General features: G+C 37.0%; 1 protein-coding gene and 1 long non-coding RNA gene across 2 annotated transcripts; one reads left to right on the top strand and one right to left on the bottom strand.

Annotated features, from left to right (window-relative positions):
- Positions 1-15,033: 15,033 nt before the first annotated feature.
- WDR36 (WD repeat domain 36) lies at positions 15,034-56,003 on the bottom strand (the record flags this gene model as incomplete). The annotated part of the gene is made up of 23 exons (XM_046667808.1): positions 15,034-17,869; positions 19,024-19,211; positions 20,861-20,942; positions 21,124-21,243; positions 23,646-23,791; positions 24,188-24,285; positions 25,722-25,829; positions 31,881-31,960; positions 33,682-33,790; positions 34,053-34,218; positions 34,712-34,826; positions 39,311-39,456; positions 40,560-40,646; positions 41,863-41,928; positions 42,420-42,540; positions 42,874-43,049; positions 43,320-43,452; positions 45,110-45,164; positions 46,686-46,818; positions 48,970-49,087; positions 50,532-50,632; positions 52,721-52,748; positions 55,638-56,003. Coding segments are annotated over 23 exons (2,892 nt in total), but the record flags the coding sequence as incomplete, so codon positions are not given.
- A 75-nt stretch (positions 56,004-56,078) lies between these two features.
- LOC124241585 (uncharacterized) lies at positions 56,079-60,038 on the top strand. The gene is made up of 3 exons (XR_006889257.1): positions 56,079-56,168; positions 56,301-56,387; positions 57,816-60,038. It is a non-coding gene; the product is annotated as an uncharacterized LOC124241585 (long non-coding RNA).
- Positions 60,039-72,089: the final 12,051 nt, after the last annotated feature.

Here is a 72,089-nt window from a genome sequence, read left to right on the forward strand (position 1 = left end):
GCTGTTACGGACATTGCCAACAGCCTTGCCAGCACTTTCCGTAAGTCAAGAACCTGTTGCCTTCTGGAAAGCTGAGATTGTAGCTAAACAAAAATCAGTTTCTGGCTGGCTGCAATTTTTCTCCTCTGGAGGTAGTGAGGTTCTCCAGAAGAATAGGTTGAGTCAGGACATCAGTTTCCAAATAATTCTGTACTTCATAGTGTGCTGGGCTCTGAAGGGGATCAAAGCCAGTAATTAATGAGACCTGCCCTCTCTTAGCCAGGTTGTTTTTCTGATGTGCTTCCCAAACGAACAGGTCTGGAGGGCAATTGGGTGTGAACTTTTTGTAGCTATTCCCATCAAGGAACCGAATCAGCAAAGGGGTTCTCCAGTTGATGAAAAAAATAATAGGTCATTTTTTTATCTGCGCAAGTACAGATCTTTCCCCAAAGTGAAGACGACGAGATTGCCAGTACTAATTAATCCCAGCTAAGGCATCCCAGAATTTATAGGATGTACAAAAATACTCTTGTTCAATATTAATGACACTGCGCCAGTTTCCTTAAGTGGATAGGCTTTGGTGACAGAAAGATTGTCTACTAACTAGAGAGTGATCTTGGCCAAACTTCTTCAAATGACTTCACTGCTCAGAGGTAATGGGAAGAGTAAATAAGATGATTTATTTGGAGTGATCAAGTGAGGTCAATAAACGTACATCTTGAGATGAGATTCTTTCTCAACTCTTCTCTCAGAAATTTGCATGCCCAACACATATGCGGAAGGATGACCTTGATTTCCTTTTGAGGAAAACACCTCCTCAGAAACATAACTGAGTCTTCAGTAAGCTATTCCACCATTCTATCAAGCTACTTGCTTCTGTGGTATCATAATTACTATAGAAAATACCAAAATCTTTGTAAGCATTAGGGGAGAATATGAAAGCCAATCATTTGGATGATTCTTAATTACCTCTTAGTCCCCCTCCCCAAAGTGACCTGGTAGACTGGTGGAATAACTTACTGAAGACTCAATTATGATGCTAGTTGAGAGATAACCCCCTGGAAGAATGGATATTATCGTACGGAAGGCAGAATATGTTTTGATTCAACAACCAATATATGGTACTGTTTCTCCCATAATCAGAATGCCTGAATCCGAGAATTAAGTGGTGGAAGTGGGAATGACTATCTACGACATTTAATTACCCTCTCTCAGAGTTCTTGCTTCCCTTCCCCTCAACTTCAAGTTCTTCTGGTTTGGAAGTCTTTGTTCCTAAGGGAGGAATGCCTCCACCAGGGAGAAAAAATAAAAGTTCCATTGAATTGGAAGTTGAGTCGCTACTTACCTTTTTAGGCTCTTTGTGCCACTGAATAAACAACCAAAAGGAGAGAAAGAAGATGCTGTATTGTTTGGGTGATTTCTCTTGATTACCACGGGGAAACTGTGTTACTGTTCTTTCCCTGGGGGGTAGGGAAGACTGGGATTCTCTCCAGTGTCCCATCAGGTTCCACTGTTAAGAGGTTGCTGAAAGGAGACTGCAAGGCTGGAGCAGGGAGAAGAGACATTCTCTTTCTTGTTTGCTTCCTATTCCAGTTAGCAGCCCCCTGGCAACACTTCTTTGATCCAGAAGAAGCAATTTATTCTAGAAGCAATGGCTGATTCCAGTTTGCCGTTTTCCCATACCAGAACCTCATAACCTCATAATCTCACAGAAATCCCTCAGAGGCACCAGCACCAGTTGGCCAATGCCACCTCCTTAGAGATCTGGTCCTACCTCCATGTGACACCTCCTCCAAGTTCCTGAGGCACAAGTACCAGCCAGGCAGCACTACTGTCCTCAGAGTTCTGAATTCCATACCTATGGGGCACCAGTAGCATTTGGACAGGATGCTTGCCTCAGAGATCTACTAACCTCTGCTCTTCAAGGCCCTTTCTCCAAGTTTCTAAAATTTAATAATTCCAACCTTTCCTCCTTGTTTCTCTGATCCTACGAGTGGGCAGTTTCTGAATGGATTCTGACTGAATAGCCTGTTAGTGGTCGTTCCTTACATTTATACATAGCTAAGGAAGCATCTAATAATTAACAGAATTTTCCAAAGTATGTTTCCATCAGAAGCTTTCAGGTATTAAGCATCTACCTTGCATCAGGCCCTCATGTTATATGCTTCTCTGACTTTTTATATTTAATCCTCATTTGGGGGAAGAAAATTGAGCCAAAATAACTAAAAAATATGTGTTAATGTGTTTAAATCAGATAGTATTTTTAGAAATAAGTAGACAATGTGAGGATAAAGTCTCGTACAAAATAAGTAAACAATAAAAAGAAAGGTCAAGGACTGAAAAAATACAGACAGATCAACTGGTGTTGACAACAACTTATGTCTACAAGACATAATGGAAGGAAAATCTCTAGTTCTTTGCACGTGACAAAAGTGTAATGTGGTTGACCTATGATGGGAAGAAAATCAAAAATGATTAAGCATATCTCCAAGGGAAGACAGTGCAGGTGTCAATAAAGACAAAGATACTGGACCATTGTTTATAGTATAGTGACATGGTATATCAAGAAGTGGATGTACAGGGCTAACTGGGACCTCTGGAGGTATTGACTACCTCAAGGGAAGCACTAGGTAGAAACCTGGTTGAAATCAGAAGAAGGAGCAAAGAAAGAGGAGTCTATAATTGTGAGAAAATTGGAAACCCAGTCTTGCATCTTTGGGATCTCTTAGTGCATTGCAGACCTGATGTTCCCCTCCCTGGGAAGAGGCAGAGGCTCACTCAGGGGTGTCAGTGTGACTTGGCCTGGGACTGATAACGTGTAGTATCCTATTTCTTAGATTGTTCTCCAATCCCGGTGGTTTAGGCCTCTCACAGGTAAGGACAGAATAGGGAATCAACTCTCATAACAACCCTATGGGGCAGGATTATTTTCATCCCTTCTTTACAGATGAGGACATTGAGACTCAGAGAAGCTAAGTCTTCCAGCTGGCAAGTGGCAGAGCTGCACTTAGAAACCAGGTGTTTCTGACTCCAAAGTCCTCTAATGTCATACTTTGTGCCCAATTGTAAATTCAAAGTGGAAATAGTTGAGGTTACTGAAGGGTGGCAGAATACACCATCCTTTTGGCAGAAGGATTATTTTGAGCTAAAGGCACTTGGAAAACAGCAGGTACAGGAAGGGTGCTGTGACCTCATCTTTTATTCCTGAAAACAAGAGATAAAACTTCCATGTGGAAGATGTCCTCCCTGTACCAGGAGGAAAGAAACATTATTATCACCAGAGACTGGGAATCAAAGTGGAGAGACTTCTGTACAAACAGACCTTGTTAAAATAATTCTTAGCTCCCTTTAGCTCCCCATATACTTAGTTACTTTTCCACAATTGCCTCTCTTTGTTCAACTTAGTATAAAAGCATTTAAATTTTCCCACTTCTTTAGGTCTTCATTTCCTTATGAGGGTTCTGACATCACATACAATTTATATTGAATAAATCTGTGTGCTTTTCTCCTGTTAATCGGTTTTATGTCAATTTAATTCTCAGGTCCAGCCACAGACCCTAAGAGGGAAGAGGCAAAGTTTCACCTTCCCTAAGCTACAATATAAACCCCTTATTAATACATCTCTCTCTCTCTCTCTCTTTTTTAACTATAATTGAGGACCTCTAACTGTAAGCTTCTTTGGGAGAAAAGATCTTGATGATATTTTCTCCATAAAAGTTTTTTACCTCAACATCTCTACTCTATACTTCTCATGTTCAGTACCTACTTAGAAGCAGGGAATGTAAAGACTTTAAATGTTCTTAATAGGTAGGAAATACCTCAATTTATCTTTCACAGTTCAGTACTATTCGACAAACTGTAACTGAACACCTACTCTGTGCCAGAAACTGTGCTCCTGCCTTCTAAGAACTTATGGGCCACTGGGTAAGACAGAGGCATAAAAAGACAATTTCATCCCAACATGTTTTGGTAAAGAATATAAAATTACTCTTAGAATTATGCATAGGATGCTGTGACGACACAAGGTAGGAACACCTAACTCAATCTAGGATGAGAGTAGTGTTCAAGAAAGGCTTCCCAAGAAAGAAGAAATAAGTCTTGATGATAAGTAGTTTTTAGCCTGGTGCAGAAGGGAAAGTACAATCCATGGAATGGGAACATCCATTTGGATACCTCAAAGGCACTTCAAATCCAACTACCCTCCACTTACACTCAACTACCTCCATGCATGTGCTCACGCACAACACACACATACACACACACATGCACACAATCTTGCAGAATTTCTTATTAGGGTGAATGACACAACCATCCAGCCAGAGCTGCAATTAGAAACCCAGGAGTTGACTTTAACAACTTTCTCACAACCATTACCAAATCAGCTCTTCCCACAGCCTAAAGATCTCCTTGGCTGTGTCCCACACATTGCCGTATGCCATATTTTTATCATTCCTTCATCAAAATATTTGCTGTTTTTCTATATTGTGGCTGCTGTTCAACTAATCCAATGAATTCTTAACTTCAGATATTTTATTTTACAGTTCTATAGCATATAATTTTGGTCATTTTCTGGAATTTCAATTTTTCTGTTAACATTCTCCATCTTTTCACCCAGTTTGTTCATATTTTCTTCAACATCTTAATTGTTTCACTTTATCTTTGGCTCCAAATGTCTTTGGGGAAAGCTCTATCCTGTGTGTATTACAGACTCCTTCCTCGGGCAGGACATGAGTCCCCAGAGGTCCTGCTCTGATTTACTGCAGCCTCTAGATTCCTGGGCCACCTGACACTCAGCACAGGGCTCCTAAGGGAGAATCGGTGGGCCAGGAGAAGGCACTTAGCCTTGACACTCCTCCAGGTTCCAGTGTGTCTTGCCAGCCCCTACACAGACATCAAAAGCTCCACTGATTTCTCTTTACCTCTTTAGTCTTTCAGCCTAAGGCAGGCCCAATCTTCCACCTGTGAGTGCCTGACTCTTCCTTCTCTGGGGAGGGAAGTGGCCACTGATCTTCTCTCATCTAGAAGAGAATTCTCTCTTTGTAGAATAGAGTTCCTTTAGATTTCTTTCCACCCACAATATTTTATTGGCCTAAAAAAAAATATGATATTATATTCTATCTTTATTTTTCAGTTGTTACAACTAAAACTGCAGGGTGCTCTTGTTATTACAGGAGCATTGGTCTGTTGCAAACATCTATAGTCTAACTCCTAAATACCTCTTGAAAGCATCCAGTTTTCTCCACTTCTATTCACACACCTGATCAAAGCCACCATCCTCTCACCTAATGTCCTCAGCAGTCATCCTGTTTCCCCTCTCATTCCACGGCTCTCTAATCTGTTCTCCACTCTACAGCCATTGAACTCTTCACAATGCACGTCAGAAGATAACGCTTCCTTGTTGAACACCCTTCAATGGTTTCTTCCTACTCTTAAGATAAAAATCAAAATCCTTAACATGTGCGGCCAGCCCCATGGCTGAGTGGCTCTGCTTCAGTGGCCCAGGGTTCGCCAGTTAGGATCCTGGGCATGGCCCTGCACTCTGCCGATCAAGCCATGCTATGGCACCATCCCACATAGAAGAACTAGAATGACTTGCAACTAGGATACACAAATATGTACTGGGGCTTTGGGGAGAAAAAAAGAGGAAGATTGGCAACAGATGTTAGCTCAGAGCCAATCTTCTTAAAAATAAAATCCTCGACATGTGGTTTTTGGGTGATGATGATGTGTCAGTGCAGGTGTATCAATTGTAATGAATGTACCACTCCGGTGGGAGATGTTATAATGGGGAAGCTACACATGTGTGGGGGCAGTGGGTATACAAGAAATCTCCATACCTCTTCTCAATTTTGCTGTAAACCAAAAACTGCTCTAAAAAACAAAGTCTATTAAATATATACTTAAATACATATATTTAAAAGACAATATATATACATATCTGAAGACTTTGTATATATGTGTATGTCTATACAGTTAGTCCTCTGTTTCTGTGGGTTCTACATCCACAGATTCAACCAACCGTTGAAGGTCTACAATTGTCTACTGAACACACACAGACTTTTTTTTCTTGTAATTATTTCCTAAGCAATACAGTATAACAACTATTTACATTGTGTTATGTATAAGTAATCTGGAGATGATTTAAAGTACATAGGAGAATGTGCATAAGTTATATGTAAATACTACACCATTTCACATAAGAGACTTGAGCATCTGTGGATTTTGGTATCCATGGTGGGGCTCTGGAACCAACGCCCCATGGATACCAAGGGAGGACTATATATATAGGCATACCTCATTTCATTCTGCTTCACTTTATGGTGCTTCACAGATACTGCATTTTTTTACAAATTGAAGGTTTGTGGCAACTCTGCGTTGAGCAAGTCTATTAGCATCATTTTCCAACAGCATTTGCTCACTTCATCTCCCTGTGTCACATTTTGGCAATTCTCACAATATTTCAAACATTTTCATTATTATTATATTTGTTATGATGATCTACAATCAGTGATCTTTGACGTTACTATTGTAATTGTTTTGGGGTTCCACGAATTGCACCCATATAAGATAGCAAAATTAATCAATAAATGTTGTGTGCGTTCTGAATGCTCCCTCTACCAGCCGTTCTCCTGTCTCTCTCCCTATTCTTGGGCCTCCCTGTTCCCTGAGACTCAACAATACTGAAATTAGGCCAATCAATAACCCTCCAATGGCCTCTAAGTGTTCAAGTAAAAGGAAGATTCACATATCTCTCATTTTAAATCAAAAGCTAGAAATGATTAAGCTTAGTGAGAAAGGCATGTTGAAAGCCAAGACAGCCCGAAAGCTAAGCCTCTTGCACCAGTTAGCCAAGTTGTGAATGCAAAAGAAAAGTACTCGAAAGAAATTAAAAGTGCTACTCCAGTGAATACAGAAATGATAAGAGAGCAAAACGGCCTTATTGCTGATACGGAGAAAGTTTTAGCGGTCTGGATAGAAGATTAAACCAGCCACAACATTCCCTTAAGCCAAAGCATAGTCCAGAGAAAGGCCCTAACTAACTCTCTTCAATTCTGTGAAGGCTGAGAGAGGTGAGGAAACTGCAGAAGAAAAGTTTAAAGCTAGCAGAGGTTGGTTCATGAGGTTTAAGGAAAGAAGCCATCTCCATAACATAAAAGTGCAGAGTGAAGCAGCAAGTTCTGATGTAGACGCTGTGGCAAGTTATCCAGAGATCTAGCTAAGATAATTAATGAAGGGGCTACACTAAACAGATTTCCAATACAGATGAAACAGCCTTCTATTGGAAGAAGATGCCATCTAGGACTTTCATAGCTAGAGAGGAGAAGTCAATGCCTGGCTTCAAAGCTTCAAAAGACAGGCAGAGTTTCTTGTTAGATGCTAATGCACTTGGTGACTTTAAGTTGAAGCCAATGCTCATTTACCATTCCAAAAATCCTAGGCCTTTAAGAATTATGCTAAATACACTCTGCCTGTGTTCTATAAATGGAACAACAAAGCCTAGATGACAGCATATCTTTTCACAACATGGTTTACTGAGTATTCTAAGCCCACTGTTGAGACCTACTGCTTAGAAAAAAAAGATTCCTCTGAAAATATGTGTGCCCACTAACAATGCATCTGGTCACCCAAGAGCTCTGATGGAGATGTACAATGAGATTAATGTTGTTTTCTTGCCTGCTAACACAACATCCATTCTGCAGCCCATGGATCAAGGGGTAATTTGGACTTTCAAGTCTTATTATTTAAGAAATACATTTCCTAAGGCTATAGCTGCCATAGACAGTGATTCCTCTGATGGATCTGGGGAAAGCAAATTGAAAGCCTTCTGGAAAGGATTCAACATTTTAGATGCTATTAAGGACATTCATGATTCATGGGAAGAAGCCAACATACCAACATTAACAGGAGCCTGGAAGAAGCTGATTCCAACTCTCATGGAAGACTTTCAGGGGTTCAAGACTTCAGTGGAGGAAGTAACTGCAGATGTGGTGGAAACAGCAAGAGAACTAGAATCAGAAGTGGAGCCTGAAGGTGTGACTGAATTGCTGCAATCTCACGATAAAATTTTAACAGATGAGGAGTTGCTCCTTACGAATGAGCAAAGAAAGTGGTTTCTTGAGATTAAATCCACCTCACCTGGTGGAGATTAAATCACCTGGTGAAGATGCTGTGAAGATTGTTGAAATGACAACAAAGGATTTAGAATATTACATAAACTTAGTTGATAGAGCAGCAGCAGGGTTTGAGAGAAGTGATTCCAATTTTGAAAGAAGTTCTATTGTGGGTAAAATGCTATCACACAGCATCACGTACTACAGAGAGGAAGAGTCAATCGACGTGGTAAACTTCACTGTTGCCTTAGTTTAAGAAATTGTCACAGACACCCCAACCTTCAGCAATCACCCTGATCAGTCAGCAGCCATCAACATCGAGGCAAGACCCTCCACCAGCAAAAAGATTATGACTCACTGAAAGCTCAGATGATGGCTAGCATTTTTTAGCAATAAAGTATTTTTTAATTAAGGCACGTACATTGTTCTTTTTAGACATAATGCTATTGCATACTCAATAGACTACAGTATAATGTAAAAATAATTTTTTAATGTATTGGGAAACCAAAAAATTTGTGTGACTCACTTTATTGCGATATTCACTTTACTGCAGTGGTCTGGAACCAAACTTGCAATATCTCGAAGGTATGCCAGTATGGGAGAGGGGTGGATGTTGGATGGCCAAGGGGAGGACTATGGGGATATCTGTCCTACTTTTTTGACCCCACATAACTTGTGAACACTCTTTCAATGTTTGGAGAATTTCCTACTTAAAGTCTCTGCATCCCCAACATAGAACCCAGAACCTCACTCTCTAGACCTCCCTTGTAGCTTGGGTACAGGTGTGAGCCTTAGACTGTTCCAACTGGATGCATCCACATGACAATGTAAAGCATAAGTCATTGTTGTGGAGAAGGAGGTGCTGTATGGAATCTATTCCAGCGAGGGAGGTGGCCAAGACCTCCAGCCTTCAGAATCACCAGGGACACTAGCACCAGGGCAAGGATCAGCCATGCAAGTGCCTTGGGAGGATCTATACATGGTTTTCAGCCACAGGCCACAAAAGACTTGAAAAGATCCTTAAGGTTCTTTAATAAATTATTTTTTGCTGAAGATAACTGAAACTGATTCTAAACATCCAGAGTGATATATTTCATTATATTAACAATTTAAACATTCTTGATTTATCCCTTCATTGTCTTAGTCCAAAGTTTGTCATCTAGTCCTAACTGAACTCAGTAGACCACTGGTCCCAACTAAATCTGAGATTGAATGGGATCTCAAAACCTAAGAGCCACCCTGGTCCCACTGGCCCTCTCAGAGGATCTGAGAGTAGTATTGACTCATATTCCATATCTTGGCACATCAGGATTTAAGGTATTTTCAGAGATGAGCACTGGGATTGCATAGTATATGCTACCACATCTTGGTGAAGCTACACATTTCTTTAATCAATCAATTAGGGCAGTAAGTCTCAGGACTCCTTCATTCTTAAAAATTATTAAGGACCCCACCAAGCTTTGATTATATAGATTCTATCTATTGATATTTCCTATATTTGAAATACTGAGATCAAAAAGAGTAGAATAACTTCCTAGTCTTATTACGAAAATACTTTTTCATAAGATTTTGCTGAGCATCTGAAAGGATTTCAGGGACTTCCAGGGAACACAGGATCACTCTATGAAAAACAGGCAATTAGGTATTTATTGAATACCTGCTGTGTGCACAACATTGCAACGGACTCTACAGCAAATTAGGAAGTTCAGCTGAGGGCAACAGCGTAAGCAGAGGCAGAGGCATGGGAATGAGCTGCCATGGTGGCAGATGAGGAGGAAACCAACCAGGCTGAGTGCTTTGAAGACGGGGAAAACAGTGAGAGACACTTTTCCATATGATCTAAATTTACCCCAAACGCTCATGGGCAAGGTTATCTGTTCAGAGGTTTTGCTCCATAAGAACTATTTAAAAAAAAAAAAAAAAAAAAAGGGCCTTTTGTTTCATAAAAGAAGAATTTTTTAAAGAGTAGTTTTTTTAAAAGATAAAATTGGTTTCAAGTGATACAATGTGTGGTTTATTTGTTGAGAGATTGTCATTTTCCAGCAGGAAGGGGAATGGTAATTTCTTTGGGCTCTGTTAAAGGGTGAAGAGAGAAGCTAATGTGAGAATATGTCTCTGCCATTTAGTTCATTTGGAGTCAAGTGGACTACTTCTGTTTATTGTTGAAGGAGAGTGAAACTCTCCGCCCAACGTTCCTCATGCTTTCTGGGAAACTTCAATCAGGTACCATACCACTTAGGTGAGGACGTCTTCCACCAAGACCTGCCCTTCCTACTACTTTCTGGAGAAGCTCAGGCTCATCCAAGCACCAGGTGACTCATGGCCACTTCCATGTGTCTTCTACGTCCCAGCTCATGTCAGCCAAGTGCAGAGAGAAGACAGACCTTGAGATCATCCACTCCTCTCAAAGAGCCAATGGCAGGGACTCACATCCAAGCAAGTATCATCAGGTCACATGGGGCCTGGGGATTTCTGGGAAGGTCCAGTAATTCAGGAAGCAAACACAGTTGTAGCTTCCAGGGGTCACCTTTCAGAAGGAAGTAAAATCCTGGCCAGATACATAGGATCTGTGTACATAATAGGATGTACGCACGATGGATGTATGTATGGTGAGATATATACAAATAAATTTTATTTGAAAAACTAAATGAAAAGAGTAAAAAATAAAGTAAAATAGAGTAAAAAAACACAATTAAATATACAGAGTACTGAACTGCATAAATAGCTATACCCAGAATCAACAGCTGTTAACATTTTATCCTATTTTGTCTAACTTTAAATAAAAATACATTAGATAATGCAGACAAGTTGAAGTTTTCTTCGTACCCAGTTCAAGGACCACTGGTCTCCACATATCCCCAGAAGTGACAACTAGCATGCTTTTAGCCACCCCTGACTTTCCATTACCTTTTTCATTTCCTGTTTATCTCTGAATTTTGTCTTTCTTTGCTGGCGCCTCCCTGCCCCACTCACCTTTCTTCCAAGATCCATGGCAGTTGTCCTCTTCTCCATGCAGCCTTTCCTAGCTCCACAGAAGCAGATGCTGTGCTGTCTCTCCTCCTGCATGGCTCATCTCCAGGAGTTGGAGGTCAGGCACCTTGTCTCACTTGCGCTGCTATCTGCAACATCTTGTGGAACCCTACACAGGATTACTGAATGAACCACTGAGGAAAGGGAAGGGACAAGGATGGGTTGAAAGAAGCTCACGGTCCCCCATGCATCTATTTCCTCACGTGTATCAGTCTGCTTGTGCAGTGCCCTTCACCTCACCTCCTTGTCATCACAACAGACATGCACAACTCATCCTGTTCCCTGCTTCCACCTTCCAGTAGGATCAGACCGTATCCAATGTGCCAAGAGCTAACACTGGCACTCAGCTCCCTGGGGAGTGGACCTCAGATCTAACACGGCAAGGCCAATTCCTCACCTCCACTTCCCCAGATCTGACCATCTAGTATCAATCCATTTCTTCCAGAGAATGGAGAGGTGGAAATTTCCAAGAAAGACTAGGGTTTTTTTCTCCTGAATTATTTTTATCTCTTCGTATGCATTGCTTTTCTAAATTGTAATCAAATCCTTTGTTAAAACAAGAAGGGCAGTGAAACAGCAAGCAGATGTTTGGTCATATTTTACTCTCCTCCATGCAGGTATACATGTACATTTAGAAGTTACTTGAGACCTTCCGTCTGCACACACACATGCATGCACATGCGTGCATGCTGCGCCCTTTGAAATGAAGAAACTCCTAGCAATCACTCTTTTTCAAAGTGTGAAGGTTTAGAAACAACTTTTGTTTCATCTTTGCTCTAAAAGATAGCAAAGGCAAAAGGCCAAGCAAAAGAATATAAAAGAATGATGAGCTAAAAATTAAGCTCCCCCAAGACCAAAATCCTTGTATCTTTTGTTTCCTTAAGTATTTCAAGAGCATAAAACAGCACCTGAGACAGAGTAGGTCTAAGTAAGTATTTGATGTCAGAATGAATAAGTCAATGATTGAATGAAGAGTCCATCACTGTGCCGGCTAAGGAAGCTGCCACCTTTTGGTATATTATACTTCTTAGAGACTCAGTCTACACAGTGAGGTGAGTTCAGGCTGGGCAACCCCCTCGATTGCCACTCCTTCTCCCATTGGGCTTGCATAATATTTACTCTAGAGAGCAGGGTGTGGCCAGGAGCAAGGAAACAAAGGCCAGAGCTATGGGACAGAAGCCAGACTTGGAAAGTTCAGATGGGGAAAGAGAACCAAAATAAATGAGTTATAAAGACTATAATTTAGTCAGAAATAGTGGAAAAAATTAAAATGGGGGCCCAGCCTGGTGGCTCAGCGGCTAAGTTCACACGTTCTGCTTCTCGGCTGGCCGGGGTTCGCTGGTTCGGATCCTGGGTATGGACATGGCACCGCTTGGCAAAAGCCATGCTGTGGTAGGCGTCCCACGTATAAAGTAGAGGAAGATGGGCATGGATGTTAGCTCAGGGCCAGTCTTCCTCAGCAAAAAGAGGAGGATTGGCAGTAGTTAGCTCAGGGCTAATCTTCCTCAAAAAACGTTAAAAAAATTAAAATGGTAGCCAAAAACGCTGATGTGAAATATCCATTCCTGGCCATAAGAGCAAATAAATGATACTGCTAAAAATTATTTGTCTAAGATTTATGCCATTCTTATTTTTTTTTACAGTGAACATTACATCATTGTTATATACATGCCTGTGGTGTAAATCACTTTTTAAAAATTGCAGATGAAAATTAAGAATTGAATATCTTATGTACCTCTTTAGAGACATTTAGAATTTAGCTGGAATTGGAAATTAGTCTAATTGGAATTGGAAATTTAGCATACAGTAGAGACAGCGAAAAAAAATCCCTACAGAATTCTTTGTACAACGGATTAAATTTCATCGTAAGGCCTCATACCTCTGGATTTTGCAGGGGGCTGGGCAAGGGGTGGAGGCAACGACAAAATTACTAAATTAAAATTACCTATCTCTTTCACATTAGTTTAGGCTTTTTTGAATAACGTTCAGTGAAATTTTATGATCAAATTTTCTACTATGGCTGTTTCTTTCCTGTCAGTGGTTTAATCCACTCCCTTCTCCTTTCCAAGATGGTGTATGGGTAAAGTGAAAGCCTTCTGTGTTGCCAGATCCTCCCCTCCACTCACCACCACCAACCTGCCTAGCCTGCACTGGAAGTCTCAGGCAGCCTTCCAACTGGGCCCTGGGCTAGGATGGTGCCACCACACTCTGGTATGCGGTAAGGGCTCACTCTGCCACAGTGGCTCTGTAGCTAGACCACTGGCACTATACTCTGGGCTCTCTCCCTAGGTCCCCTCAGGAAGCAGATGGAAACTTCCAGAGGTCTCCAAATACCACCCACAGTCATGGAAAACTGGGTTGTGAGCTGTCACAGGCTTCTCCCTCTGCCTAAATATGTCACCATACAATCACACCTTGACTACAGTTCAGTTTGAGGCTCAATGAGATTCTATTTCAGGATTTGTTAAAAGATAATCATTATCTAATTAGTGTAAGGGGAAAACGTAAATTCAGAGCTGCTGGCAGCTGTACTGCCTCAGGTTCTGACCACTTATACGCTGGAAATAGAAGATTCTGGCACATAGTAGGTACCCAATAAATATCTGATGAGTCAAGGAATGAAGACAGATCTTGACTGAAACGTTGGCCAATAACGAGGGGAGCAAAAAGGGGAGATGGAAACTAATTCCCAAGGAACCCGTGGATTTAGCAGTAGGTAAAGCCAATTTTTATCCCCGGACTTTGCAGACACTCATGTATTTGAGATGGGCTTCTGTCGCTTGCAAGCAAGTGATTAATAAAATGGTATAACCCTAATATAACTTACACTAATAAATTTGAAAAATCCAGATTAAAGTCATGATTTGTAAGGAAAATACTGGCTTGAGACAGAAAGTCCAATTAGTGCAGTAACCATAGAAAAAATTAAATAGGCAAAAATCACCATATAATAAAGACTTTATGCAGGACTTTTTCCCCCTTTGATTAGGCAAGTTTAAAAAAAATATCAAGGATAGACAATTCCATGAAACAGGCAAATGCACTAGTTTCATCTTAAACAGTTCATCCCAGGAATGAAAACTTGATTCAATATTAGAAATCTTTGAATAAAATTCACTAAGTTATACCAATTAAAGAAGATATTGGTCTTCCAACATATGCTCAAAAATCACTAGATAAAATTCTACACTAACCTCTAGTTTAAATTTTCTTAAAGTAGCAAATTAGTAATAAAACGTTAACTTCGTTAACAAAGGATAGCTACTGGAGATTCAGAGCAAACATTATCCTTAATGGTGGAACATTAAAAGCATTTCCACTGAAGTCAGTAACAAGACAAAAATTTCTGCTAGTCTTCTAAGTATCAACATTGTGTGCCAGATCATAGCTAAAGCAATCCTAACAAAACAATTAAACGAAATATGAGTACCGGATGGAAAATAAAGTCTCATCAATTGCGGAAGGTGGCATTCTCTTGGATTTGCTAAGAATATACTGACGAACTTTTAAAAGTAAGAGTTCTGCAGTGTCAAATAGATCAGTGTTGAATTTGAAAAATCAAATTTTTTTATGACAGCAATAACCAATTATAAAAAATATATTAGGAAAAAGACATACTTCACTATAGCAGCAAAAATAAAATCTCCGGAAATGAATCTGTCAAAAAATGTATGATTATATACAGAAATCTTATAAAACCAAGAGAAACCCACGAAAGATCTTGTTTAATGAAGACATATATTGTTCTTGAAAAGAAATACTATTGTAATTCTCTCCAAATCAATACTATAAATTTAGTGCAACCAAAATCAAAACCTCAAGAAGATATGCTCACCAATAGCTAATAAATATTTGAAAAACATTAGGAAGATTTTACCCCCACCAAATCTGAACATGTAACAGAAAACTGTAATCAAATCAATGCATTATTTATTAGGGATATCAAACATCTCAACTAAAAACTCTAGCACGTATATAACAGCATTTCAAATCAGTGAGAAAAGAATGGCCTTCCATAAGTGGTTTTTGGATTTTTTAATAAAAGCAGTTCTGTACCTTATGCTCTGCATAAAAATCAATTCCAGATGAAGATCTGGATGCATACATGAGACATATCTTAGAAGAAAATACAGAATACACTGAAAAAGAAGTCATAAAAAACTATTAATTTGACTATATATAAATATAAAACATCTATAAAAAAAGATACTATAAGTTAAAGACAGGTGACCAACTGAGAGAGAACACTGGTAATGAACGTAGAAGACTAATATCTAAACTTTACGAAAAACTCCTAACAAATCCATGAGTCAAATCGTTCAATAGAAAAATGAGCAGTGTCAGGAAAAGGTAATTGACATGAGAAATACAAAAATGGTCTAAAATAAATATACGAAAAGATGCCCATCCTCACTAGTGGTAGAGACTTTTTAATTAAAGCAATAAAAACAATTTTCCACCCATTAGATTAATAAAAAATTTAAAAATGATATGAGAAGAAACTGTAAATTGATAACAGCCATCTTGGAAGCCAACTGAAGTATCTCTTTTAAAATTGGCTAACTCTGGCCCAGCTATTCAAAGCCTAAGCATATACTACAGAGAAATCCTTACATGTACATGAAGAGTCATACAGAACGATGTTCTTCCAGCATTGTTCGTAATTAGGAAAAAGAAAAAAGGCTCTACCTTAAGTGTCTATTATAGGCTAAACAGATTGTGGAATACTGAAAAAGTAAAGAGATTAGATATGATAATACCGAAAAATAGAAAACCAAGTAGAAAAGCTGCAGAATGATATATGTAATTTATGTAAAAACCAAAACTATACATTTAATTTCCTGTGGCATAGATAACATCTATATACATTCATAGAAAAAGGTCCAGATGGAAAGTGAACCACTGTTACTTCTAGGGAGGATATTGGGATTGAAGGTGATGGTCAAAAATAGACTTGTCTCTGATGTTTTAACACGTAAAATGTTGTCACATACTACATTTAAAATTTAAAGGAAAAACAGGACACACAGAGTGATACACTGTAAGAAAAAACATACACACAAAATTATCCTTTGTATTTCTTTCTCCCTCCCTTCTGTGATGGCAAACACACAGCAAAGGTTCTGGAAGATTACTTGCCAAAATGATGCTGTAATACTATCTAAAGATCTCTCCCATAAAAACAAAACACACAACTCCTGTATTCTCATTTGAAAAAGAAGAAAATTCAAGATTTATAAAAGCAATACAGTTTCAGTTTAGAGCTCTTATTTTTTTTGTTTTCGTTATTTATAATCTTCACATGGTACATGACTGTATGTTGGAATTTTGCCCTCTCTTTAGAATACAGTATTTGGGGCAGAGAGAAAGTTTTTAAAGTTAGAACTTAGGTCATTACTAACATTTCAGTCAGTGGCTTTATTAAGTTTATAGACACTTCTAAAGGAAATACAAAATTAGAGTACAAACTAGATTGGCTTATTTCTTTAGCAGTTTACTAATCCTACTTTACACCATTAAACAAAAACTCTTTGGTATTTAAAGTTATCACTGATCAACTCCTTGTGAGGACTGTTCCTTCTGGAAATCATTCTGTAAAACCTTTTATCCTAATGAGAATGATCCTGGCTTTCAAATACAACCAGCTGCATTTCATGAACTACACTTTTACGTGTATAAACTAAAAACTGTTTTCAGAGCACTGTGGTTTTAAGAACTTGCTTGTTTTTAATCCACATATTGCTCTAGTCTTGAACCATGAAAAGAAAATGATGAGAAACTGCCAGAGCTATCTGGTTTCACAATAGTTATGAGAAAACTATAGTCAGCAGTTTCTTCCCAAATCAAAAGGTCATCAGTGGGGAAGAAAAATCTTTGGAGGATATCTTCAATGGAATTGAGAATTTCCTTGACCTATTCTAGGTATCTGTTCAACTGTCTCTGATAGCAATTTGCCTTGTAAAAGTGTCTCTCACATTCCTAATACAAGAACAAGCTTCTTTAGAAAGGCTACAATGGAAAGAGCACTACAGCAGTGTTAGAAAATCTGGATCTGTCATTGAGATCCCCAGCTGACCTCAGCAGCTTCCTCTTGTGCATTACAGCAGGGCTGCACTCATGTCTGACACTCCTTCCAGCTCTAGTCCATGATCCATGTTTTCATCACAGCCACCAAGGAAGGAAATAGACCTTTTAACTTCATATCATGAAGGCACTTTTACAACTGCATTATGTATCAGTTTTATTTTCAATTTAATTCAGCAATACTTCATATGAAACACCCAGCATCTCTATATGTTACAGATATTCAAAAAATATGAGCTGGTGATGACAATTCTAAAAAAGTCATATACAAGCAACCGATGTGAAGAGACTCAGAAAATAAATCATTTGAGCAGACTCCTTTAAGTCTTTAAAACAAAAGGCAGGTATAATTTTATTTCTAGAAAGTATTTAGCATTTAAGGTGGAGAATGACCGACTAGTCAGAAATGCTAGCATTTATTTTCTTTTAACATTGAAACTTAGAAAACAAGGTATGAGTTAAACTGAACTCATTCAATATAAGTCTTTGATTTATTTAGTCACTTAAATTTACTTTTATAACAAAGCACTTTTTATATAATTTAAAACACACAAGCTTTGATTGAAGAGTGATTGTAAATGGATCCAGTTTTCTTCCACCTGTGATGACAACTTTGTCAGTTCTTCTAGAAGTACTGGCTCTGAAGGAAGCATTTTAAGGTGTAGCTGAAAAGAAAAATACAAATAGTTGAACATATAATTTAAGAAAATTAAAAAGCTATTTATTCTGGATTCAAGTTTTTTACAAAGGAATGTCAAAAGATACTATTCTGAATACTTTTTTCTTAAATGCTGGCTTGTTACTGTCTCCCATTTCCCTCTCTGCCGTCAAACTTTCATTATGAGTTCCTTCACGGCACTGTCACTCCCGTAGTAGAAGTGAAGTATTCCTTACTCTCCTCCATCCAAGGACAGTCCTGATACAGACCCAGAAACCAGGTCCTAGTTCTAATACTCAATTCATATTTCTGTGCTTCTTTAAGTTTCTCTTTCCATTGTAACTCACTGGTAATAAATGGCAGATGGGTCCTTTGCTTTATTTTCTAAAGATTTAAGTAAATTTATATTTAGGAACTAAGCAAATTTGGGAAAAGATACAGAAACAATTTTTGGCATTTTTATTTTTTCATCCTATATGCTACCATGGAAATATTTACTTTTTAAATAATTAGATCAAGTGAAAACTCCATTTTGGGTATTAATAGGATAGATGAAGAATCATATCTGCTATCACTGAAAATCAGCACAATCTACCTCCTTCAATACATTACACTACTGAAATAACCATGAGTTCTCCATTATATTAGACATACAAGCAACTCTGTTACTGCCAAAACACTTGAAACTCCTTCAACCAGGATAGAACTAAATATTTTGATTTCAGCAGTAGAACAAAACAAAACAAAACAAGAAAATAAACATAAAAGCTGACTTTCTTTTCATGATCAGAGAAAAACTACCAAAATGTAACTACTTGAAAAAGTTAAAAGCTTTGTATATTGAATCAAATGGATGATACAGAAAGTGAGGGGGCTGAGTCAAAACTGTGCTGAGTTAAAAAAGAAAAAAAAAAAAAAAGACTACAAAGCTACAAAGCTGTCCAATATGGCAGCTACTAGGCACAGGTGGCTATTTAAATTTAAATTAATTAAATCTCTGTAAAATAAATTCACTTGCTCAGTCACATTAGCCACATGTGGCAAGTGACTGCCTTGCTGGACAGTGCTGATTAGAACACTGCCACCTTTGCAGAAAGTTGTATCAGACGACACTACTCTGGAGGAAGGCCAGCTGGAAGTGTTGTCTTACACTAGACTTACCTTTAGAAACAAGGCAAGGTAGGCCTGGGCTAACTCGAAATCACGCTTTCTGTCCAACATCATCCCGATCATTTTTAAGAAGCTCTGCATAACTTCTACAGACCCGCCACAATCAGGAGACAAGCTTCGCAGCTCTGTTTCAATTCCTGATGGGCCTAATTCTTTTAGAAGGTTAAGAGCAGCTTCATCTGCATAAGTTTTAAAAAGAATCCAGTTATCCAATCCCTTCACTTAAGAAACTAGTTTTCATTTCATACTCCAAGCAACATATATTTTAATTGCAAAGGAAATGCTTTCTGTGGCTTCGTTTTTTTCTGTTAAGTAGTAGAATGAACACCAAATTAAGTAAAAGTCAGTAAAAATGATGAGAGCAATACAATAAAAAGTATTAAAAGCACTACATTTTTTGCATTTTAAGTAATTTAAGGTTTTTTTTCCTGCTGTTAAGGCTGTTCAAGAAAATCTAATTAATGCCTGGCAACAGACACTTTAAGAAGCTCATAAATCAGTCAGAACAAATCCAAATATAAGAAGGCTATAAAGGTATATAACTTTTTTTCTTGGTGAGGAAGATTGGCCCTGAGTTAACACCTGTTGCCCATCTTCCTCTTTTTGCTTGAGGAAGATTGTCGCTGAGGTAAACTCTGTGCCCATCTTCCTCTGTTTTATGTGGGACACCACCACAGTGTGGCTTGACGAGCGGTGCTAGGTCTACACCTGGGGTCCAAAACTGTGAACCCTAAGCTGCTGAAGTTGGGCGGGTGAACCCAACCACTACACTACCAGGCTGGCCCCAAGAAATTTTTAATAGTAGTTGCCACTGAAAATAGAATGAGGTGGGGGAATTTATTTTTTTTTCCTTCTTTCTATTGTAATAAAAATTATAAAAGTACCACATGATCATTAAGAAACACTAACAATACAGAAATATATGAGGGGAAAGACCCTACTTTATTCTTATCCATGCCAAGTCTATTTTTTTCCCCTGAAGTAAGCACTCTTACTTCATGCACATTCTATGAATATATATTCTATACACTTACAACTATTTTTATATAAGGCATTTGATATTACAATGGCAATGACTATGCTTTTAGCTTTGTGAAAAGGAACACCAACGACAAAGTCTAATAAATTTTATTTTCTGTTCTTCAGTAGATACTACACAAAAGTGCTTCTCTTCTTTGTACCCCCATAAATATAACAAGTTACTCATTGTATGATCTGCTATTCTTCAGTTATTTACAATGGCCCATCAGTACCATTCTTTGACTTTTTGAACGTGGACTCCAGTGATAATGGGATATAAACAAAAGCACTTGGAATAGAAAACAAGAGGATAAGTCAAACAGGAGAGAGACTGTGATTTTGTTAATTGCTTATGGTTCTTATTGTTCATCATTATTAGCTACAGCCTATAGCTTTCAAAGTTTAAATATACTAACACAATCAATAAAAAATTTTAAAATGGTCTGTTTATGGGATAATTTGGGAATATCTGAAATCACTTAAGACAAAAGTGTCTGTCTTGCAAACTGTATTTGTAAAAAACACAAAAGCAAACAATAGAAAAAAATATAATTTTCCATACAGAAAGTGTGAAAGGTTCTCAAAAGACCATTATAATATTAATATCATCTGAGTTTAGTGTCATCCATTTAACATAACAATACAAAAGCTAAAATTACTTCAGATTAAAAACAAAACTTCAATCCTTTTAAATTTTTACTATCTTCTTTCAGGTACTGACAATCTGTTAATATTTCATTCAATTTCTCTTCACATAAAGTAAAATAAGCTGAAGATACTTGGTAAAATATTTTATTATTTAACTTACATTTATTATTTACCAGTCCTTCTTCAAGTTTCAAGCAGAAATCTGACTTTTGAGCCAAAATTCCAAGATTTACCACTTTAGACTTAAACAGAAACAAATACATGTTATTCAAAGAACACAAGTGTAACAAAAAAATTTATAGTTTATAATTAAAAGCTATCATTAATTTACTATCTGTAAAACGAGGTTTTGGTAAAGAACTACAAAAGTACAACACAAAACACACCCCCCATATACTTAGAAAGCTCTAATTTGGTTTTTACCTGTTGGGGATCATTATTTTGTTCAGGTACAGCATATCTGGGTACAAGGCCAGGAACTGTTGGAATAAAAAATGGTGCTGATTTGGGTACTTTTGGTGGTTCCTTTGGTTTATTCTTTTTCTGATTAAGAGAAAAATGAGAGAGGGAAAAAGACTAGTAGGTAATTATCTTGCCAACAATTTCTAATATTTAATTCCAAATCAATTTTAAAACAAAGTTCAAAAAGTAAAAAAAAAAGGAATGAAACTTCTTCAGATTAGAATAACTAAAATAAAATCCCAACCAACCAATACCACAGATATCCTTAAACTGGCCTTCCCGAGTCAGCCCTCCAGCAGCCTTGCTCATAAGGCAGAAGGAAAATGACAGGGTTCAGAAGAAGCTCTCAGACAAACATAGCTCATTTTCCCCAAACACAAATATTTACAGGAATATTTAGGTGAAGAAATAACGATCAAGTAATTTTGACCTTCTTTTCACAAAATGGGCTAAAAAGCAAAATTTAAATAAATGCTCAACAGTTTCTCAAATTTCTTTTCTTCAAAAGAAAGATTCTGCTGTTGGAAGTAACTTGGTGAAATTTTTTGTGAAGCATGGCCCGTATTCTTCCATTGGAATTTTTATTTATTTTTCCTTAGTATTTTGTGTTTGTAAAAGGCAAGAGAACACTACTGCTCATTTATACAATATTTCCAGTGTTAGTAAAATTCTATCAGGAATGCCTCCATCAGAATTCCCAGTGACAGAATTTAGTTCTGGTGACTACAGTGCTACATATCACCGTCTCAGGAGCATCTGATGAAAGAGACTTTCTAAGGTAAACTGCCTGCTATCAGAGGCTCTAAATTTTACCTAACGCTGTTCCTCTTCCATTCTTTAGGCATTCTGTAATCTTAGGGAGACTTGCTTTTTGAAAGAAAGCCAGGATTACTTGTGGCCTCATGAAGGCACAGCATAAAAGAAACTTATTACATGAAATCAGGACAAAGCACTACCAAGGGCACCATAAGCACAGCCCTTCTCTGGGATGCTAGACTAGAGAAGGAGTAACAGTTACCCTCTAACTCTCTGTTCTTGAGTTACAAGGCAGATAGTCACTGAGTTTAAATAAAAATAAAAGGCTTTTGCAGCTGCTCCACAGGGCTCTGGAAATTATCTAATCTTATAAGGAAAACCACGAGTAGAAAAAAGTTACCCACAGAACAAATATAAAAAATTCTAACTTCTTTCATTCAGTAGGAAATAACATTACAGGCAGTAGCATATTTCTCTCATAAACATCATTCACTCACGTTCCTATGTAAGTTTTTATGCAGAACGAACTATATCTTAGCAAGGAGCAGAGTAGCCCAAAAACTTAGCTCAGTCAATTGGTCATTATTCTGACTGTTCCCTTCACACTCATCTACTTGTTCATTTTAATGCATTGCTTTAAAGCTACTCCATAAAGTTCTCCTGTTATAGCTGACAGACTGACAACTTGATGGAAAGATTTCACAACTACGCACCTAGACAATATTTACGCCGATGCCCAATCTCTCAAAGAGTGAGCAAGGAAGAAAGAAGCACTTTTAACTTCTGTGAGGAAAATTAACATGTGAAAACTTCTCTTTCCTTACCCAATACACACATATCTTTTCTGGTGCTAAGTTATTAGTTATAAAAATACTTCCCACATCTTGACATAGTTATCTATGTCAGTGTTCCTTACACTTTTTTTATGCCAGCCCACAATGTGACTTACTACAAACATAGCCTCTGGTGAATGTGTGAATACATGCATCTAACCAAATCACGTTTCAGAAAACACTTACCCTTATCAGAAGATAATCTCCTCTGAAATTTTTTACTATAGTCTATTCCTTTCAATTGCTTCTGATACTCATAAATGGGGGTCATGAAATACACTTTGAAAAACACTAATTTATGCCATAAGTGTCCATTTTTCATATAAAATGAAAATTTCTCAAGGCCAAAGGGGCTAGGTTTTTTTCACTGTCATGTCACAGCATTACTTAGTACCCAGTTCATACTGACTTATGTGCCTGGACTTGATATGACAACCTCTAAAAATCTTCTTGTAGTCGACAGAGCAGGGGGTGAGATGATAAAGGGTGGCTGAAGCTTAATAAAAAAGACTAGTGAAAGTCTTCTAGTCCCCAAGTGCCTAGCAACAGAAATATCACACATTATGGTAGCAATTTCTTTCTTGTTTCAGAAGCCGAAAAAGCAGTTTATGAGGCTGGATTTTAAACATCCAATTTGTAATAGCTCTGCAGCTGCAGGCCGCACTTTTGCTATATCCAAAGGTTTGCTGAGTGCTCTCAAAGCCGATATACAGAGAGAATCTTGTGATAATCATTCTGGACTAAATAGCATTCAACTACATGTTGTTCTCTTTACTACCTTAGGTATTAAATGTTCTTCCTAAAGCCCTCAGAGTAGGGAAAACTATCTTTACCAAGGAAAATGCTTCTAGTGTGTGTCTTCACAGGCCAATAGTAAGTGTACTACAGTATTACCTTAATAACATCAAGATTAAGAAGGTTTTTCCACCGTGATTCAGGGAGGAGTGACAGAGTCACCAACTGCTCATTCAACTGTTCTGGGGAATCATATTCTATCATTTCATCACTTGGTTCTATGGTTTCTTCTGAGAACTCTACATCTTAAAACAAGAACATTTCAGGTAAAACAAATTAATGCAAAATGAGATTTTTATTAAGAAGCAATTTAATTCATTCCAAATCCATCAGTATTTCATAACATATTCACTCAATACAACCTTGTAAACTCTACTTATTTCATTTCCTTATCTTCTCATATTAAATACAACTCCCATCAACAGATGCAAAACAATTCTCTACTGGTATATTATTTGATATCTTATCAATATCACATCAATTATATTTTTATATAAATTCATGAAGTCATTCAAAATATTTCATATCAGTAAAAAAATATTTAGATTGAAGGCATTAAACTTTGCCTTCAGTAGCAATAACCCCTCATGTTAGGTTTATGATATTAGACTTCAAAAATTATTTTACCATTTTGTGTTTACCTTGGATTTGACAAGTACCAGGAAGCATCACTACTGAAGGAACATAATCTGTGGGTAGTGGTCGTAATGAAACAACTGAGTACAGGGAAACATTAGACCTGAGAAACAAAAACATAAGCAATATTTTAAATTTATAAAAATATGTTTTTTAGAGAAACTTCAATTACTGGTAATAATCTCTACAATCTTGAATTTGGCCATACATTCCAATCACTTATTACTTAAAAAAAGATCTCAAAGATAGATAGTATTCATCTGAAAATGCCTCGATTCATGTCATAGATGTCATCACAAGAAAGATGCACACAAATGTTATTAATAGAGTCTTTATTTTTAATGTGGTACAAAAAGGTATTTATTTGCAAGGTCAGAAATGGATAATACTTTTATAAAGTAACATAACCTCCAAATATTTATATCGTTTTGACAAATGTCAACCTTCATTTAAGGAAATTATAACTGAAGGAAAGATGAACTCAGAAAGTTAAGCCAGAGAGCAATTAGGCTCATCAGACCCTTGGGGTTGTTGAAGAGTCATGGATTTCCCATTCTGTAGAACGGTCCTCTAAGTGGCCATGTTTCTGCTATCTGACCTGCACCATGGCCTTGGATGGCTAATCAAGATGTAGATACCTGTCCTAAAGTGGGCTAATCAGATTCTCTTTCCTATATATTATGAATCTGGAACAGAAAAGAAAAAAATGGGAATCTCAAGTTCTGAGTTAGCTTAATAGCAGTACTATATACTCCTGCTGCTGAGGTCCCATAGCTACTATTCTCATCTTGATTTTTCAAGCCCCATGGGTTTCAGGAGATACTCCATTTCACTTAGTAAGATGGCCAGATGCTACTTCTATTATATATTGAAATTACTTTCATATTATAAAAATCTAATTATAAAATTTTATAATTAGAAAACGAATTAATTTCTCTTCCTCAATAATGAGTTTAAAGAATCAGACATCTGAACTCAGGAAATACACAATTTTTCTAGACACAGATGATGTACCATTTATTTTGAACTCTTACATGTTGATTGTAGTGGAAATGGAAGATCACCATAAGTATTTTTACATGGTTATGAAGTTATACAACTAGAATGAATCTCAGAAAACATTTTGCCCATATTTATGCTTTATTTTATAGATAAAGGAGGCTGAAAGAAGTGACTGGCCAAGGTCATAAAGTGATAGTGGGGTAGGGGCAGGAAGGCCAGAGCCTGGCTGGGGACTCCCCTTTTCTAACAGTTTAAAATTCATTTATCCTTTCTGCAAATAAAAGCCAAATATGATAACAGATAAAAATCAATCATGTGGTTTAGAATACACACTTGAGCAAAGCTAACTAAATTATCAAGCAGATACTGAATCAGTCATACACTTATGGGTGAATTAATTCTCTGTGTTAACTATGTGACATTTCCACTTTATAAACTAAAAAACCCCTAAACGTCAATGTTAGTAACGTGGATTCTCTGACAATAGCATCTTCCTTCTCCTCCTTACTCAAAACAGAACTGTAGGAAAGAACTTACCATAGATAAATCCCCAGGTGGTCCACATGGGAAGTGGCCAGAAAGTCTCCGGTAGGGGACATAGCAACATTGAGAGGAGCTGAGTCCAACAAGAAGCTGTCTATAAGGCTAGAAAAAGCATCAAGGCATTAAAGTACTTGAACTCTACCAAAAAGGATATAATTCACAAAATATATTTTTGCTAAAAGCACAAAGGATAAGAGATGCAGAAAATTTTCATTTTTTTTTTAAATCACCAACACCACAAAGTCATCACTTACAAAGAGCTTTGTTAACTTAGTTACTATGTGAAAATAATCTCTCTTAATAAGACCCAGAATACTAAATAGACCAAATAACTGGAGAAAGAGTTTCAACAACAGGGAGAATACAGGAGGAAATGCTCTGCTTTTCTGGAGTGTCATTTTGGTAGACTGACTTTGGGACAATTCTGAAGATGTCTCACATTTAAAATGAATCTAATTATCAATATTCTCCTGTATTTTTGCTATTCCAGTGAAAAATAATAAAAGGTGTAGGCAACAGAAGAAAGTAATAAAATAAAATGGCTGTAAATAAGAAGAGGAGAATGGTAATGGAAAGAACTTGTGACCAATTCTACCCGTTTTTCAAAAAAGTAACCATGCTATACATGAAATATATGAAATTCAGTCTACAGAGCATAACCAGAGAGCAGCTAACGTAAACTAGCCCCACAGGCTTTAAAATGTTGGAGGGTTGAAAAGTTGAGGAGAAAGGGGAAGTGATCACACCCAGGAAGGAGACAGAACAGGCTTCTCAGAGAACACAATTTTTGAGATGAACCTTACAAATGGACAAGATTTCAATGGATGTTGATGGTAGAAAAAGCATTTCCTAGCAGAGGGAAATGTGGAGGCAAGGTGAGGGAAAATACAATTGGGTCTAGTGAAGAGCATAGTTTGCTGCCAAGCATAAAGCTGCGTCCAGAGTCTTGAACACCAAACAATGAGTTTGTTTTTATCTTTCCATCAGTGGAAAGTCACTAAAGGCTTTTGAGAAGACAGTGGTGTAATCTTCACTCTCATAAGAAAATCTGTCATCAGAATATAGAATATATTATTGGAACAAGAAGAATAGTGAGATTATGGTAGCAGTTATCTAACAAGCAATGAAGACCTGCCACTAGGATGGTGGCAGCTGGAAGTGAAACAAAGTGGATTTAAGGAGCAAAGAGAAAAGCCTAAAACAGCAGCATCCTGCAGGAGAGGCTTCTTGGGCTGGCTAAGACTGCAAATACTTTGTATACTTTAAGTGGAGTATACACAGTATAAACAGTAATCACAGCTATTTTAAAAACTACTTGATTCACTGAAACCAATAAATTATCCATGGGAAGGCACAGCAAAATGACTGAAATTCAGAATCTACATTAAATAAAACAAATTATTTCAAGAAAAAAATAATAGCAGTTAACATTTTTTTTGAGGAAGATTAGCCCTGAGCTAACATCTGTGACTATCTTCCTCTACTTTATATGTGGAACGCCTGCCACAGCATGGCTTGACACGCAGTGCATAGGTCCGCACCCGGGATCTGACCTGGTGAACCCCAGACTGTCAAAACAGACCACGAGAACTTAACTGCTAGGTCACTGGGCCGGCCCCAGCAGTTAACAGTTTTTTAATGCTCCATGCTCGGAAGTATCCTGAGCACCTGAGTCTACTAATTTAATCCTCACAACCCTATGAGGCAGGTCTGTCCTTACTATACAGATCAGAAAACTGAGGTCCAATAAGATTTCAAAACTTGCTCAAGGTAGAAAGTAACTGAGCCAGGACTGTCACCCAAGCAGCAGTATGCACTCTTCATCACTATAAATCCAGTAAAACCACTACTGAAACTAAAGGTACAACACCACTCAATAGTATATGCACCCCCAGAGGAGGCCCACACTAGTGACTCATGGAACATACTCTGAGCAGCTCAAATGTAAATGAAGACTCTCCAGTGAAGATACTTGTCCATGGTAAAATCTCTCTCAATTTGTTCAGAGAGCAATTAACAACGTAAACCTTAAATAATGAATGCAAGATAGGAAAACAAGAGTAAAATTAGGAGCACTGGAAACAACACACACTAAAATGTGCTGAGGACAATGACTGCTGTTTAATTCTGCTGTGGGGGAAAAGGTGAGCAATACCCTGTCTTGTTTCTGCTCAGACTTTGGAAGCTCACAAGAATGGCTTCTCTTGGGGATCAAGGGAGCTGGCGAAAAGGAAACATTTGCTAAACACTTATTATATACCAGACACTGTTAAATTAGTTAATTCATTTAATCCAAACAACTCAGAGCAGAAATATTATTCCAATGAAGATTAAATCTAAAGACAGCAATTTCAGATCTTAACATTTGTTCGTTTTTTTTTTAAAAGATTGGCATCTGAGCTAACAACTGTTGCCAATCCTCTTTTCTCCTTTTTTTTCCTGCTTTTTCTCCCCAAATTCCCCCAGTACATAGTTGTATATTCTTAGTTGTGGGTCTTTCTGGTTGTGCTATGTGGGACACCGCCTCAACAAGGCCTGATGAGCAGTGCCATGTCTGTGCCCAGGATCCAAACCAGCAAAACCCTAGGCCGCCAAAGCAGATCGTGCGAACTTAACCACTCGGCCACGGGGCCAGCCCCTACATTTGTTCATCTTAATCAGTATTTGTTCAATAAAAGTGTAAGTATGTGAGGGATGAAACTTCCTCATTTAGAATCTTTCTGTTAAAAAGAGAATCTACTAGTTGAGGAAATTTATTTTACTTCATACTGTAACTTTTGTCAAATTCATTGCACAACTTGATTTCCACAGCTGTTGTGTGTGGGTAGACTGACCTTCCATTATGTAAAAGCATCAAATTGAGGAAGGTAGTTTCCACATACACAGCATAGCTTACACTGCCACGTTAGTTCATGAAGGATAAGTTCGGTCATAATTCCAAACTGAACTACTATATAGTCTCCTGCTAATCCCACAAAATGAAAAATCCCAGGTAAGTTATAATTTCTGAGAGGACACTAACACAATTCCCCTTCTAAGAGATCAGATTTTCAAGCACAGAGCCCTGCACACACGGGTGACACTCAGTAAGTCATTTCTGATTTTATTCTGAACAAATGCAGACAGTGTCAAGATGTTCAATCTCCAAAGTGATGGCATCCACTCCCTACAGGAATCTTTTGTGACGAGAACAAAGGGATGGTTTTGCCTCAGCAAAGAATGCAAAACAATGTTCTAATCTAATTATTCTCGTGTAATGCCGCTCAGAAAACATGGGCCGGGGATGAGAGAGAAAAAAATACAAAATTCTATTAAAACTACTTAATTTTGTTTTTCTCACTCCCCAAAGAGTTTAACTTGAACTTTCAATACACTAAAAACAACCAGAGGGGCTGGCCCTGTGGCTGAGTGGTTAAGTTCGCGTTCTCCACTTCGGCGGCCCAGGGTTTCACCAGTTCGGATCCTGGGTGTGGACATGGTACCGCTCATCAGGCCGCACTGAGGCGGTGTCCCACATACCACAATTAGAAGGACCCACAACTAAAATATAAAACTATGTACTTGGGGGATTTGGGGAGAAAAAGCAGAAAAAAAAAAAAGACAACCAGAAATAAAAGGTGGTTAATGGTAGGGAATAACAGATAATTTCAGGGATAAAAAATTTCAACTCTGCTTCTCCGAGAATCCTACAAACACAAGAAAGTTTTCAGCATTTTAAAAAACCTTTACCAGAAACAGTTCAGTGCCTATGCAATCTGTTTTAGGCACAATTCCAGAGGATACTCGTATGTTACCACACCCAAAGGTTTACTCATAGATGACTTCACTTTCCAGGCTGTGTAATGAGTATATCTATTCTTTAAATACTTAACATGCTATGTAAATAATGCAATGCTTATTGAAGAAAGAACTAGGAATCTCCAAAGGTTGCCATACTAATTATATTTTCAAAAAGAGAAGGAATCAAAAAACCCCACAGTTACCTATGGCTGTACGATAAAATACTGATCTTCACTTCCTTATCTTCCACATCAAAAAATCAACTCATCCTTAGGACCTATGACACAACCTGAGCAAGGCTGATATCACAACTGTTGGGAAATCTTTCTCCTATGCTTATCACAGCAAAATGTCACTTAGAAACTACGCTGCCTTTGGCAAGTTACTTAACTTCTCTCTGAGGCTCCAGTTCCTCATTTGTAAAATGGGACTAATAAAGGTATAGTACCTACACCTATCTGGATATGAGGGAAGATGAAAAATAAAAGCATGTGAAGCTCCTGGCCGCTCATGATAAATGTGAGCTTAGTTGGAATTAGGGAGCAGCACTTAAGTGATAATGCTTTTCAAGACTTCTCATTTGTTCCACATCAAATCTTAACCAAAGTACTTATTTTTTCTTTATTAAAAGTATGCTTTGGTCCAATCAGTGTAGATATTATATTTTCTTTTAACAATCCCTATGTGACTCATTCTTGCTCATATGATTCTCCCAGCTTCACGCCTCTGTATTCACTTAAAATTACCTCATTAGTCACCTAAAAATAAGACACTAGAGTTGAAAACCTATCAGATTTAAATCTGTTCAACTTTTCATCGAAATAAGAAATTCAGCAAAAAGGCCAATGCTGAGTCAAAGATAGGTGGCCCTGCATGCTACTTTCAGATCCTAATTCCTTCATTCCAAAGATAAACTTACCACTTTTTAAAAATATTTTGCTAATTTAGTACTACTGAATATTAACCTCTCTCTCCCAGGGAATGTGAACTAAAACTGCTAAAACTGGACATGAAAAGGGCATTATTTTAACTCTATTACTTGAACAACTTTCCTACTGTAAAGCAATTCAAATTACAATGTTCATTTTTAGAAGATAGCAAAAGTCCAAGAAGCAACAGACTACCAATATTTCTAAAGGAGTATTTTAAAAAAAAAGGTTTTTTAAAAATTAAGGAATTACCAACTTTAGGCGAACTTTTTGAAGCTGAAGAACACAGCCAACAAACCAGATTCTGCTTTACTCTATTTTAAGTGAAAAAGAGACACACCTGTGGACAAAAGTCCCTAGTTATTGGAACTGGACCCAATTACACTTTTTTGTAGTGCATATTCCAAATCGGGTGTGTATGCTGGATAGTTGGCTGTGCCTCATTCCTATATCAAACTTGAAGGGAAATGAGGACATCAGGGTTTTCCCTTTCTAAAGGTCAAATTGTTTTCAGGTATGAGCTTATTCAATTCTGGAGAAAGGAAGAGGAAGTAGAATTGGACAGAGCTTAATTTAGGAATATTTCAGAGAATTAACAAGTATCGCTTTCCCTCTCCTTTTTCTCACCTCTCTCTTTCCCTATGGTATGTTCCTGTTAAATTAGATACTCTGCTCTTCCCATCATTCCTCCTTCTTTCAGACTCAATCTAAGCAATCTATGTTAAGTGATACAATTTTAAATTATAACTATTTCCACATAGTTTTTAACAACAAAGTACACACACATGCTTTCTGTAGGTCTCAAATTATTTAACAGAATAATCTTAAATAATCTTCAAATTATTTAACAGATTTAGATAACATTTTCTCTTCAAGTGCTGTTTTAGTAGCAAGTTTCAATCTATGAAACAGATTTCTGGACACTGCTGGGCTTTACCCAAATCTTAAGACATAGATTTTCATTACTTCAAGGTATCTAAAAAGTCTTCTTTCAAGAATTTTGTAAGAGACAGAAAATATATAATATACACAAAGGAAAGTTAGGATTTTTGACCTTTTAACTAATTCAATATGAACAACAACAACAAAAAACCACTCAAAAGTTTGCAGTCCTACAATCTAAGCTCTATTCTAGAGTATCCAAAAGGTCAAATGACCTTTCTTAAGGTTATGCAACTCACTTCTACATTGTATTTCAATTTTACATGAACAGAAAACTTACAAGAGATTGCATTTTCCTCACTATTATCTTTTATGGCACTACTCCCTACTATTTAAGAGATCAAAACCACTACAGGGATAAAATATAGCCAGGTTAGAAAAATCCCCAAATACATTCACATTTAAAAAGCACATAATTCATTAACTATAGGTAAAAGTCACATGTAAACACAATGACTGAGAAACCTTCTGATAGACTTTAGGGATTTAAAAATAAACTCACCACCCAGATGGAAGGTCCCAAGTTCTAATAGAGCAATCCATTGAAGCACTTATTAACCAACGGCCATCTGGACTGAAAGCCTTTAGATGTAAAAAAAAAAAAAAGAATACATATATGATATATGTATGCGTGTGCATATATGTATGTATTTATATATGTATGTTTGTGTCTGTAAATTTAACAGCTTAAAGAATGCAAGAAACAAAAAGATGATGCAGGCTTCGTGAAAAAATAAGTTTGAGTAAAATTTAGACTACACTATTTTATATAAAAGAAAATATTATTTCTTATACACCACTGAAATGGACAGAGATAAGGATTAGGCTTTTACATGAATTATAAAAAGTTGTAAAAATTAACAGTATCACTCAATTTTTAATTTTTACTCTGTAATCTCCTAATAGTTATAGACAATTAAATTATTTGACTACAAATTGTTTTTAATATAAAACTCCTATTCTGAGAACATTCAATTAGAAATATTTTGTTAATCTAATTTGTTATAAAGCATCTGTAAAACCAAAAAAAGCTACATTTCCTTGAAAAAAATTCACATATTAGACTGGCTTTCTAAGAATTGATCCAACACACCATGGGGATTATGACCATCCATATTTGCAAATAATATGGGGATAAGCGAACCCTAATTTGTTCTTCAGGCTGCCGTGATACTGCGGAAACCCTATCCTTAAAGTGTAGAGCCCAATTTACAGGAGGATAGTGCAGATAATGGGAAAAATGGCTCTGATAGGTAAAGTCATGTTATAAATGCTCATAGATTTAAGTGAACAGGAGCAATTTATTACTGAGTAGGAGCAACTCCAGATATACAAGTTGAAAGTAAAGTCTGAACAGGAAAGAAATAGGAAGAGCTAGTTGGCACTGACAGATCTTTTCAAAAATGCCATTTCATCAAAATTACTCCACTCCCACCCTCATTTCTATAGATGCTGTCACAACAAATTCTTTTGATGGGTAGTTCTGTCGATCTCCCATTTGCAGAAAACATAATTTCCTAACCAGTTTTTTCCTTTTTTTAAAAGGAAGTGGGTAAACATTGCAAACTCTGATTTTTAGTGTGAGAACTAATAAGTAAATGTAGCTGTTGGGATTGCCAGTAAACAGCTATGATTTTAGTTTTATTTTGTTCTATTTTCAAGTAAATCAAGGTACCTACAATTGAGGCAAATGACAATATCTACTTATATAGACTTCAACTGACAAGTTGATTTTAAGTTTTTTTATGAAACATATACTTTTTAAACTAGAGTACTTATCATTATCATATATCTCACTATAAGAACATGACAATAACCTAAAACACATTTTTATTAATTAAACTTGGATTGAAGAACCAAAAACTCTAGAAACAATACTGAACTAGACTAAAGTAGGCACTAGATACTCTAGGTCTCCTACTACTAATTCGTTATGCATGTAGAAAACAGAAATGAGTTCTCTCAGCATAGTTTACTATTAAGTCAAAAATGACATACTTATGTTTCAATGGATCTTTCATTCTCCAAAGTATATTTGGGCCTTGTTTAGAGTTTAAGAGAAAAAGATGAACTCTAGGATTCATATTTTAATCTGATAGCACGACTCCCTGAGAACTATTACACTTCTTGTAATGTAAAAATATCCTCTTTGAAAACTAATCGTCAAATTCTTTATTCTGAACATCTCATATCATGAGTTTAATGCTATTAAAGGATAACAGCTTCAATTACTTGAACATTTTTAACCTAAATAGAAGCAGGAATAAGTCAAGTTTTGTTTAAACATCTAAAATGTGTTTTACCATGTCATTTATTTGGCCTTGGTGTCCAGAAAACTCTCTGACAACCTTCCTAGTTTCTATGTCCAGAACACTAATGGAGAAGTCATCCAAGGCGAGTCCCAGAATGCCACTAGCAAGACAAATGCATCAGTTTTAATAAACAAACAAAAAAACCTTGAACTAAAAATCTCAGTCATTTTAATTTTGTTAATCAAGTATACCTTTGGGGAAAGTAAACCAAATCCTGTTCTTTTATATTAAAAGTCTGATTTTTCCCACTTGGTAAAGTATATACTTGAATTAGTAAAAAACACAAAGTATTTACTTAAATTAAGAACTTTACCAAAAACATCAAGAAGAAAATCCATTATCATGAAAAATAAAAACTTCACCTGTCTCTATGCAGCAGCATGATATTTGGAGATGACTCGAGGCTCATAGACTGGATTAAAATTTTGCTTTTAAAGTTCCAGAACTTGAGTAATCCTTCACTACCAGTTGTAACTGTTAACTGGTTTAATCCATCCACTGCAACACCTCTAACAGATCCTTTATGAGCTTTAAAGGATATGTTAAAAGAAAAGATTTATCAGAATTGGCACTGCCTCTCTAAACACTACACAGAGTGATTGCTTCATTTAAATATCTAAGTTCTCACTATTTATATCCCTTAAAATCTTGAAATTAATCTGGATTTTAGCAGGTACGAAGATTATTATATTGCTTGAGTAAAAACAAAATCTATCACTTTGATGCCATGAAGCTTTCAAAAAACAGTTAAGATTTTTTGCTAAAGTAAGGAGAAAAAAATTTTTAATTTGTATATTATCCACTTTTCCCCAATATATCCACGATTTCATTCTCTTTGAGTATTTCAGCCTGGTGTTTATAATAGGTGTAATGGCAGTATCTGCCATATTGGCTTGACAATAACCCATCTACAGCTTTAGCAAAATGTCTGACACTTAAGAATTTAATAAATGCCAGCAAAAGTTATTAGCCTTGTATTTATCTATCATTTTTTTTAAAATAAGGAAAATACATTCATTACCTTGATCCTTGCCAAAACTTCCTCGATGTATACCAGACTGCATGTTATATACATCTACAGTTCCTGATGAGAGACCAATTACAGCAAAGTTTCCACAAGAAGTTATATCCACTGCCTTATGGGGGAAAAAAAATTAAACAGAAATAACACAGAAAATAAGTTTTATTGCACTTTATGGTTTCCAAGGTATTTTTTTATCTACTAATTATCCCATTTTTGGGGGGAAAAAAGCATGACAAATGAATTGCTTCATTAATTTTCTTAAGCATAATGTAATTATATCTGGGTATATAAGAAATATCTGCATGAATCTATGTTCATTCTCTAAAAAATAGGAAGAAATTACTATCCAAGACAACAAAACATACCAAAGTTAACTGAAATGTACAAAGTCAGGAGAATTGTCTATCAGCTGTCCCTTATTTTTTAATTTATTCACAACAGTGCTAAAGTCAAAGCATTCCACTGCCTAATTTCTCTTTACCTTACCTTACTTTTGTAACTGCATCTACAGCTGATATAAAACTGAAAACATACCATTAGTTAGAATGTCTAATGAAAAAGCCAATGTCCAATGAAAAACAAAATATTTCAATTATGACATATTGGGAAGGGAATACATAAGATAATGCATAGAAAACATTTAGTTTATACGCATTTTCTGTAAAATAAACTCATATTTTAATACTTAAAGTGTCAATATTATATTAATGAGAAGTCTTTTTTTCCTGTTAAAAACATGAGACTGGCTATGTATTGGGCCATGGCCAGAGAAATATCTGATTGCCACTGTATGTCAGTTACATGTTATCTACCTAAGAGATAATCTGAAAGACTGCTGAATTTATGCTTAAAAAAACAGATAACTTCTAAGACATAAAAGAAAATATTTCATAGAGGCTATTTAACTGGGCAAAGCAGCTTAAAGTTGATATACAACTATCTGAGTCAAGATATATTTACAGAGCATTCAGATAAGAATATTCCACTTACATATATTTTTCTAGATAAATTATAGCTTATTCCTTAAAAATACATATACTCCTAAAAAATATATATATATATATTTTAGGTAGGAAATTATAGACTAATGTTAAAAGGCATTCTATCGTCCTAAATAGAACACAAACATAATCTTACCTATTTTAAATAACTCATAAATGTTTATGCTATGTTGTATAGCTAGGCTCTCAGGAACTAATGGAGATACTAGGCTATAACCTACAAGTAGTAAAAGCCCCTGATGGCCCTGCTATACTTTTTAGAACTTGCATTTATTTTAGTAGGATTTATTGTTGTTAGCGGGCATGCTTTTGGCAATTTCCTTTTCTAATTTATTCATTCTAATCTCTTATCGAAGATAGCAAAAGCAAAGCAAAAATGAATAAGCTGAGAGGGTTTCCTTTGCGTAACAAATTGTATTTTAGTGCATGAGCTCTCTGATAAATATTTTTGTTTATTACTTACTAGTTACTGGCTTTGTTCCAGTAACTACTAAGCTGAGTTAGCCAGACATATGACTCAGCACCAGCTAAGTATCACTGGATATATATATATACTAAATGTTCCATGAGTCATCACTATAGGCTGTGAGTTAAGAACATAGGTTCTGGAAATGACCGGTCCTAGGTTCAAATCCCAGCTCCTCCACTTACTAGCTTTACTGACCTTAGGGATGTTATTCACTACATTAAGCCTCTATTTTATTTTCTATATAAAGAGGCTAACAATAGGCCATATCATGGGATTGTTGTGAAGACAATATAAAATAATAAGTGCTAGGCAGAGAGCCTGGAACAAAGTAAGCACATAAAGAATGTTCCTTGTAATTATCATTACCACTACTACTACAACAGCTACTCAAAACTGTGCAGGTAAACTTAAGAAACTTAAGATATAATCTCTATGGCTTAGAAAATAGAACAAAAGCTTAAGACTGCATGTTTGTACTATGAAGAATAGAGCATACATACAAAATAGGATCAGATGTGGAGTTATACTTTTAATAAACATTTTCAAACGTAAAAGCAGCCACTCAATTATTTGAACTAATAAGATAAATTCAGCAAGGTTACTAGATACAAGATCGATATGCAAAATCAATTATATTTTGATACACTACCAATGAACAATCCAAAATGAAATTAAGAAAACAATTCCATTTACAATAGCACTGAAAAGAATAAAACACTAGGAAAGATTTAACCAAAGAAGTATCAGACTTGTACAATGACAACTTCAAAATGATTGCTGACAGAAAATAAAGATCTAAATAAATGGAAAGATATCCTCTGTTCATGTATCAGAAGTAATATGAAGATGGCAACACTCCTCAAATTGATCTACAGAATCAACAAAATCCCTATCAAAATCCTAGCTGCCTTCTTTGCAGAAACTGACAAGCTGATCCTAAAATTCATAAAATGCAAGGGATCAGAATAGCCAAAACAATCTTGAAAAAAAGAACAATCTTAGACGATTCAATCTTCCTGATTTCAAAACTTACTACTACAGAACCAAAATCAAGATAGTGTGGTACTGGCATATAGACAGACATAGAGAACAATGGAAGAGAACTGAGAAACCAGAAATAAACCCTCATATTCACGTGAAATATTTTTGGTAAGAGTGTGAAGACCATTCAATGGGGACAGAATACTCTTTTGAACAAATGACACTGAGACAACTAGACACCCATATGCACAAGAATGAACTTGGACCCCTATATCACACCACATACAAAAATTTACTCAAAAAGGATTATGGACTTAAATGTAAAGGCTACAATTATGAAACTCTTAGAAGAAATCACGGCTTTGGAGTAAACATTCATGGCCTTGGGTTAGGCAATGATTTTTCAAAAATCACAAGCAATACAAAAAAAAAGAAAGATAGGTTGGACTTCGTTAAAATTAAAAACTCATGCTGAAAACGATACCAACAAGAAAATGAAATGACAGCCCAAGAACGGGAGAAAATATTTGCAAATAACATATCTGATAAGGGACTTGTATCCAGAATATAAAAAGAGCTACTACAATTCAATAATAAAAATAAAGTGACCCCATTAAACAATGGGCAAAGGATCTGAAGAGACCTATCTCCAAAGATATGCAAACAGACAATAAGCACATGAAAAGATGTCCAACATTAGTCATTGAGGAAATGCAAATCAAAACCACAATGATTACTACTTCATACCCACTAGGATGGCTATAATCAAAGGAACAGACAGTGACAAGTATTGGCTAGGATGTTTAGAAGTTGGAACCTTTATACTTTACTGGTGGGAATGTAAAATGGGGCAGCCACTTTGGAAAACAGGTTGGCAGTTCCTCAAAAATGTTAACTATAGAGTTAGGTTATGACTGAACAATTTCACTCCTAGGTATAAATGCAGAGAATATAAAAACATAGGCCCATATAAAAACTTATGCACTAAATGTACATGCCAGTGTTACTTACCAGTCAAAAAGTAGAAACAACACAAATGTCCATCAACTGATCAATGGCTAAACAAAATGTGGTTTATCCACAAAATGGAATATTATTCAGCAATAAAAGGAATAAAGTATTGCTACATATTACAACATGGATGAACCTTACACTAACTGAAAGAAGCCACTCACAACGACCATATATTGTGTGATCCCATTTATATGAAACGCCCAGAATAGGGAATAGAGATAAAAAGCAGATTATACTTGCTTAGGTTAGGGAGATGGGAGAGGAGGAAAGCGAGAGAGTAAGGATGACTGCTAATGGGTACGGGGTTTCTTTTTGAGAATATTCTAAAATTAGATTGATTACATTTTGGTGATGATTACAAAACTCTATGAACATACTAAACACCATTGATTTGTATACTTCAAATGAGTGAATTTTATAGTAGTGAATTATATCTCAAAAAAATTGTTTTTAAAAAAGCAGAGGCAACAATCCTGCAAGCCAATTGACATCATTTCTTTATATCTTAAAATCCAAATCCAATAGAAGACTTACATATTAACAAAAGGAAAAAAACACTTCAATGAGGAGTAAGAACTTCTAAGTAAACACTGGCATTTAAAAGCTGTATTTTAAAAAGGCTTAGACAGAACTCAGAATTTCTCTAAAAGGCACTCCTCACAAGAGACAAATATCAGAAAACAAGAATTAAAGAATTTGAAGAACTTGCACATCTATAAGTCATTACAGATTTAGCTAAATCTTATTCCTACACCAAAAAAAATCAATACAAAAAGAAAAGAAAGGAATAAATCTTAAGATTCACCTTCACTGAACCTAGTACTACTCAACATAATTCAGGTGACCAAATATATTGATAAATGCTCAAATCATCTTCAAAGCGTATTCTGAGTAATTCTATATTAACTAGAAAATTAAAATAACCAATATGTCACATCTGATTAAGCAAGGCCTAATTTAAATCTAAAATAATTCTCTGTACATTAGAAAACTTAACACTATCAGGGAATAATTTCAAAATGTTACAATATGTTCTTTCAACCAATATCATCATTAATAAACTTGAGTATAACAAGATGACCATAGGACAGTTTTATAGGAGAAAATGCCCATACAAACAAGCTGACTTACTGTTGCAGTTACGTCATCTTTCTTCAGCTCTTTTGGCTTCAGAAAGTAAGCACCTATCGTAGATCTCTGATAGTTCCAGGTTGAGCAAGACAGCTTACCTTGATGGCAAGCAATGATGCCATCCCAGTCACTTTCACGAGCTTCCTCTAAAACATAATTAAAATCGTAAATAAAATTGCTTTTCATTCCCTCACTCATTCATTCATCTATTATTTATTAAGCATTTAATATTCCATGTTATCATCAGGCACTAGGGACAAAATGGTTAACAGGTAACTCCTGATAGCAATGAGTTTCCTATCTAACAAGAGATTCTGATTAGAAGAAATTACAAGAAAGTGTGATAATGTCTTATAAGAGCGCTTACAAGGAGTTTACTAAGAGATTTGGGGAGAGTAATAAATGGCTCCTAAAAGAAGCAGAAACACAAGCAGAAATTAATGGGGTTGGGGGGGGGCAATTTACATGCCCAAGAGTAACTTGCACAAAATCAAGCACCAGTCAGTCAATCATTTTCTTGACAGAGGTGGGAGGAGAGCAAGGCAACTGGGGCCACATTACAAAGGGTCTTGAAAGCCATGTTAAGGGGAGGATATTCCATCCGAAAGGTAGTAAGGGGCCAATGAAAGATTTTTAAGCAGGTAAGCGACATGATTCAGATGTTTTAGAAAGATCATTCAGGCTCTAAGACAGAAAACAGGAGGCTGATCAAAACTAAAGTTAAAAAAAAAAGTCATCAGGTTTTTATAACCTTGAAATGGAAATGGTGCTTATAAAGTCATTTCCTGATACTTTTCACTCAACAATCCCATCACCTATCTATCTTTTCCTTAAACGCACTTCCTTGAATGAAGCACTTCTCAAAGGACATAGCAAACTAAGACTCAGTGTATTTAGATCTTTATTAGTCAGAGCTCTATATTCTCAGTTCTTTCCATTTTATGTTAGCGACTTTCACTATACCAAACATATGACAGAATAAAAAGAAGAGCTACAAAATAAAATATCAAATATTGTTTATTAATAGCTCTTACAGAGAAGAGCTAAGCCTGAAATTAATAGCTAAGTTCAAATTATAGCTAACTCACTTTTAGTCTTCACACAAGATAAGCATGCACTTTGGGGTTACTTTCTGGATGCTTATTAATATTTTCAAAAACATTTATTAAAATGGAGGAAATAAAGAAATACACAGTAGGAAATAAATGACAAAGCAGAACTTCTTGAAACACAGTATGAAGTTACTTACCAGCTGCAAACTTTGTGATGGGTGGAAGTCTCACTGACATGGTATTCTGAAGTCCTTTACGTTTGACTCTCTTTTTATTTATTAATCCTGGGGTCGGGGAGAGGGGAACATAAGTATGAATCCTTCTTAACACAAACTGTACATAAAAGAAAAGCTATTCATTGTCACATAACTATAAAGTTCAAGATAGTCTCATTTAAGTCAGCAGCAAAATAAAGATGATGTTATTACCACTATTATTTAGTTGTTTGTGAAGTTTAGTCTATGTAATCAGATAAGAAAATAAACTATAAGATATAAATAAATGAAAACAGAAAGTAAAAATACCACTTTTGCAGATGATATGATGGTCATATAGTCATGTCAATCAAGAAAAACAACCAAATAATTATCAGAAGTAGTAACAGTTTCCTTGGGCCAGATAGAGACCAACACACACACACACAAATCAGTGAGTACCCTACAATGCAACAATATTTAATATCATTATAATGTACTATATTTCTAACTGCAATATTATCTACATAACAATAATATTGCAGTTAGAAATATAATCAACAAAGATCACATTCATAATATAAGCAAAACATATTACAAATTATCTTAAATATTTAATAGACCACTGAATAATCTTAAATATGTAGGACCAAAAGGAAAACTTCACTGAGGAACATAAAAGACAACTTGAATGAGGATACATCATATTCCTACATGTGAAGATTCTTAAAGGTATCAAATCTCTCCAATTTAGTTTCAAGAGGAATTATTTTGTATATGGATTTAAAAATGATCTGGAAATTCATCTGGAAGCAAATACATGCATGAATAACCAGGACATTAGCTTAAAAAGAAGAGCAATTATGAATAAAACTGACAAATACTTTTGTTTAATAAACATAATCTTTCAAATGCTGGAAACCATGGGAAAGGATAGTGAATAAAATGAGCCCTTTTTGCAAAAAGATGGGACACTGCTTACTTTGTTGTTTTCTCTAAGTCCCTTCCATCTTTAAACTTCTGACCTCTATAGATGGCTCAAGTTAGATCATCCAAGACTTTTGGGTGGCAGCAGTATGTTTTTATCACTCAAGATGTCTAACTCTTTTCAATAACCTTATGGTAGTACTTCCATCACTTCTACAGCAATGCTGATCTTAGGAATCTTACTACTCTTCCACATAAGGGTTTTTATTTCGTCTAAGAAAAGAGAAACCTTATCAATGAAACCTCCTCTGGATGTCTCACTGAATCTGGAAATGTTTCTGTGACCAGTAGCTTTTTTTCCATCTTGCAAATGACCTACCATGTCCCAAGCTCTTGTTAAATTTTTCATGTATTGTGGAAAATGACTGAAGAGTTCCATCTTGACCTGTTGACATACACAGAAAACTCCCAATCAAGCTTCATCAAAACAGTGGACCATTTGAATCACAGATCTTATAAAATGAGATTCTATAAAAAGCATGAACTTACAGATTGGGTACTTTTTTAAAAAGCAGAGCAAGATTACAACAACTTCATTATAATATTTAACTGTGCACAGAATTCTATTTAGCAAGAACAAAGGATAAAATGAGGTACTAGGAATTTTCCACAGATTATTAGAATAGGCAAGGGCCATATTTTCAGAATCAACCATTACATCTCTGAGAATTAGTGAAAAGAATGACACTCCAAGTGAAGACAATATTATCTGCAGTGCTTCCCGTGTTATTCAAAAACCTCATTTTACCCAGATTTCCAAGTCACTCAAAGGGACATCTGAATCTAAAAATGTGTAAATACCAAACCCAATAAATATTAAAAATCCTGCTCTTACTCCTTGCTGGAAAAAACTATTAGCACAAAGCAGAAACTCACTTGCACTAAGAATTTGTTGTCCGTTTTGTCCATAATATCTGATTTTGGTAAGAGGAGCACTATGTCCCATTCTGAATCTCAAAAGCCGGCCTTCACCTGTGGGACCATCAAATATCCATATCTGCCAAGAAATAAAAAGGTAAGGTTCTTCCACAACGTGTTAAGTAATCTGCAAGCAGTCAAATTCCTTCCCTCCAAATCACCCGGCACTCGGTATTCTTTGCCAAGCTGCTGACACTGGAGTGGGGGTTGGGGGAAAGAGGAGTAGATGTAACTTTCTCACTTCACTGTAATCATGTAACCTGCAGTGCCTTTTGTTTCATCTATACTAATATCTCATCCCATATTCCTTTCATCTTCTAAGTTCAAGGCTGATACATTAAAGCATGCTTGTAATAACCCAAAGGGTAGGTCAGACAAGCCAGGAAGATGATAACAACAACAATCATAATACCCTGAGAGCATTGTCAGCACCATTTGTGACAAGAAGTGGCTCTCTATGGAGAAATGTCAGTCCGGCAATTGCTGTAGAATGTGCATTTCTCATTTGATTGATTAATTTTTTGTCTTCTAGATCCCAGAGTCCAATATGGCCACATGGGCTTCCAGCTGCCATTATTGGATGACCATCTGTTATTAAAATAAGATACATTAAGGAAAACATGTACAAGGCAACTAAATACCCTTCTCTCCACCCTTTTAATCCAAAAATATAGATATAGTCTTGGAAAGACTATAAACCAATAATCTATCCATATTCCTTTGACTCTTTATACTCCAGTCATTCATTTCTATTAGATTAACTTACAAGAAAACATCTACTAAGAAAATTTCTATGACCTTCAAAGTAACTCATTTTAAGTATTCTTAACTCTCATCAACAAATAAATTAAAAGTTACCTGTGCGAAATGAAATAGAAGTAATAGGTCCCCAGTCTTGACGAAACTTCATTAATGTTTCATCAAACTTAATGTTGTGAATGATAACCTGACCCGACATAAGACCAACAGCAACAACATCCACAGCTGGTGCCTGAAAATTAAATTACTCAACTTTTTATTTTCTTAATCACAATAGCTTTACTAATCCTGATGATAAGCATCATTACTTACGTATTATAAAAAGAAATACTGGACTATCTTCCAGACAGTGACAAAAAACAGTAAGTATTATCATTCTGGCATACTTCAATTGTTATTTAACATGGAAATATCTAGGAATGATATTTTCAAGTTACTTCCCAGCTTCAAATCTGGTAGTCACCATCACCTCCCCACCCCCAAAACATAGCTGACTTGGTAAGAAAAGAGTCATAATAGAAAAGGAAGCTGAAGTGTGAAATCACTACAGATCATTGACTGGATGAAAACAGAAAAAAGAGACAACTCTTAGAAAATATATAAAGGGAGCCAGCTCTGGTCATCTAGTGGTTAAGTTCAGCACACTGTGCTTTGATGGCCCAGATTTGGTTCCCAGGAGATGACCTACGCTGCTTGTCTGTCAGTGGCCATGCTGTGGTGGTGACTCGCGTACAAAAAAAGGGGAAGACTGGCAATAGATGTTAGCCCAGGGCGAATCTTCCTCAGCAAAAAGAGGAATATTGGCAACAGATGTCAGCTAGGGTGAATATTCTTCAGCAAAAAAGAAGAAAAAGAAAACATACAAAGGCTTGCCATGTGCATGACAACACAAAAGGCCAATTATAAAGTGGAGAACTGTTTATCTAAGGAAAACAGGAAAAACCTATAAAACATGTTAAAAGGCAAAAAAGTTTTATAATTAGTCTGTTCTAGCTCTAATATTCTATTGTTATAGTCTTCATTCTATACAATGGTCTTACATAGAGACTCAATAATAAGTTTCTCTATTTTGGCACAGAAGATCAATGTCTAATACCATTATAGAATGGAATCAGGCTAAACATTCTATTAATTTGCCATCAACTGACTACTGTGCATAAGACCTTGTGTAGAAGCTGGGGATACTAAAACAAGTTTGATCTCTTGCCCTCAAGGGATCATCTGATACCTCTGGGGTCTTCTGGGTAGGCAAAAGCAGAGCAAGGCTGATGGTAGTGTAAAGAGAAAGGATGAATGAATGCATATAAATTGGACAGGTGCAAGCAATGGATAGTTAGAAAGACAAGGGCATATTGATTGTGTATGTGTCCAATGTACATATAAGATTCTCTGCAGACAGATATTCATTCATTCATTCACACATGCTTTGCAGACTCATAAAAACAAAAAGCAGTTATTTCTGGAAAAGTCCAGCATTTAATAAAATATCAGGATTTGGGCCCCAAATACTTCAAGCTACAAACCTCAACATCCTGACAATTCTCTCTGTATGTTCTACAATCTCCCTTGCTTCACTGAACAATTCATCTCCACTTTGTACAAGACACTGGATGAAATGCTTGTAAAATGATTGGTAAATTGGTTCCACAGCAACCACAGGGTTATAGCCTAATTCCAGACACTAAGGCTTCCACAAATGTTTACAGGCAAAGGCATTATTATTTGTTTCAATTATATTTCGAAAACACTGTATCCTAGGGTAATATTTATAAAGATAACCTAACCTACTATTATTTTGTCTTGAGGTCTCAAAACATGGTTGACTCCTGAAACGGAAAGATCCTACTACTAACTTCATTTCCTCTTTGACTTAACGGAAAAATACTAACCTGCTGGAGAGCTGTCACTCCAACTTTCCATCCTGGAAACGTATATAGAAGTTTACTACAAGAAGAAAAATAGTTGAAAGTCTTTTTCTTTTCTTTTGTGGAGTAGGAAAACAAAATAAACTACATATTAAAGACTGAAATAATAACAGGTGATATATACTAAGTTCTTATTCTGGCCCACACCACTCTAAGTACATATATTAACCTATTTAATACTCGAAACAATCCCATGATGTAGATATTAAGACCATTTTACAGATAAAGAAACTAAAATACTTAACTATGTGAAATGATTAAGCTAAGATCACATGGCTAATAATTGATAGAGTCCAGACTAATTCCAGATCCCAAGCTGCTAATTAACTACTATACTATTGTCACCTCTTTAAGAAACTAGAGGAAAAAAAGAAAATACACGAGTAAAAACCATTCTATATTACAGATTACAATAAAAAACAATCTTAGAATATAGGCAGATCTCATTTTTCACTGCAATGTATTTCTAGAAACATATCACAAAAGGGAATATATTATAAATACAATACTACTTCTATGCTATATAACTGTTATATGACAATAGTGATGCTGCCCTAAATTTCAGAATCAAGCCAAGAATGACAAATAATAAGTCCAGGGAGCAAACAGATATCTGAAATTGTTATTATAACAATCAATAAAGTATTAAATCATCTATTAAATTCTGTAAGGGGGCACAGATTAGTACACTCAATGATTATCTAAAGAATACTTACTGCACAATAAAGAGTGTAAACCTCTAAGGAGATAACCTTAGGGGCAGAGACAGTATCTCAGTCATTATCCCTGAGCCTAGCACAGAGTAGGCAGCCAATGATATCTGTTAACCTGAATGGAAACAATGATTTAAAACTAAGAACTAGGATGAACATTAAACCATTGATAATCTTACCTTCCACTTTGAATTGGTAAGGGCTTTGGAAAAGACAATTTGAATGGTCAAATATTTTTGTTTGCTTTTTTAATGTTATACAAAAGAGCCTGAGCTGCCACTTTTTTCTATGAATAAATGTTCAAATAGGTAGAAGTATTTAAAATCATTTATCAAAATCAAATATCTAATAATATTATAGAAGATGTCTATCATGTTTCTGGTTGATGATTAAAGTACTTTTACCTTAAAAACTACTTCTAAATGCTAGCACTAAATTAACACTGATTTGCTCTGCCTTCTCTTACCTTCTTAGTTTATGGAAAACTAAAAGCTGCCCAGTGACAATCTCATAACTAATTACTTTTTGATCTTATGTTATTTTACTAGAGCCTATAGCTATACGGGTTCTTTACAGTGACTAGGGCCATTAGCATATGCTTTTCAATGGACATTTATGCAACTGTTGACCATGTGCCAGGACTGCACGCCAGTGTTCACATATGTGATGCCATGAGTAACAACTCCAAAAACAGGAATATTTATTGAAAGTCCTCCAAGTAAACATACAAAGGCAGGGAGAATTGAGAGATTTAAGTATGCATTAGGGAGTAGTAGATGAGGATAAGGTAGGAACCACCTATGATATTTTCTGAATAAAATGCTTACTTGGATTTTACATTCCACAACTGTAGGCTTCCTTGTTCACTGCCGAGAAGTATTTTATTCAAGTAGGTACTCGGATGTAAAATTGTGGAAATTTTAAATACTGATTTATCAAAAGTCAATTGCAGGTATTCTTCTACAAAAGTGAAAGTTATAAATAACATGTAATTATTCTTCAGTAAATGGTTTAAAATATTTTTCGTATACTTATCATTTAAAATAAGTCTACCATAACAAAGATTTATTTATTTATTTATTTATTTCTGCTGAGGAAAATTAACACTGAGCTAACATCCATTGCCAGTCATCCTCTTTTTTCGCTTGAGCAAGATTGTCCCTGAAACTAACATCTGTGCCAATCTTCCTCTATTTTGCATGCGGGACACCACCACAGCACAGCTACTGAGTGAAGTAGGTCTGCACCAGAGATCCAAGCCTGCAAACCTGGGCCACCGAAGCGGAGTGTGCAGAACTTTAACCACTCGAGCAGGGGGACAGGCCCAAAGATTTATGTAGTAATATAAATCAAAGACTTCTAGACCAACCTATAAAAATTCCTTGAGAAATTAAACAAATTTGAAGAAGGACAACTTGTAAACGTAATTTAGACTGCCAAAATTTTTCTAAAATCCTATTGTCAATACTATAAAAATTTTACCCACTGTCAAATTGGTTTACAGGAAAGAAAAAAAATGACCCTAGTCATCAGTCTTAATATTTTTGTCATTTGATCAAGAGGCAGAGAGAATGTTCCAGGTGAAGTACCTGCACTAAGCTCTTCCAGGGAACAAAGAGTCAAATATCTGGAGAGCTTGACGAGCCATTCAAAGATGTAATAAAAGGAGGGGAAATCAAGAACAATGCTTCTCACACACTTCCACAGAAGAACCTCTAACAGAGGTGAGGAAAATAACTTATAACCCTGTGGAGAGGGGAATGGTACAGCCACTAGTGACTACCTATAAGATCAAAACATTTTTTGAAATCTTACATACATTTAAAATTCCCATGTGTGAATTTGGTTTTCTACTTCATAGTTCATGCATGACTAAAACAATTTTTCACTAAATCTTCCAATAAGTTTAAGTATCAAAGAAGGTATATTTCATTTAATCTTTAGTTTCACATACTATCTAGCACACTGCTGGATATGTATATCCCAAGGGGATGTGTATCCCAGTCTAAGAAGTATAGATACAGATTAAAATTATACAAACTTCACTTTCAATACTACTTTAAAAGATCTTTGCCTCTATTTCTAACTAGCAGTTTTACTTAAAATCATTACTAACAGATCCCTGAAGACAGTGGTTTAATGTGCTCCTATAAGAGTAACAAAAAGCTGAGAACCAGCATCAAGAGAAAGCCTGCCAGACTGTAGGAATCAAATTCTCTAACTTTACAAAAGGCCTTTTAAGGGCCAGCCCAGTGGTACAGGGGTTAAGTTCGCACGTTCTGCTTTGGTGGCCCGGGGTTCACTGGTTTGGATCCTGGATGCAGACCTACACACCACTTATCAAGCCATGCTGTGGCAGGTGTCCCACATATAAAATAGAGGAAGATGGGAGCAGAAGTTAGCTCAGGGCCAATCTTCCTCAGCAAAAAGAGGAGGATTGGTGGCAGATGTTAGCTCAGGGCTAATCTTCCCCAATAAATAAATAAATAAGAGGCCTTTTAATATCCATCCACACAGGGACTACTTTTGAATTTTGTTCCCTCTACTTGAGCAAAGACAAAACAAAGAAAAGAGTGACTAACTTAACAAGAATGTGAAATAACGCCCAGAAGGGCAATCTCTAGGATTTTTACTATAAACAAACATACTGAATCAAACAATGAGTTAATCAAGGTAATCAAGCTAAAATATATATAACATAAAATAATGTAACTCAACTAGCTAAAATTGCTTATTCTTTTCTTGAAGATTAGCCCTGAGCTAACATCTGCTGCCAAGCCTCCTCTTTCTGCTGAGGAAGACTGGTCCTGAGCTAACATCTGTGCCCATCTTCCTCTACTTTATATGTGGGACACCTGCCACATCATGGCTTGACAAGCAGTGTGTAGATCTGCATCCAGGATCTGAACCAGTGAACCCTGGGCCGCCAAAGTGGAACGTGCGAACTTAACCATTGCGCCAACTTCTCCATTTTTTACCTAGAAACTTTTTCCTTATACATGAACTGCTTACATGTGAAACTTCTGCTCTAGAAGTATGCTTACATAGATTTTTAGTTTTAGCTACATACATACTATCCCAAGGTAAAGCAATAAATTAGTTAATTCTTACCTTCTGAATATATGTGCCAAATAATAAGAATGCTGTCAGAATCAACAGAGATAACGTGATCCCCAAAGGGTTGCAAAAGATGGATTTCTGCCTTATGACCTTTAAAAGTGTGTACTACCTGTAATGTCAAGATTCAAAAGAATTTCATGATTACTCAGTCATCATGTAATATTATTCATATTAACCAAAAACATGCTAATCCTGAAGACACTCATGTTAAGAAATGGAGTCCAACTTTTGATTATCCAAGTTTACATTAACAAACAGCAAGGAACCAGGCATTTTTCACCTGTTCCTCCAGTCAGTTCAATAACAAGGAAATAAAGCATGGAGTAGGAACACAAAAATGAGACCTCTGAGGTTCAACCTCCCTGAGCTTAAGGACAAGGCAAGCACACAGCTGAGTCTCTCATGCAATGCAATCAGCACAACCACCATGAATCCTAGAAAAGTGGAATTTTCTAGAAGGCTAACCTCTAGAGACTCCATCCCTAGCTGGCTTTCAGGTGAGACGGAGGAGGGAGATATAGTGTATTTCGTCCCTATGCCTTTCTGGTTTGTCAGAGACCCTTATCCTTAGAGTAGCTGTGTCCCTTAATAACTACAGCCCCTTCTCCACAGTTTCAGTTCTCACCAGGCTCCAGTAACACTAGTCTTCTCCTTGTCCCTTTAGCCCCTGGGGTAGTAACAGCTTCCCACAGCTGATCGTCTCTGATGCATTTCCACCCCTATTTTATCTCCTCCAGAAAAACCTACAAACTGCAATACTTTGCAAAAAGACAGACATTATTTCTGACTCTGAAAACCCAAACAACTCCCATGAAAGAACTCCACAGGTAAGTTGCCTTCCTCTGCCACAGGTAGTGATGACGCAGGACTTCAGGAACAACCATCAGTCCAAGTCAAACCATGGCAAGTACAGTGACTCTACTACTTAGCTACCCAGGCATCCCCACTGCCACTTTCCTTTCATTCTGGACCACTAGAGCCAGGTCATCTCTCAAGTTAGTTGTCCCAGGACAAACTTAGAAACCAACTGGTAGATCAAGACAAGAAAAGATCCTTCCTTAACAGCGGAGAAAACAAAGACCCTAGCTTTCTCTATATAGGGAACAAGCACTTGGTTCTCAGAAAAGAAGTCATGGCCTAAGTTGTTCATAATGAAAAAGCCAATCCACATAAAGCAGTGTGCAAATATTAATCTCCCAGGAAAGCAGTTTCAAAATACACATAACTAAATCCCGCCCCAACCAAATATATAAGGAGAAAGCTCCACAGCTGGGATCTGTCTGACTGGGCATGAAAATTTTTAAGCTGCTGCCCAAATAATTCTGATGTTCATCCTGGCAAAGAAAACTGAACTAATGCACCAGTTCTAATTAATTTTGAGAATTTCATAAAATCAATTTTCTTTTCCTCCAGAAAACTGAACATACATTTTTAAAAAAGTATGTGTCCAGAATGTCCCAGATGAAGAATGACAACATTAAAGTTCCCTCCACTATCATGGCAATCACTCACTCACTGCAAAAGACAATTTAAGATAGTTTAGTGATACAAACCTCTTTATTACGGGCAAACGCAGAGAAAACATTCCCATAAGCAGCGAAGACTAGCCTCCCATCAGCCGCCATACAGCAGATATCCTGTGGAAGGGAGTTACCTAGGAAAAAAGGAGATATAAAATAAATTAAAAATTTTAAGATCTTGGAATAGATAGAAACCTTAAGTATACATATAACATTTTTCATGGCTATAATTTAAAAATATGTATATGCATATGTGTGTATATGTATACACACAAAAGCTGAAAATCAGAGTATAAAAGTTTTTAAGTGCTATTTTAGACATCTAATAATATCAGACTGAGAATATGAAACTACCTTGACCTTTCCTAAAGGAATGAAAGTCTAATATTTGCAGCCATAAAAATGCTGCTCTTAGGGTTGTGGAATCAATTCCAACTCTTAGCAACCCTATGTACAGCAGAGCACAACCCTGCCCAGTATTTCTGTGCCATTCTCTCACCTTCTGACACTGTATCAGACAATGCTCCACTGCTATTAATAGGGTTCTCATGGCTGATCTTTTTTGAAGTTGAGTGCCCAGGTTCTTCTTCCTAGTCTATCTAGTCTGGAGGCTCTGTTGAAACCTGTCCACCATAGGTGACCCTGCTGGTATTTGATTTACACCAGTGGTATACCTTTCAGCATCACAGCAACATGCAGTTGCCACAGTATGACAACTGATAGAAAGGTAGTGTGGTTCCCTGACTAGGAAACCAATCCGGGCTGCGGAAGTGAGAGCGGGAAATCCTAACCACTAGACCGGGCTGGCTATCTAAAAACATAATCCTAAAAAAATGAAAAGCTTTTTGAGCTTATTTGGAAAAAATCCTCACTTAATACACAAAACTCTGGCAGATGGTCATCCAGTCTTCATGTGAACATCCTCAAGTTCACCAATAACTCCAGGAAAATTTTAAAAGTAAATGAAAACCTAGAACCCTGTCTAACTCAATCCTCTGGAGGAACCTCAAAAAAACTCCATGACATTCTGCATGCTGTCCCTTAAAATTAACAATACGGCTTCCACTCCTCAGTCTTCTCCAAGGTCAACAAGCTATCACCTCTAGCCATTTCTCATATGCTATGAGTTCTTGACTCCTCTCTCACTTTCATGGTCACCCTGGCCTTTTCTTTCTATTTCCTGTTTTGGCGGCAGGAGGGTTAGAAGATAGAAGATGGTTTTAAAGTGTTTTTCATGCTGCATATTTCATTTTGGGATTTCATTTCCAAAATACTATTTTTATAGGTTTATCATTCACTTTTGTATTCAACTTAGATTATAGTGCCCTTCTTCTGCCTTCTATAATCTTTTAAAAAATGTAAGTTTACCAAACATATACATTGGATTTCTTATAGTTCTCCTCTGCTTTTCTTACAAAGATGACATTTGATGGTGAAACTACAATCTCTTAGCCCTGGCAAGGCCTTTATTCCATTATACTGTTTTCAAATGAATTATTAAATAAATATTCCTGCCATTGGAAAAAAATATCAAAATGTGGGAAAAGGAAAACTCTTCCTTACAGTAGAAGGAACAGTGGAATCAGAAAATCACTATTTGGTAATCATCATGTTAATAACTGACTCAGGCAAGAAGCATCACTACATGATAAAAGCAGTGAGTGAAACTCTGAAGAGTGACAGCATATTTACACAGTCTCAATGTATTTCACCACGAGATCCTTCTTCATTACAAGGGTAAAACTTTAAAATGGAGCCTCCTGACAGATGTCACCTTAACCAAATGATCAAAGTTATCACTGCCAGGGACAAGACTAACCAACAGCAAGTACTTCCCGATATGCTTCACTGAGAATTCAGCATCATTTCTTTGCTATTCCTGCCATAGTACATAACCTGAACCTAACCATGAGGAAACGTCAGAAAAAGTCAAACTGAATGACATGCTAAAAAAGAAAGAGCTTGTACACTTCAAAAATGTCAATGTTGTAAAATACAAAGAAAGTCTGACAAACTATTCCAGATTAAAGAAGACTAAAGAGATATGACAACTGAATGCAACACATGATCCTGTCCTGGACTTTTTTTTTCTATGTAAGTTTATCAGAAAAAAATACACTGAATTCCTTATATGTTCTATAAATCTTAAATTTATGTCAAAATTTTAAAAAATTTAAAAAGCCACTAAACATGCATAAATTCAAGATAAAGTCTACACTTACTTACTGCCACCAGACTAAGTTTCTGAACCTGTTTAAAAAAAGAAAAAATGGTTAAATAAATTTTCATTAACAAAAACAATTATAAAAACCTAACACTTGAAAATTAAGAATTAAGTTACAACCTCATACATAAATGCACCATTCTTTCCTTCCTAAAAAAGATACTTACTGACCCTAATCTTCCTTATTAGGAAAGGTTATATTTTCAACTATTTCACCAGGAGCAGTGATGGAAGGGACAGGGAAACGTTTTCTATAATGGGTCATATGGTAAATATCTTAGGGCTTGCAGGCTATGTGGTCTTTGCCGCAACTAACCAACTGCTAATGTGCCACGAAAGCAGCCACATACAATACATAAACAAATATGTGTGCCTGTTTCAGTAAACTCTTTTTATGGAACAGAAATCTGACTTTTGTATAACTTTCAGGCAGCATGAAATATTCTTCTGACTTTTTTCCCAACCTTTTAAAAATGTCAAAGCTGCCCACTGCAGAAGCACAGAGCTCAGAAGGTCATAACTAGGAATTCAAACCCCAGAGATGCAAGAGTGCCAGGACTGAAAGGGCCCTTGGAGATCAATTAAACATCCTATATTTCTTCAATGGGAGTAGCCATAGCTCCATCCCATGCCAAAATTTTATTATACTGTATCCTGTTAGTGTGCAAATTTTACTTGGAGGTTATTATATCAGAATAAACAAAACACACATGAAAAATAAATAAAAATGTCAAAACCATTCATAAGTCGTAGTTTACACAAAAACAAATGGTGGGCAGGATTAGCTTGCAGGTCGTGGTTTGCTGAGCCCAATCTGTGGTTACTAATGCAGCTATGTGACCTTGAGAAAGTTACTCAGCCTCCCTGTGCTTCAAATTCTTCATCTGCAAAATAAGAATTAAAATAGGTACCTACTTTATGGGATTATTATAAGGATCCAATAAGTAAAATTTGTGTAACACAGTTAGAATTAAGCCAGTCATATACGAAATGCTCAATAAATATTAGCTGCTATCACCACCACCATCACCTATCCACAACTTTTCTACTGTCCCCTACAGAAAAAGCTAATCTGTAGGAAGTCTGACTGGGCACAGTAATATAGTCATGGCCATCAGATAGAGCACCTGCAGCTCAAACTAGAGGCTTGAGTTCATTAGTGCCTTTTTTTACTCCCAGGTTATTTTCAGTTTCAGAAGTCATAGCTCACTACATTGGCTTGTCTAAGCAGTGCACAGAGCCCTCAGGTAATAAGCATTCACATGCTATGATGTTATAAGAGTAAATTTAAAAAAATGCATCACCAGTGTTAGAACTACAGGAGACCTTAAATACCATCTTTATTGGTGATGGCCCAGTGGCACAGCGGTTAAGCATGCACGTTCCGCTTGGGTGGCCCGGGGTTCGCCAGTTCAGATCCCCGGCGCGGACACAGCACCAGTGGCAAGCCATGCTGTGGTAGGCATCCCACATATAAAGTGGAGGAAAATGGGCATGGATGTTAGCTCAGGGCCAGTCCTCCTCAGCGAAAAAAGGAGGATTGGCAGCAGATGCTAGCTCAGGGCTAATCTTCCTCAAAAAAAAAAAAAAAAAAACCTTTATTATGACAAAATTTCAATGGAAAGATAAGTAAATTGGGAAATTTTTATAAAATTTACAAATTGTTCTCTCCTAATCATAGAGTTTCTTTGGAAGCAGAGCACACGGAAAATGTGTGTATGTAACACAGTGCCAGGAAAAACCGTGCCAAAAATAAGATTTCAACAGCTCTTTAAGTAAGAAAATTAAAAAAGTCAAGTCACACTTCAGGAAGGAAACTTTTCCCAGCAAAACAAAAAGTTAGGGAGCAGGGAACAAGTGTGCAGAATGGTAACAATGTGTAACCCCGCGTGATTAGTTGTCATTCTAACCCACCCTTTCTCCATTACCAACTCAGGCTGTGAGAAACCCAATTGGTCTCTACCTTGGGGATGGCAACTAACTTTCCACTTCCACTAACTCAACTGGCTCCCAACAACCAGCTCGTCTTGCTAATAATTCATTTGATTTTCACAATCCTTCAAGGAACATAACTTTACGGTTTCCAGAGAAAGAGCTTAATTAACACCAACTATTATCATTTTCCTCATCAAGAAAAGGTCCCTGCTTTCAGAGAGCATACATACATTTGGAGAAAACAAAAGAAACAAGTGAACAGCAACAAAAGACTATTCCAATGATTGATGAGATACTAAAGGAGAACAACTATCACTAAAAAGCAGGAAAGGCTTGGGCAAGTGACAATCTTTCTGAGATTCAGTTTCCTAGTTTATATAAGGGTGCTATGGAATACATATCTTACAAAGAAATTGCTGCAAGGCTTAGAGTAAGCGGCACCGTGCCAGACCCTCAACGTTGCGTAGAAAACAGAGGCTCAGGAGACGTTTAAGGAAATTAGATGGCTTTCAAATGTGGACAGTCCCCTAAATCATAATTAATCTCACTCTCTCCAGTTTTCCCGATGTGTTTTAGTCTGAATTTCTAACCCAGCTTGTGTCATGAAGCGCACAATAAAATGACCTGCATGTCTTTCTCAGTAAGAAGGCGGGAGCTAGGGAATTGCCTTAATCACATTTACATCTTCAAGAGAACTTCAATAAACATCTACTGAACAAATATATTGCCATAGACTGAAGCGTTCTCTGGTACTTTCCCCTAGCCAGCCTGCCTCCGAAACTCTCCCCAAGTGGATTGCAAAGGCTAAGTCAGCACGTGGACGTGATGCGTGGTAAAAGGGGACAGGAGGCAGTGAAGGAAGAAAAGGGGAGAAGTAGTCCTTAGCAGGCGGGGAGGAGAGCGGGACCGCCGCCAGGCAGACCTGGGGGCCGGAGAAAGTGGGTGGTTCCCGGGAAGCGGGAAAGGAAGAAGTCACTCACATCATAGGTGTGGAAGCTCTTGCCCACGCAGGTCGTCACGTAGAATCGGCGCTTCAGCGCGTTGAACCGCACCACGTGTGGAACGTCGTTGCTGAAAAGCCCCAGGGCCCGGAACCCTGCGAACAGCGCGCTGGCCGTCCGGGATCCTGCGCCCCCCTCCATCGCTGCCGCGGTCCGGGCTCCTCTGGGCGCCAGTCCTGACCGAAACGCGGGCAGCTGGCCCCTCCGCGCGTCTCGCGGCGCAATCCTTGCCCCGGGCTGCAGATTCACAAGCGCTTCCGGTGCCCGCGGCCAATCGCGGCGGCGGAGACAGTTTTCGGTGCAACTGAAAAAGAGCTCCGTCCGGAGCCCGCAGTCGGGGCGCGACTTCGGTTCTGCGAGTCACATTCTCCAGCGCCGTGACAATGCTTCTCAACTCTGCTGGGGCTGAAAGACGCTCGAGTTCCTGTTCAGGGGGACCTTGGGGGAGGGGAACGACGATGGACTCGCGACGCCCGAGAGCGTGGAGGGGAGACCAAAGTTTTAACCCAGGTGGAGTCAGGTTAAACACGTGGTTATAAAAACGTGTAAAACCATGAGACTACCGAGAAAATTTGAACACTAGTTGGATATTTGATATTAAGAAATTATTGTTAATCTTGTATTGTGATTATGTTTTTAAAGATCCTTATCTTTTGAAGATGCATATTGACGTTTACGAATGAAATCATATATCTGGGGATTTGCTTTTAAAATAATTAGGGATGAGAGGTAAGGTTTAAATGAAACAAGATTATAATTTTTGAATCTGGGGAATGGTTATGTGAGAATTTGATGCTATCCTTATGCTTCCATATAAAATAGAAATTTTCCATATGAAAAATATTTTTATTGGCTTTTTTTTTACTGAGTTTTACTGTAACAAAAGATTGGAATATTAACATTATTAGTGTTTTACCTCTGAGTAGTGGAAATACGTACAAATGATTTTAATTACTAGATAGACATTTTTCAGAGTTTTCTAAGTTGTGTATCATGCAGATGTTATTTTTATAATCAGAAACAGACTTCTACGTCTATTGGTAGTTTGGGGAGAAGATTGAAAAAGTTTCCTGATCAGCACTTTACAGTTCACAAAGCCTTTGACACCCATTATCTTAATCTAATCCTCAGATTAAAGCTGCTAGGTGTTTAGAGCAAAAATTATATTAGTGTTTTACAAATGAGGAAACTAGTTCATTGGGGTTAAGTGATTTGTACAAAGTTCCAAGATTATTTAGTGCCAAAATCCAGACTATCACAAGGTTTACAGAAGGAGGAGAAGGGTAGATCAGTGAAGGACAGCTGGAGGATGGGAGAAATATGCATTCAGTGATAGGATTTTCCAGACCAACACTGGGCCACGAGATGGGTATGGATTCACCTTAGATAAGGAACCTGAGGTTCCCAGAGATTACCTAACCTGTCCAGGGTCACTTAATTAGCAATTTGAATTTAGGCCTGACAATCAGATTTATGTTCTTTGACCTACATCTGGACAGTGAGACAAAAGTTTAAAAATTAGAAGTGTCATGGAAAACCTAGTAGTATGGAAGCAGTTGATATGCATGTTAGCTGTTGGGCCGTGATTTTTTAAAGGGAGGGTGTTATGAGCTGATTGTGAGTTTTCCAATTTTAACAGTCGGCCAGAGTTCATTTCTTCCCATCAGTTGCCTCCCTGAGTTACTTGCTATTCAGCTGCCAGCAAAATGTATGAATGTATGGTAGGAGAAAAGGAACTAGCTATTACTCTTTTTACTTAGAGATGCCCCCAAGTACTCTAGTGTCAAGTTAGAATAAAAGAAGAGGTAGCTGTAGTAGATCATTGACAAATGATCATTTCCAATTTGGTTCAATGCATTGGGGCTTCACAATATTAAGGTAACTAACATATATAGCTATGTCATGTTTCCATTTCTGACTTTTTAAAAAAAGGTTAAATATGACTGTTTCTGAGTAGTTTATGTAATAAGTATCATTTGTCTTTTGTTACTGACTCCATGTATTGTGATCACTAGCCTCCAAGAGGAACCTCAATGATTCTTACCTCCTGGTATTCATGCCTGTCACACTGAACAGCGTTGGCCTGTGTAACCAGACTAGGTCATAAAATACATTTAAGATTTTTACTTGCTCCCTCTTGGGTCATTTGTTTTGCAGGAAGTCAACTGCCATGTTGGGAGAAGTCAACTGCTATGTTGGGAGGATTCTCAAGCTATCCTGTGGAATGTTTTGCATTTCAAGGAACCTCCTGCCAACCACCAGCACTACCTGGCTAGACATGTGAGTAAACCACCTTGAAAGTAGACCCTCCAGCCCCAGTCAAGCCTTCAGATGACTCCAACCTTGCTGACATCTTGACTGCAACCTCATGAAAGACTCTGAGCCAGAACCACCTATTAAGCCACTTCTCAATTCCTGATTCTCACCTGTGTAACATAATGAATGTTTATTGCTGTTTTAGGCCACTAAGTTTTGGGGTAATTTGTTATACATTAATACATAACCAATATATTTTTGTTTATCTTGCATATCAAATTTAGAAATACTTATACTTCATTTCATTATGTTGACAGAAGCATGTCAGAAACCCAAGGAAGTTTCAAGATCTTTCTTGTCCAACCCCTTATTTCATAGATGAGTGAACTACTATGGACCACAACTGTGAAATTAGGTGGTGGAAGAGCAGGAACTACATATCAGTTCTCCTTATTCTCAAGCCAAGACTCTTTTCACCTTGGGGAGTTCATTCTGGCTGCCCCATTTTCCCACTGGTGGTGGAAGATGTATGAGAACGTCTGTCACTGGTTCAGTAGTACCACTGAAATACACATTGCACTGAAATATTGTTAACCAGCGTAGAAATTAGAGATTAGCCAAATAAGTCAGATCTATCTTTTCCATATATAAGCTTGTACATGTCACTAAAATGTTGTAATGGCAATTCCAGTCTGGAGTTTGGAGACTAAAGGAAATGTCTCTTTTGAGAACTTTCTCTTTTTGAGAAATGTCATTTAAATGTTGCAGCATAGAGAAACCTCTTTGGCAGCAAACCATTTATTTCAACTCTTTTCATGTAAATCCTCTTTTTTATGTATTAAACATTACTTTCTTCTTTCAAAGTATAGTCATGTGCCCCATAACATTTCAGTCAACAAGGCTCTGCATATGTGACTACGATAGTGGTCCCATAAGGTTATAATGGAGCTGAAAAGTTTTCATCCCCTGGTGGCAGTTTAGCCATTTTTAATGTCATAGCACAATGCATTATTCATGTGTTTGTGGTGATGCTGGTGTAAAAGAACCTACTGCACTGCCAGTCATATAAAAGTATAGCACTTACACTTGTGTACAGTGCATAATACTTGATAATGATAATAAACAACTATGTTACTGATTTATGTATTTACTACACTATACTTTTTATTGTTATTTAGAGTGTCCTCTTTCTATTTGTATAAAAAAAGTTAACTATGAAACAGTATGCTGTGCTACATCAGCAGCAGCCTCGTATATCTCATGTTTACCGCTTCTCTTGATTGCATCATTTTCTCTTGTGCTTGATTTAATCCTGGGTTGTTTTGTTTATCATGGCACCTAAGTTTACAAAATACACTGTTAAGGTTGCCAGGAAGAGGCCATGTGAAGCGATTGACCTGGAAATGAAATTTAAGGTGATTAAGGACAATGAAGGTGGAAAATCAGTGATGGTTGTTGCTCACCAGTCAGGCATGTCCCATTCCACCATAGCTACGATCCTAAAGAATAAGAACAAAGTGATGGAAGCTTTTAAAGGATCTGCCTCACTGAAGGCAATGAAACTAACAAAAATTCAAGAAGGGCCTACATCAGATCTGGAGAAACTTGTAATGACCTGGATTGAAGACCAGACACAGAAGGGTATTCCTCTCAGTACCATAACAATCATGGCCAAATCAAAGATTTTGTTTGTGATGGTGCAAGAAAAGACTGGACCTACTGTGATATTGAATTTACTGCTAGCTCTGCCGGTTTAAGCAGTTCAAGAATCATTATCATTCATAATGTGAAAGGGAATGGTGAGTCTGCAAATGCTGATGTGAAGACAGGTGAAGAACATTTGGAAAGTCTAGATAAGCTGATTGTGGAGAAAAATTACTTGCCAGAGCAAATATTCAATATGGATAAAATCTCCCTATTCTGGAAATGGATGCCTGGAAGGACTTTCATCCATAAGGAAGCCAAGTCAATACCAGATGTCAGGGCTTTGTTTGGGGGGTGAAGATTAGCTCTGAGCTAACATCTGCTGCCAATCCTCCTCTTTTTGCTGAGGAAGATTGGCCCTGAGCTAACATCCATGCCCATCTTCCTCCACATTATATGTGGGACGCCTGCCACAGCATGGCTTGCCAAGCGGTGCCGTGTCCGCACCTGGGATCTGAACTGACGCACCCTGGGCCCCCAAAGCGGAACGTGCGAACTTAACTGCTGTGCCACCAGGTCGGCCCCGATTTCAAGGCTTTTAAAGAGCAGACCTTCCTGCCACTAAAGAACTCAAGGTAGCAAAAAAAAAAAAAAAAAAACGGAAAGAATGAATGAAAGAAATTAACCTGTGAATTACCATAAAAGTTTTTACCTTGCATTAGATCTCCATAATGGAATTATCTAGAGGGCAGGTGTTGGCACAAGCACATGTTTAAAATGTGTTCAGTACAATTAGAGCACATTTTAGGTACACGATAAACATAAAATGAAGACATTATGGTTAGGAGTGTCCACCAACCTGGAGAACTGTTAGGAAGGCATGGGCATAATTTCCCATGCTTATCTCATTGGTACAGGAGCAGCATCCACTGTTGCAAAAATGGACTCTCCATAAGCAATATCTTGACCATCAAAGACCTTGCCAAAACTAGAAATTTGGAAGCAATAATGGATTCTTGTAGTTTGCTTCCCTTACCTCTTTTTTATTTGTCCTGCTATAAACCTCAAAAGACCATATAAAACTATATTTATGAGCCAATTTAGAATTCTAGCTAACTCTCTACCTGACTAGATGTCTGACTAAATTATCGTCGCTGGTGGTGGTCAGTATGCAAAAGAATTGCTGAGGCCCTACAACCCAATACTCTGATTCACAAAGGGAGGGGTGAACTGCAGGAATCTGCATTTAAAGAAGCTTCCCAGGTAGTTCTTATGCCAGTAGTCCACAGGCTACTTTGAGACCTATTGACCATTGAGAAAATAGCACAGTGATGCTGTTGGATACTGGAAATGAATGAGACCATGGAACATATGCTGCCAGTACACATTATCAGGGCTTCAAATTCTCCAGCACCAGTTGAGAAAGAGCTCCATTGAGATAATGCCATCTTGCATAATGGAAAACCTCAGTCGTATATGATTCTGAAACTCATTACAGTCACTGAAGTCTCTAAGCAAGTTCCAGGGAAAGAAATAACTGAATCTCATTTAAGAATTATTTGCCACCCTTTAAAATAAGAACAGTGAGGCTTCTTCTCTTTTGGAGATTAGGGTTTATTTTCTCCAGAAATGAACCCTAAGTAATCCAGGTTCTGGCAGAGAAAGCAGGCAGAGAAAGGTGTTGCAGATGAGACTGGGAGATGAAGTGAACATCACACACTGGTGGGCCCCCCAATTCCTTTCTCATCATGCTCCCAGAAAGCCAGCCTTCAGGTCAATATGCACTTCCACATAGAGGATTATGGGAAAACTGAACAGTCCCAGAGAGAAGACCTACAGATGCTTCCATTTGGTGATCTCATGCTGAAAAGTCTTTTCTCACCTGAATGACCTTCATTTCCTCCAAGAAATATTTATTCAACATCTAATGAATGCTGGACACTTCTAGATGCTTCTGATATTGTCATCATCAGAACAGACATACAGGGGCCGGCCCTGTGGACAAGTGGTTAAGTTCACGCACTCTGCTTTGGGGGCTCAGGGTTTCACCAATTCGTATCCTGGGTGCAGACATAGCACTGCTCATCAAGCCATGCTGAGGTGGCATCCCACATAGCACAACCAGAAGGACCTACAACTAGAATATACAACAACTGTCTACTGGGGGGCTTTGGGGAGAAGAGGAGGGAAAAAAAAAGGTTGGTAACAGATGTTAGCCCAGGCGCCAATCTTTAAAACAAAAAAGATATATAGGGCTTGCGAGCCAGCCCTGATGGCCTAGTGGTTAAAGTTCGATGCACTCTGCTTCAGTAGTCCAGGTTTGTTTCCCAGTTGTGGAACCACACCACCCAACAATCAGTTGCCATGCTATGGTTGCAGCTCACATAGAAGAGCTAGAAGAACTTACAACAAGGATATACAACATGCACTAGGGCTTTGGGGAGGGAAAAACAAAACAGGAAGATGGCAACAGATATTAGCTTAGGGTGACTCTTTCCCTGCAGAGAAACAAACAAACAAGACAGATATATAGGACTTGCTTCAAACATACATGTAATCAAAACATATGCAAAAACTTGCCCTCGTGGAATTTGGGTTCTGTAAAAGAGAGACAGACAATAAAAAATAAGTAAACAATAAATTTGAAGGATGTTGATAAGTGTTCTGGAAAAAAGCATAGAGATAGAAAGCGTCAGAGTTGCAATTTTAAACAGAGTTGTCAGAGAAATGCTGAGAAGGTGACCTTTAAGCAACAATTAGGATCACAAAATATATTTTTTGTATTCTACATACATTATATCATGAGTATATTCTCATATAACTAAATATTGACAATATTATTTAATACTTATATATGTACATTTCATATAATGTTAATAAAACAAATGTCTGTGTAACCACCATTCATGTAAAGAAATTAGACATTCACAGTAATTTAGAAGTTTTCCAAATGATCTTCAATATTACATACCCATTTCTCTCTATTCATAAATAATTGCTATTAACTTTTCTGATAATCATTCTTTTGCTTTTTTATATTAAAAAATTGTACCATAATTTTAAATAATTATGATTAAATAAATATCCTGTAATTTATTTAATCGAGTCTTATTGTATGACATTTAGCTGGTTTCTAATTTTTTACTATTTCAAATTGAATCCCTGGATTACCATTTTGGTTAAGCTGTCATTTCTCTGGGTAACTATTACTCTCCAATTTTCCTATGAATCATATGCTTGCCAACTACACATCAAGAAATTAGCAAGAAAGCAATAAATATATGAGTGAGTGAATGAGTAAATAAGTGAGTAAAAAGGTTATATTCTCAAAACAAGTCATCTTTTTATATATAGAAAATGTTGGTTGTGAATGTGCATGATGTCCGGTCCTTAAGAAACAAAACAAAAGTAACCCTGTGTAAAGTGCTCAGACTATGTGAAAAGTCTGATCAAATGAAAGGAAAATGTGTAATAACTAATCCCCTCCCCACCATCACAGGGACTGGAAATCAAAGATTCGTCGGAAAAATTCCATTTTACAAGGGAAATTTGCTGCAGTAATAATACTAGAGAGGTCAGCTCTATTCCAAAAAAGAGCTTTGATGGAGAGGCTGACCTAAAATAATAGAGGACTATAGAAGAGGTTATCTTTCAACATAAAGCTTGTGTCAGAATATTTCAAAAATAAGAAAATGATTTTCCTAAGAAAACTCCCTTGTTTTACCCCATCCGTCCTCCTCGACCCCTAATACCCTTTATTTCTGTATTAGAAATGTTTGGGTTGGAAGTACAAAGAAATAAGCAAACTGAAAAAAAAAAAAAAGATTCTGCCTAGTCTATGGTGGGGGTTGAGGGAATAGTGAGAGGAATCTGGGGTTGCTTATAGAACTAAAGGAAAAGCCAGAGAACCATGCTTCAGAAAGGACAGGAACCAGATCAGCCCCTACTATCTCTTTTACTCTCCTGTTCCTGCCACCTGGAGTCTGCTTTTCTGGGATCAAGGAAGGGAGAGGATGCGAGGGCACTTGTTATTTTGAATACTCAAAATGACACACCCATCCTACCCTTTAACTTTGTACGTAGTTTCTATAAAATGCCTTAGTTCTCAGTTCAAAGATACTTTAGAAGAATTTCTCTGCAAAAGATACATAAATGAGATACATTATTCTTCTAGTTTCCTTCTTCTTTGGAAGACAGGAGCTGGAAAGAATGAAACGTGAACATAAATATAAAAGAAGATATCAGCAGACCAAACATGCTTTTATGACAGTTGTTGTGAATGTGTTAAACTCCACAGTTGAAGGACAGTAATAATAAAACTTAATTTGGGTCAAAGGCCAAACCCCAACTATTTATAATTTACTGTAGACAGACTCCGTACAAATACTGTAGGGAAACCTAAATTAGAATTTTAAGTAAAGAATAGCAAAACAAATAAAAAGAGCTATTTTATATTCATCAAAGCTACAGTTTGGAGTGAAAATTTAATCCTCACAAAACTTTATGTATTCAGTGACAGTGGAAAAATAAATAAAAAGCTGATAGATGTTCATGGGGAAACTGATGAACACGTCATGAAAAGCTTTAGCCTTTGATTTTGAATTTTAAAGAAGATGAACAGAATTTGGATAATTCTAATAAAAACATGGACTTAAGATAGCTATGGTGTGTTATACACAGACTATGTATTTGTTAGATGCCCTTGAACATTTACAAAAATTGATTAAATAGGTGATAAGGAAAATCTTAATATATTTCAAAAAGTTTCAGAAAATTGTAGCCAAAAAAAAAAAACCCGGCGTAGATTTCATGATCAAGATGAGAGTAACGATCTTCTAGAGGAGGGATTTTTAAGTTTTTATTTTCCATATCTTCTCCTGTGATAAGCTTTGAGCCTCATATTTTTGCCATTATTTTTCTACTTTACACATCCAGCTAGGTACTTGGCTAAATCTCTCAGTGAGAAGAACTTGATCACTCCACTATCTGTGTTGTTCATCTTCCAAATAGGCCACCCAACCACAAGGTCAGGGAGCCTCACTGTAGACACCAGTGGAGGGCTGTGGGGGGGACAAGGAAATGCTGTTGGCAGTTTTTGCCTAGAAATATTCTTGATTATAAAAGGAAAGGGATAAACACGGAACCATTTTATTTATCATGTAGCACACTTACATTGATACTCTGACTTATTCCAGGACATTTTAAAGGAGATTTTGAAAAATGCATACAATATAACATGATAGCAAAAGTTAAAAGTGGAGCTAGGGTAGAGAAGGACAAAAAACAAGATGTCAGGGAATAAAATGAAGACAGGATTGAGAATAAACAAACATACAGACTTCTTTCTTTCCTGAAAACAAAGGAAGGAAACATCAATTGAACACTGAATTTTGAAAGCCAGCTTTGGTTCATATGGCTTATTTTATCTAAGTTGGTTATCTTTACAACAAGTAAACTTGAATATGGAGTTAAGTCTACTTATTTGATCCTGTCTGGAAATCAATTTTCTGGTCTTAAACACAGTGTCTCAGGAAAAGCAGAAGAGAAAATCAACAAAAACAATGTTCCAACAACATAACTGCATTATGGAATGTTTGGCTACTTCAAAACATTTGTCTAGAAAAAAGGTTAATATATTTCTCAGACACTTCTTAGGAATATATTTTAAAAATTGAGTATCAACTCCATTCTATCCATTTCTGTCCCTTCCCTTCCATTTCTAAAAATATGCTTCTGTATAAAAACGAAGTATTTTTGCTCTATATAATGTATATATTAAAGGTACAAAATTACCATAGTTTCTCTGTTTTACTTTATAGATATTCTTGCTTTTTGTTAAAATTTGTTTCTGAATTATGAAAATAAGCGATGTGGTACCCTGATAATTTAGATCTTTTTACTTCAGTCTAGAATATATATTTGATAGTTCCAGTTCTCTGAGATGAATTTTATGTGGGTATAGGAAATACAAGCAAACTTAAAAAAGTCCCAGATGCTTTAGTCTATTCAGTAGGAAAGAGAGTATGCAAGAGGTGCAAATAATGTGCTTGTATTTGTGGATACTCCCATTAACAGGAATACAGGCAAATACATCATGTCATCATTCTTATGAACCGTCTTATGAATGTAGGGAATATCCTATGTTGAGTAAAGATGCTCACATTAGGGCCAAGACTTCCCAGAGGGCAGAAAAGTAGGTAGAGGAACCATCTTCCCTGCAGACAACCTGCCACCCACGGAACAAAGCAAATAAATTGATAGTGGGTGGCATAGCCCACTGCAGCTGTGTGGTGTGTCACAAAAATGTATCAGCATGACCCAGGTGTATGCCAGCAGTGTTGATATGATGGTGATTCTTCACAAGGGTAGCCAGAGAGAACTCTATGGACTGGCTTTGCATTGTTGCAAGCTATGTGGGAGAGCCTCAGAATCCCAGATGTGCTTACAAGAAGCTGAACATGTGAATCAAAGGGGAAGGGCAGTGTAGTGTAGTAGAAGGAATACTGAATTGGTGTTGCCCTTTATCTACTGTTTGATCCACATCATTTAACTTCTCCAGGCCTGGGTTTCCTCTTTAACTAGAGCTTATGGCTTGGCTGTCTACAGAAGAAGACCACCAGTATCCTTGGAGAAGGTTTTCGTCATTATGATAAAAATAACTTGAATGGACTCCATCAGTACTGGAGTGCCAAGGTCAGTATGTTTGCTTGCGATGGGTGAAAGCTTCAGTGGGACATTTCAAAGTCAACAAGGGGAACTGTCATAGACTGGTTAGTAGAGTTGATGACTTAGGGAAGGAAGCTGGTTATCTGGGCAACTTGGATGGGTGTAGATGCCTCTGGGGAAAAAAAAAATGATCAAGGTTATATGTTGTCAGGAGCCCTGGCTTGAAATAGTCCTCTCTGAGATGTGCTGTCAAAATAGGCAGCAAGGGCTCTAAAAAGGAATTCATCATAATGGGAAGGGGAGTCTGGGCAGAAGATTAGAGCTATGAAGTGCCTTGGAATGCTGGAGATGGCTGATTCTGGTGTAGTGGGTAGCAGAGGCTCCACCTCTCGGGAAGCAGCTGCCACAGAAAGATGTAGGTTTGGGGAACAACCTCTGAGCATGTGAAAATGAACTCAAACAGTGGTGACCTTAGAACACGGGACCTAAGTTCAACATACAGAATAAACTCTTATCCTTATTGCTTTATTTCCATATGCTTCTCATTTATGGAAAAAAAAATTGGCACCCAAATAAGATTTGGACCAAGTGACTAACTTAATAAGTAAAAATGTACACGACCATATTTCTACTTGACAGTGATGAAGAGGTCTTACCAATCAAATCTAGTGAACAGAGCCTGAGTATATAATCTGTTAGGTTTCTTCCTTCTAAAATGTTACTGTTTTATTATGAAGATGAGAATAACTTGTCAACTAATTTGAATAGCTGACCCATATATTCTTGAACGAAAAAATGCTAACAGAATGATAACTTATTTGGTTCTTGACATGTTGTGCTTACTTGAACTTTCATTTTTACCCTGCATTTCTCAATAGCAGTGCACATTTCTAGCCATGTTTGGGGTATGCCTTGACAGTGACCAAGATGCTAATTATCTGTAAATATTTAATCAAATTCAAAAAGAGAGAAGAAGAGCTTCTTACTACACTATTAGCTAATTTATTAGCTTTATTTTATTTTAGTGGATACGTTCCAGGAAGGTAGAGATTTTTTGTTCTTTGTTTTGTTCATTGATATATAACAAGCACCTAGAACAGTGCCTGGAACGAAAGAGGTGCTCAATAAATATTTGTTTAAGAAAAAAAAACCCCTTATATTTAAATATGTAAATGTTAAAAAGGTGGTATGGTCTTTCTTCATTCTATCAGTCATGTTCCCTCCCAGGGTAATGAGTAGTATGTATCACTTAGCATTCCCAGCATTTACGCTCCCTCCCTGTAAGAAGATTTATATCCCTGCCTTTTGCCGGTGCCTTGTAGCAAATCCTTTGTGGGTGGGGTAGGGAGCATTTGACTTGCTTTGGTCATTGTGCCTAAGAAAACGTGACATACACCAGGTCCCAACAGAAGCTTGAAGAGTCACTGCACGTTTATGCCAACTCTCTTGCTCTTTTTTTCTGCCACAGAGAAAGGCATTCCCAGATAGGGGCTGCTTTTTCAGCCTGGGTCCTGGAATGAGAAGATATGTGGAAAAGACCTGGAGTTGACTTGCAATTGCCAATTGTAACCTGAGTGGGAATTAACTGTGGTTGTTGCAAGCAATGGTATTTGATGATTGTTTATTATCTCACCATAACCTGGTGAAAGCCTAGTGAACTCAAGAGAAATATACGAAAGTTAGCTTATAAAAATGAATTTTTTCAAAAGTATAGTTTTTTTTTTCAACAGAAGTATTAAAGCTATATTATAAAGGTGAGGGACACAAGGTTCACAAAGGATAAATATCCTCTGGTATGTTTTAAGATGTTCAAATTATCCATGATCTCAGCTGTGTGCACAGGGATGACACAGAATAAAGGCTCAGGGGATGTTTGGTGCTTGAATGAATGTAAGTGTAATTTTTATTTTGCATTTTTTGGGGGCGGGTAGAGGAGGATTGTTGGGAAAGAAGCCTGTGGAGAATAGTGGCAGACTACAACAAAATCCATTAATTTTGGAATATGATAATCTTTTTGCCTTTTATGGACCTACAGAAGTAATGGGGAAGGAAAGTAGGTGGCAGACATGAAACGGCTCATCTGATAGTTGCTGCTATCAATTCGATTTCTGACTCGTGATGACCTTTAAGGAAAAGTTTATTCTTGGGAAACAGGTATTTAACTTTTAATTTCATTTTAATTCACTTATGCATTTACTCAGCATATTTACTGAGAATCCACTATGTGTTAGGTATTGTACCAGGATGAAGTATGAGCCATACTGATAAGATTTCACCAGATCTTCCTCAAACTCCACATCCATGTGATCTGTTACCCCAAATTATTCCGCAGATTTTCATATCCAAGATATCTGCTCCAAACACAATCTAAATTCATCCTCAGTACAGTTTGAAATCCCTTGCCATCCCCTTTTCCATAAGAAGCATAGTTAGTGGAAGGGAGAGTAGAAGAGAGGGAGCAGGGTCATAAATACAGTGCATCCATGAGCAAATTCTAGAAAAGTAGCATCTTAGAAATAATCGCCAAGGCAGTAATATATTGACATGAGAGTTTATAGGAAGCAGTGTGAAATATGCCAAAGAGTGTTATCCGTTTTCCACGCTGGCTTCTCCTGTACTTCACTATCCTAGGTCACAACTTCAGGCTTGTTCCCCCTGATATTAAGGCCTGGCTTCATCTTGCTCACCACTCTCCACCTCCAGCCCCACTTCAAATTATTCTTTAAATCAAAGCTTAACTTATCTTTTGTTGGCATTCAGACAAAATACAGCTTTCAACAATAAGTAACAACCATGCACACAGAAAAACAAAACCAAAAGCAAACAAACAAAAAAATCTTTACTCAACTGGCTCATGAGATAAAAAATAAAGAAGTAGGGTGGACTTCAAGGTTGGTTGAACCACCCATTCAATTATGCATTTTGAACCTCACAGTCTTTCCATCTTATTTCTCAGCTTCATCTTAAAGCTGGGCTTAGGATAACTGCCAATTACAATTGCTGCTGCATGCTTCTTTGTCCACATCCCATGAGAGGGGGAGCCTTTCATCCTAGGGTCCTTCTTAACAGTGAAGAAACATTTTTCAGAGTTTCCCCAAAAACTTACACTTATTGTTCATCAACAAAAGTGGTCATATGCTTATCCCTGAACAGGACCCAAATTAGGGGATTTCCATGTGCTGCTTGATTTTAGTTTGGTTAACTCTATCAACTCCAAACAAGGATATTGGAACCACCAGACTGATTTAGACTAATCAAGGATCACCTCAGGAGCTGGGATCAATCCAAAACCCCATGGAAAGTGGGGGAAATTGATGCATAATTGAGAAGAGGTATAATGGATGTTGAGAAGACAACTACAACATCTGTTAGGTAAGAGGCACATTTCCACTTGGCAGAAGACATTTCTTATTTAAAAATCTCAAATTTCATTCTCAAGTAAGGAAAAGCGCACACAGTTTGGAATCAGCTAGATACTGCTCTTACTAGTTGTGCTATGTTGGATATTTTACTCACTGAGCCTTTTCTTGCATCTATAAAATGGGGATAGTAGCTAGCTCACATAAGAAAAGTAAATGATAAAGCTACTCAATAAATGTTGGTTTCATTTATGGTAAACTCTATCTTTACTTAAAGAATGGCAGAAAATGAACATAATGAATCAACATACACAAATCAGCAGCATTTCTATACACTAACAATAAACTAACAGAAAAAGAACTCAAGAACTCAATCCCATTCACAATCACAACAAAAAGAATAAAATACCTTGGGATAAGTTTAACCAAGGAAGTGAAAGATTTATACAATGAAAAGTACAAGACTTTCTTGAAAGAAATTGTTGATGTCATAAAGAGATGGAAAGACGTTCCATGCACATGGATTAGAAGAATAAACATAGTTAAAATGTCCATACTACCTAAAGCAATCTACAGATTCAATGCTATCCCAATCAGAATCCCAATGACATTCTTTACAGAAATTGAACAAAGAATCCTAAAATTCATATGGGGCAACAAAAGACCGCGAATTGCTAAAGCAATCCTGAGAAGGAAGAACAAAGCTGGAGGCATCACAATCCCTGATTTCAAAACATACTACAAAACTACAGTAATCAAAACAGCATGGTACTGGTACAAAAACAGGTGCACAGAGCAATGGAACAGAATTGAAAGCCCAGAAATAAAACCACACATCTAGGGACAGCTAATCTTCGACAAAGGAGCTGAGGGCCTACAATGAAGAAAAGAAAGTCTCTTTAACAAATGGTGCTGGGAAAACTGGGCAGCCACACATAAAAGATTGAAAATTGACCATTCTTTTTCACCATTCACAAAAATAAACTCAAAATGGATCAAACACCTAAAGATTAGGCCTGAAACAATAAGTCTTCTAGAAGGGAATATAGGCAGTACACTCTTTGACATCAGTTTTAAAAGAATCTTTTCGGACACAATAACTCCTCAGATGAGGGAAACAATAGAAAGAATAAACAAATGGGACTTCATCAGACTAAAGAGCTTCTTCAAGGCAAGGGAAAACAGGATTGAAACAAAAAAAACAGCCTACTAATTGGGAAAAAATATTTACAAGCTACTTATCTGACAAAGGGTTAATCTCCATAATGTATAAAGAACTCACACAGCTCAACAACAAAAAATCAAACAACCGGATCAAAAAATGGGCAGAGGACCTGAACAGACACTTCTCCAAAGAAGATATAAGGATGGCCAATAGACACATGAAAAGATGCTCATCATCACTAATCATCAGGGAAATGCAAATCAAAACTACACTAAGATACCACCTTACACCGTTAGATTGGCAAAAATATCCAAAACCAAGAGTGACAAATGTTGGAGAGGTTGTGGAGAAAAAGGAACCCTCATACACTGTTGGTGGGAATGCAAACTGGTGCAGCCTCTATGGAAAACAGTATGGAGATTTCTCAAAAAGTTAAAAATAGAAATACCTTATGATCCAGCCATCCCACTACTGGGTATCTATTCCTAAGAACCTGAAATCAGCAATTCCAAGAGTCCCATGCACCCCTATGTTCATCGCAGCATTATTTACAATAGCCAAGACATGGAACCAACCTAAGTGCCCAGCAACTGATGATTGGATAAAGAAGATATGGTATATATACACAATGGAATACTACTCAGCCATAAAAAAGGACAAAATCGTCCTATTTGCATCAACATGGATGGACCTTGAGGGTATTATGTTAAGCGAAATAAGCCAGACAGAGAAAGACGAACTCTTTATGACTCCACTCACAGGTGGAAGTTAACATATAGACAAGGAGAACTGATCGGTGGTTACCAGGGAAAAGGGGGATGGGGGGAGGGCACAAAGGGTGAAGTGGTGTACCCACAACGTGACTAACGATAATGTACAACTGAAATCTCACAAGGTTGTAAACTATCGTAATCTTAATAAAAAAAAATGAACTTAATGATTCTTCCAACCCTTCTGCTTAAACTGAAGCTAACAGGTAGAAATCAGTAATTAAGGCTCTGCAATGTTAAATTTATTTCTATTTAATAGACAATATCATGATGTTTCTTATGAAAGAATGTGTAAGTAGTACAGGGGAAACGGTCAAAGAGAGAAAACCAAAGTGCTAAGGAAGGAGATGAAGTCCTAACAGGACGTTCTGAAGGCCTGTACAATTCCCTTTTCTGGTTTTGATTTCGAGCAATTTGATTTCGATGAGCATTAGGGTGGTTTTCATCATTTCTCATGCTTCACTGAGCTTCTTGAAGCTATGGGTTTATAGTTTCTTTTACAAATTTGGAAATATCCATTGTTACTTTCTGTATTTTCTTGGTATCTCTTCATGTCACTCCTTAAGAGCCT

The sequence above is a fragment of the Equus quagga genome, chromosome 7, assembly GCF_021613505.1.
Source record: "Equus quagga isolate Etosha38 chromosome 7, UCLA_HA_Equagga_1.0, whole genome shotgun sequence".
Lineage (NCBI taxonomy): Eukaryota > Metazoa > Chordata > Mammalia > Perissodactyla > Equidae > Equus > Equus quagga.